A 51,795-nucleotide genomic window follows, 5' to 3' on the forward strand; every position below is an offset into this window, starting at 1 on the left:
AAAATTGTTCAATCGCCAATCTACCATTTCTATGCTAAAAGGGGACGTGCAACGAGTCAATAAAGTATGAAATTTCCTGACTGACACTCGTCACTTTATACAACGGCGCAAACGCCAGTGTGACCGCGGCAGTCCAGTTGAATACGGCTGCAGCCGGTCGGTGCAAAATCACTTGGAAGTCGAAGAAATAATGGACCCAATGCTAGCTTTTGTACTACCGGTCAGCCTGTGAACGGCATGGCTCGTCATATCATAACATTAATTTCAGCGGTCTGCACCGGAGAAAGCGCTGAAATGGTTCAATTAAATCGATTGAATCGTTGGCAGGCGGATGTCAGTGGTAACTATCAGAATAACGAAAAGAGCTAGGAGGCCCTGCATAGGTTTTACGGATATTAGAATGATTTAATAGTAAATAATTCACTCACAATTAATAGAGACTGCGTCATGTTAGCGGTATTTTATTGCGGTATGCGGTGAAAACTGCACAAATTCGTCAACTATGTGGTAATAACGGATATTGAATCCAATAAAACTGCCATTAAAAACACACACTACTCACAATTTTTTCAGTAGAGGTTTGGAAGTGCTGAGAAACATAACGTGAAATAACGAATTGTAATGTGAATTTCCTACAACATAATTTTAATATATTTTAAAGATCGAAGTGAAAGCAACAAACATGGAATTAGAGGGATTTTCGAACGGAACGGTCTAGCGAAAAGATTGTAATACAGTAATTGCAATTGATATTTCAACAACGTAAATGATGACGTGGCTTTAGTTATTTGACACATATTTGCAAACACGCAAGGATGTTTACGGTGAAATTAATATATATAAACAATGTATCTCTGTTACGTTAGTACATGTGTGTGCCGTGTGTAGACCCTATCTAAGGACTGTATCGAAAAGTAATTAGCAACTTTTAAAATGATTTTACTCAAAAATGGGCGAAGCAAAAGTTGTGCAGTCGATTTGTTTCGATTATTTTTTTACTTTTCGCTATGACTCGGATTGATCTTGAAATCAGAAAAAAAAAATCTGCACACTTTGTGCACTGAAAACGGTGTTTTCTATCAACCAAATGGCAAAACAGTTTAAAGTGCACCACACAAGCGTAAAAATATCATCGATAAATAAGGAAGAGTTATCCTTGAAGGAACTACCTTGGCCCGGAAGAAAATCTGGTTCCAGTTAGCCCCCGGTAGATTCTGAAGCAGTAACTCATATTAAATGACACCGATTGGCAACAACGTCTTATTTGGCTAAAAATACTTTAAACAAGCATTGCAATAATCCAGTGGATCAAGGACAGGAACTCCATAAAGACATACAAGAATCATAAAGTATCTAAGAAATCCGGAGAACAACAATCTCGAGCCTAAATAAGGGCACGGTAACTATAAACGGATAATAGACAACGGCAACAAGTGCATCTATATGGATGACGAAACTTACGTCAAACAGGATTCAAAAGCACTTCTAGGGCCGAAATTCTACACGAAATCGGCGGACGAGGTGGTGGACGATACCGACAGTACGATTGTGCTGGAAAAGTTTGGACAGAACGTTGGTACGGTATTTGTACTTGTGATCTGTGATGAGCATTTTCTACACAAAGTATGCAATAAATGCTCAAATTTACAAAGATGAATAATTGTAAAAAATATTGTGGCCCCTCTACAAACAGTATCAGTCTCCCCCTCTCTTTTGGCCGAATTTGGCATCTGTACATTGCGCTAAGCCTGTACTACGGTGCCTTTCAGACAATAATATCCAATTCGTCGAGAAAAACATCCATCCACCAAATTGTCCAGAGCTCTAACCAATTGAACGTTACTGGTCGATTGTGAAGAGGATCTTCAGGAACAGTTTCCCAAAGCATGGAGGAATGCAAGCAAAATTGAACAGCAGCATCCAGGAAATGCACAAAAGCTAGTGTGCAGAATTTGCTGGGAGGAGTTTCAACAAAGGTGCGCTCATTCTTTAGAACCTAATATTTTGACTAATGTTAGCCATGTTATTGTTTCAAAACATACTGATCTTCAATACAACGAAAACAAAAAATGAAATAATAATCGTATTTCATTTTTATTCACGAATAGATGTTGCTAAAGACTTTTCGATACAGTCCTTATCTCCCACTGTGCGGCACAGAAATTTTAATGTGTTGTATACAATTGCTCATAACTTTCAAATTAAACGTCCAATTAAAATACAAATCAATAGGCTATATTACCTTTCAAATGAGACTAATAGCGCAGAAATCTGTTTGGTCATCTCTGAGAAACAGGCGGTAATTATTACCTAGTCATAACAGGTTTTTTAAAGCATAACTTTTAAACTACTTGTTTGTTTTCAATAAAACTTGCTGAAAAATTTAGCGTTAACAAGAGCTCATGTGGTTCCGGAGAAAATGGTGTCAGGTGATTTTTACATTTTTACTTTTACCTTTTAAACGAAATGTCGGACCATGAAACAATTAAGTAGTGATATACTAGGCAATAATACCTTTCAAACAAAAGTAATAGCAATCAAATCGGTTCAGCCATCTCCGTAAAACAGGCGATAGAAAAGTTGCGCTCTGCAGATACATACACACACAGACATTGCTCAGTTCATCGATGTCGATTGGCATATCTGACTCGGCCCTCCGGGCCTCGAATCAACTTCGTGGTTTTCGACCAATTCCTTAACCTTTGTTATATGTAGTATAACAAAGCTTAAAACCTAACTGCAGCGATGCTTAGCCTCTGTAATCATCTGCAAGTTTCGGGTTATAGAAGGTGTTAGCTCTTCTGATAGTTCAAAGACCCATGAAGAATGACTGAGTGTTTGCAGCGCATCCTGCCATTATTTTCCTGTCAGCAAGCCCCGCCAGAAAGTAACACTAGAATTGTATGGTTTTACCTTTGTTATACTATAACAAAGGTTTAGAAATTGGTAGAAAAACACGAAAGCGAACCGAGGCCCGGAGGGCCGAGTCACATATACCAATCGATAGGGTTCGACGAACTGAGCAATGTGTGTGTGTGTGTGTGTGTGTGTGTGTGTGTGTGTGTGTGTGTGTGTGTGTGTGTGTGTGTGTGTGTGTGTGTGTGTGTGTGTGTGTGTGTGTGTGTGTGTGTGTGTGTGTGTGTGTGTGTGTGTGTGTGTGTGTGTGTGTGTGTGTGTGTGTGTGTGTGTGTGTGTGTGTGTGTGTGTGTGTGTGTGTGTGTGTGTGTGTGTGTGTGTGTGTATGTATGTGTGTGTGCGCTTCATTTTCTATCGCCTGTTTTTCTGAGATGGCTGAACCGATTCGTTCGATTTTACTTTTGTTTGAAAGGTACTATTGCCTAGTGTATCTCTATTGTGTTGTTTCACGGTCCGACTTTTTGTTTAAAAGTTATGAGTAAAAATGTGAAAACTATTAGACACGATTTTCTCCGGAACTAGACAACCGATTTCAATGATCTTAGTACCAAATGAAAGCTCTTGCTATAATATAAAAATTGTCAAGAAGTTTTATTGAGAACAGACAAGTAGTTTAAAAGTTAGCCTTAAAAAACCTGTTTTGACAAGGTAATAATTATCGCCTGTTTCTCAGAGATGGCTAAACCGATTTTTGTGCTATTAGTCTCATTTGAGAGGCAATATAGCCTAATAGATCACTATTGATTTGTTTTTTGATTGGACGTTTAATTTGAAAGTTATGGACAATCGTGTACAACACATCAAAATTAACAATAATTTATAATAATTTTGACTAAGATAATGTATCAAGTTTCAATTATTTTAGTATCAAACGAAAGGTTTTGACACTGCGAATGTATCTGCAAAATTTCATAAGAATTGGTTTTGCCGGTCAAAAGATATTAATCCTCGAACACTCGCGCCAACTTTTGTAACACGGTTTACTCGCGCGCACAATAACCCAAAACCAAAAAAAACGTGCACACTATAGTTATGCTTGGGAAAACTTGGTCTTAGGTTTATCAAACCTTTGGAAGAGTTTCTTGAAATTGAATGCTTTATCGTCTGGTAGTATTTAAATTTTGATCAATCTCCCTAAAAGCGAAATAAAAAAATTATTTGTCTTCAGTTTCAATATTACGCATTGATGTGTTCTGCAAAGTTTTAGAGCATTTTATTACAAGAAATTTTGCTGAAGACAGCAACCTTTTATCTCTTCAGCGAAGATGGAAAAATTTTATTTATTGCAAATGAATTTGTAAAATCAGTGTTTCTACTTTAGCTCTTTTTGTAATTGTTGTATGACTGGTTCATGTATTACAAAGTTGTACAAATAGCAAAAATACACAACTTTGCTGAATATAGTATAGCTCTATGTTTGCTTGTTTAGGAACTGTAGAACTTTGATTATAAAAAATACCCCAATTGTGACCTCGAATTACTTGACTACCAACAGACGGATACATTTTAAACCTTTTATATTTGCTGATAATTCCGCTGCATACAGACCCATTTTTCCATATGAAGAAACGAGAAAAAGTTCCAGTTGAGATCAATTGCGGACTTCACATGCTGCTTGCTTCGTTTCTGTGATATTTTCCTAACAAATTAAAGTATTAATGCATTGAATAATTCTAACATTTTGCTCATAACAAGTTTATTGAAGAATATACGTTAGTTAAACCATTTGTAACTTTATAACAATATGGCATTTAAAAGACCTTTACTACGCAATGTATATGTTACTTCCTTTTACAACTTACTTTTACTTGCACTTACTCATATTAGGAACAACTTACTCAGCAATTTCTTGAAAAAAGAATCTATCAAAATTTATAAGTGCTCCTATTTTATTCAAATTTCGTGAACTTATTCAATTTCCAAACATTTTATGTAAACCAACGGGGGTTAAAACAGGTTTTTTTTATTATTTTCGGAATTTTAACCCATTTGGTATGTTTTACGAAAGGAATTGACCCTCATGACCATGTTGACCTTAGACATGAGATAAAACATATACATATATCGAATTGACAATAAAATTTTAAGGATTTTATGCCTCCCGCCTCCACGAACATGGCCGTACGCAATACCTTCTTCCAGCATAGACTCGTACACAAGTACATCTGGAGGTCACCAAATCAGACAGAATCACAGATCGACAACGGTTTGATTGACTGTCGGCACTTCTCAGACGTTATCGCCGTCAGATCCAATCGAAGCGCTAACGGTGATTCGGACCACTACCTGTTGATGGTTAAAATGCGCCCAAAACCGTTGTGAACAACATTCGGTACCGACGCCAGCCTCGGTTAGATCTCGCGTGGCTGAAGCAGCCATACGTCGCCGCAACCTACGCGCACTCAGTGGAAGCTGCCCTGCCGGAAGAGGACGAGCTGGACGAAGTCCCTCTCGAGGACTGTTGGAACACTATAAAAATAGCCATCAGCAGTGTAGTGGAGAGCTTCATCGGGCATGTGGCACGGAATCAATGGAACGTTTGGTTTGACGATGAATGTAGGAGGGTAATGGATGAGGAAAACGCTGTGCGAGCGGCGCAGTGCCACACGTCAGAACGTGGAAAGGCACAAACAGAAGAAGATGCATCGAAACCAAGCTTTCCGGGAGAAAAAGTGCTACCTGGAAAAGTAGGAGCAACTTCATCATTATATAAACGGTCCCGCAAAGACTTTGTACTGAGAGCCGAAATGTATTGAGATGTGTTGGGAAAGCAATTTCGGCGGTGCAACAAACGGGGAAGAGGTGCCAGCCCCAACGATAGGCGAAGTTAAGGAGGCCATCCTGCAGCTAAAGAACAATAAATCAGTTGGGAAAGATGGCATCGGAGCGGAGCTTACTAAAATGGGACTAGAAAAGCTGGAGAAGCCGTTCGTATGCACCGGCCAATTATTAGAATTTAAGATACGTTACAGCTACCGGAGGAGTGGAAAGATGAGGTTATCTACCCGATCTACAAAAAAGGGCGACTAGTTGGACGGTGAGATCTATCGAGCAACCACCGTTTTCCGCGGGCTATCGCCAATTGCGAACAGTTTAGTTGGAATTTATCAGGTCAACTTCACGAGGGTCGGTCAACAACGGATCAGATATTTACACTGCGGCAGATCCCTCTAAAGAGCCGTAAATATCACAGCTCCCACGCACCAATTATCCGTTTGCTTCAAAGCCGCATATGATACCATCGACCGGAAAGAGCTATGGAAAATCATGGACGAGAACAGCTTCCCCAGGAAGCTTAGCAAACTGATTCGACCTACGATGAATAATACGCAGTGCTATATTCGGATCTCGGGTAGATTGTCAAGTTCTTTCGAATCAACAGAGGGCTTTGTCATGATGGTCTTTCATGCTTGCTGTTCAATATAGCGCTATAAGGTGTTACGAACCGAGCGGATGTCAACACGCGGAACACGATCTTAAACAAATCTAGCCAATTCATCTGCTTTGCCAACATGGATATTATCGGCAGAACATATGTGGCGGTAGCTGAACAGTACACCAGACTAAAGCGCGAAGCAGAAAAGATTGGGTTAAAGGTAAATACGTCTAAATCAAAGTACATGCTGTCCAGCGGAACAGAGGCCGACCGACGCCGCTTGGGCAGTAATATAATGATCGACGGCGATGAGTTTGAGGTAGTCGACGAATTTGTCTACCTTGGCTCACTAGTAACGGCGGACAATGATACTAGCCGTGAGATTCGGAGCCGTATTATCAGCGGAAGTCGTGTTTACTATGCGCTTCACAAGCAATTGCGGTCAAGCATACTAAGCCCCCATGCAAAGTGTATCCTGTACAAGACGCTTATTAGACCGGTTGTTCTCTACGGGTATGATCGAGGAGGACCTGCGAGTGCTAGGATTTTTCGAAAGACGAGTGCTTAGAACGATCTTCAGCGGCGTACAGGAGAACGGAGTATAGAGGCGAAGGTTGAACCATGAAGTCGCACAGCTCTTTGGCGAACCCAATATGCAAAAGGTGGCTAAAGCTGGACAGATTCCATGGGCAGGGCATGTTGCAAGAATGCCGCACAACTACCCTGCAAAGATGGCGTTTGCCTCAAATCCAGGTGGAGCGAGATCTGGCGGAGAGTACTCGATGTCCGAGGAATTGGAGAGCGGTAGCCCACTACCGAGTTAACTGGAAAAACCTCCGGAAACTGGAAAGGGGGGCTCCGTAGCCGCAAGGTTACCGAGTCTGCTTTGACAAGCGAGTGGTCGTGGGTTCGAATCTGAGTAGAATCAAGCCATTCGATGATAAGTGACTTTAGCATGGGTTTATTCTCAGGCCCCTCCATTTACCCTTCCTTCGTGCTGAATTCTATATTTACCCTCTGAAGCCTCTTGACAGTGCAAATGTCCCTCCTATAGTTAAGTGTACTGGTCAGAGGTACGAATGAGTCCTCGCCAGGGACGGCTATAATATGGGATAGTGCTGGCAGCGAGGAATAAGTGGGTAAAGTAGATCAAGCTTTGAAGGAAGGGTAAACCCCAATACACGCAAGCACGCATACAATTTAAAATAAGCATATCGCTCACTCAATAGCGATTATAGCAAAAAGAAATGCAGTGCAGGTCATACAGCAAACACCCGGGCGATATTACAATAGATCAACTATACTGGTCGCAGTAATGAGTCCACACATGGAAAAAAACTGGAAAAACCTTGTTCAACAGGTTTTGTCTTCAGACGGCGAACCACTTAAGTAAATAAGTAATACTTTCCGGATTTACTTACTTCGGCATCGCACCTCTTAGCTTAGCTACTCATTTTCGAGCATTACCGGGCATAGCCATTGGCCACGTGGAGGCGCTAGGTAGGGACTTGGGATGACTAGAGCTATGTTTGACGTTGCCATCCCCATTTCATACCCGCATCTCTGTTACGTTAGGTACTTACTTACTTATTCAGCCGAGAGCAGGGGTGGCTCTTGCCGTATCAAGAATTCCTCTCCATTGTACTCGGTCCTGGGCCACTCGTCGCCAATTCGTTGCGCGTCTCGACACACGCAAGTCGGCTTCAACCTGGTCGAGCCATCGTGCACGTTGAGCCCCTCTATTCCTGGTGCCGGTGGGGTTCTTGAAGAGAACGGATTTCACTACACAGTCGTCCGGCATCCTTGCGACGTGGCCGGCCACCGTAGTCTCCGCTTTCCGTTTGCACTCCGCCAAAAATAGTCCGCAACACCTTTTGTTCAAAAACGGCAAGTACACGTATGTCTTCAGTAAGCAAAGTTACTGTTTCAAATCCGTAGAGGACTACCGGTCTTATTAGCGTTTTGTGCATCCGTCAGATTTGTGCGGCGGCGTATGCTCCTAGATCGAAACGTCTTGCGGAGGGAAAAGCAAGCTCGATTTCCAGTTTGAATGCGTCGTTGGATCTCCTTACTCGTATTATTGTCGGTGGTGACCAGAGATCCCAAATATACGAACTCATTAACCACTTCCAGTTCATCGCCGTCAATAGTCAATAGCATTTTCCTTCGTGTGAAAGGGATTACTGAGCACTAATTGGAGATTAAGCTCATGCGGTTAGTTTGGCACCACTCCGCAAATACGGTTAGTTGAATTTGAAGAAAGAGAGCATCCTCGGTGGTCCGAATTATCAAGAATATTTTAAGGTTATCGGCAAAAGATAACCGCGGGCATTTAAGCGACAAGTTCACACCGTTGAATTAAAGTAGGAATATCAGGGGCCCGAGATGGCTACCCTACGGAATTCCGGAAGTGGCAGAGAACTCTTTGGATATACAGTCGCCTATCTTGACTCACAAACGCCGGTCTCTTAGGTACGACTGGAATCAGCGTAAAACGTTAGATCCAAAACCCAGTCTGTCTAACTTTGCTATCGCGATGGTATGGTTAATTTTGTCGAAAGCAGCTGATAAGTCCGTGTAAATGGCGTCAGTCTGAGAGCCATTGGACATTGCGTCAGTAGCATATGTTGTGAATGATAAGAGGTTCGTAACGGTAGAACGTTTTGGTAAAAATCCATGCGACCATCCCATCCCATCCGAAGATATAGTGGTAATAGGGGCATAATGAGCATACGGGGCAAAATAAGCCATCGTTCGTTTGAGCATATTGGACAATCAATTTCGCTAATTTATTTAATGAACTTCTTGGTAATGTTCTTAACAAGCTTCCCAACAAAAACCGCATCCAAATTCGTTGACATGTCTGAGATATTAAGAAAAGACTCGAGCTGACTCAGGATTGTAAAAACACTACAAGAATTGCAACCCACAAAACAAGCTCTATATGCCATTTGTTGCGTGCTATGGACTTCTCCACTCCATATATGGTTACTATTACCATATATAAACAATCACTTTGTATAATTGAGATAATCTTTTGTTTTATGGCCTTATTATAATTATTTTTAATTAGCATAGCTGCAAGGGGCATAATGAGCATACCTGGCAATTATAGTTACTATATATATAGTTCGGCGGATAGAAAATCGGGAGCCAAATAAACGTCAAAAGCGGAGCCAAAAGCTTTTCAAAATCCAAAATGCAGGAGTAATGTTAAAAAAACACACTTTATTTTCATAGAACTAGTCATTTTCAACACCCGCCAGTGATTATTTTTCGTAAAAACCTGCACATTTCACCATAATTTCAAATTTAATTTCATAAATCAGGGATGCCAATTCGCCTGGTTTTCTATCCGCCGAACTATATATATAGTAACTATACTGGCAATATATTTGTACATAACCAATAAAGCCTGGAAAGTAATATGAACATTAAAATGACACAGTCGAGTATAATGTTTCATAATTGTAACCAACGATCAACCCGAAAATAGCGGTTACAGAGCAAAAATTGTGTCTTTCATTATCTGTCCCTTGAACCGCCATGTTGTTTATGTTGTTCAACTGAAAAAAATTGGTAAATAGGAAAAAACATAAAATAATCGCTAAATGAAATGATAAATAGTCACCATGTCTCTTTTCTTCTATATAATATATTTTTTTATGTTATTTTATAGTAAAAACTGGCTAAAAGGTAATTTTAACTACAGTGCCCATATTGCCCGGTATGGTGGTCCATACCGTATGGTTTTTGATCGAAGCAAAAAGTAGGGGAGTGTCGTCGTGGTTGGGCCACGTTTTGGAATTCGCCCATAACTTTCGTTTCAAAAGGAATTTTGGAAATCTAAATAAATCGTGGCAAAGGTCTAAGAATAAGGTATATTTGCGGAAAGTTTTGAACTGATTGCTTGAAAAATAAAAAAGTTAGAGGCATTTACGTGAAGACAAAAAATGTTGTCATAGTCGAGCCATGTTGTACAGCTTGGGCCACCGCGGAAAACCTAAGACATACGTATTGAAATTCTATACAGAGGCATGAAAAGAATGAATTCCGTGAACAACGGCTCATATATGCACTAATGCCCTATTTTTAATTGCATTTTTGCGAAATTTTGGCGATCTTGTAAAATCAGTATTGCAGATATTGCCTTTTCCGAATTGTACAACTACAATGAAATAATAACAAAAATCTAAGTATTTATCGTATTAATTTTGCTTCATTTCATCACATTTTACGTGACTGACATTCTCTGGCGATTATTGCGCTTCTGCGCTTAAAATTATGGTGGCCCAACCATGACTACTCAAGTGACCCGACCTGTACAAATAGCGCTTTTCTAGTATTTCACCTTAGCCTTCCCAAACACCTCACTGGAGGGAATTTTTCTATAGTCTACGTGTGCAGCACAACACACTTCATACATTTTCAAAATTTATCTCGATAATTGCCTGAAGAAAAGTTCATTGCGCGTGGAAAACTTTTTTTTTTGATGATTTAGTCACTGAATTCAGTACGGGTGTTTTGAATACACTATTGAAACTCACAATATTGTGAAAAGTTAGCTATCACAGTAAGAAGTTTTGCAATGATTGTATCATAGATATCATGAGTTACTAAAACTGTAAAATCGTGATGGCCCGACCATAACAGTGGCCCGACGATAACGACAATACCCTATCATTTTTTAAACATTTAAATTTGATGGTTGTTCATAGTCAATCAATATTCTAACATTATTAATTTATCAAAAACATGTCAAATCGTATGTTTATGGCAATTAATAGAATTTTGATTACGTGCTACATGTTTTATGACGCGTTTTGCTTAGGTGGCCCATATTGCCCCTACCACCCCTACAAAGCAAGCGATTGAAGACAGGTTCCAAGATGACCATTTCAAAAAGTTTGGCAACGGCACACACGTAATCCCACGGTACTTATCAACTTGCTTTTTATCTCCTTTTTGTAAACTGGAGAATAATAAGGAATAATGTAAACTGGAATATAAAGGAAGCTTTCCAAAGAGTTGGAAAAAATTCGAGATGCGAGCGACATGCCAAACAGATGTTTCAATGGAGCTACTAAGGTAGCGCAGCAATGTTTCAGAAGGACTGATAGTATCCCATCCGGACCCGCAGAGATCGATGTTTTCATTCGGCTTATAGCTGATTGTATCATGCATTCATTGATACCGATACAATCTAGCGACTGACTTGATGTAGAAACGTTACGCGCCGTGAGCAATACATCAGACATTGACAACGTCTCACTTGAAAAAGTACGGGCAAACTTTCTAGCGAACAGCTGGTAATGTCCCCGTCTGCGCTTTTTAGTGCATCGTTGAGGGTAGCCCAGGTTCCTTCCTCTGCTCATTTACGTATTTCCAAAATGATTTTGGGGCTGACTTAAGCCTGCGTTGGACGTTTTGCAAGTAATGTGTATGACAGTGTCTAGCTGTCCTCTTGTAGAGTCTGTTGATTAGTACGTAATTTTGACGTATTTTTTTAATTTCCGTCATTCATAAATGAAAATAACTCACGCAAGGCATTGTCGTTATTCTACAGCCAGAAAAATTTGCCTGACCTGCAGAAATTTTGCAGAATAACATTTGTCATGCCGTCCTACACAAATACATGCGCGTTAATAGCTTCGTAAACATTGTTGTGAGTTTTAGTTCGGACGATGAAAAATTTTGATGGACGGATTTTAAAACGGTACGACGAATTTAAGAAATAAAGTCAGTTGCTTAATTTCAATAATATGCTTTAATAATCGCTTTTCAGTGATTTCAAAGTTCACGGATCGGAAGGTAAGTGTGTTTTAGTCAAATCAGCATAAAAACTTTTTAAGTCATTAAATCCATCCAACAAATGATGAAAATTAGAATGGCTTTACTTACTACGACGGGAATTAGAAATATACCCTACTTCGTATTGCTCTCTGTTCTTCGACTAACAGCCAAATTTAATTGAGCGAAACATAACATTCCAGAACAAATTTCTTGAAGAAAGCAAGTTTGCAAACAACATTTAACCTGTAAAATCAAGGTGACATTTATTAAACTTCTACGAGCTGTTTCCTGCCTTGAATCATAAACTGCTGAGATCTTCTTCGAAGCAGTTTAAAATGGATAACCTTTCTGTGCGCGTGGCCATAGTCATTTATAGTTCAACATGTGCCGCAGCGTTTTTAGCATAATGTCACAACGAACAAATACAAACACATAATAATTGAACACTTTATTCGAACTGGTACATTTGCGATTCTCATCCCGTTGTAATGCAACTTTGTCGGCATCGCCTTCAACTGACGGTGGGAGAAGGTGCATCCTGGTGCAGTGTAGTGTTTCCTTTCCCTTGAGGTCGGAACTCACCCACCTGAGATTGCTGTTTTTTGTGCACTCTCATTCGCTTGAAAGCTCTCTCGGTTCAGTGCTTAAGCATAAAACGATCTCGACAACTGCAGCTTTCGGTAGGTGGTCTGCTCTCCGATCGCGTTTTAACAGTTTGCTTGATGCCTAGTTTCTCAGCTTGGCAGTACAGGACAGGAGTCTTCGGAATGCCAAGTGGCGCCAAAGAGCTTTGGCGATTGGACTCGGGCCATTCATTCACCACTCTTCGTAGCATGGGAGCACATTAGAGGTGTGCTTTTGTGGTTTTTATTTTTATAAATGCCAAGTACAAAGCTGCATCAATCTAATTTGCGCACTGGAAGAGTTGCGCTAAGCACGTCGGTCGGAAAAGATCTTAGTCTCAAGAAAACTAGTGGAAACTCAATAGAGGCTTGTTAATTCGCGTTTGGAGATCGTAGTGTCGAGGTCGCGTTGGCGGTTTGCTGCCAGAAGTGCCATTTTGTAGTTGCCGTTCGTAGGAGATAGACAGTAAAGGACTTTACAGAAACTAATTTTTGTGTAAAGTGTTGGTGTTTGGTCATAAAATGTGGTTGAAATTATTTATCGGTGAGTTTGAAGCAATTTATAATCGTTTGAAAATATTAACGGTGGTTTCGAAGTGTATGTTTGGCAAAATAGGAAATTTGTGATGGTGTTTTTTGGAGGAAGAATATCAGAAATTGATTATAAACGGTATTTTCGAACCCGAACCCTAAGGTCACTTGCTAGGACGTTGCTAGAAAGATTAGCGTCCAGAACGTTCTGGATCCACAATTAATGATATCAGCCTTATTCTCTATGCCGATGGATTAATTTTATTCGAAACTATTTCAATGATATTATCGGCCCATGTGATGTTGCTGGCGGAATTAGAAATAAAATCGTTTTTCGGTCTAAAAACCGATTCGTCGCAATTCAGAATAGGGCTGAATGAAAGGACCTGCTAAAACCTAAACAGTAACCAGAAATGACACATTAATTGTTGAACTATTTATTTTACATTGAGCTCCACTATTCCATTTTCCTAGTAATGTAGTGGTGATAAATTCCAATACTTTATGGTTGTTTTGCTTTCCAAACGAATTTGAAGTTTATGTGTTGTAAAAATAATTAGATTTGTCTAGGGATATTTTTATCAAAAATAAATTTGCGCCTGTGTTTCTATGAACCACCTTTATTTGTTACGTAGATAAACGTTTTAAGGTTATAGTTTTCTGATAACAAAGAAAATAGCTTTTGAATGAGATAGTAAATCAATAAAAAGAACATTAACGATCTCAGTTGCTCAGTTACAAAATATCCTACACTTTTATTCTGGTTAACAGCCATTTTTAACATTTGGACGAATAGTTGAATTCGAAGTTGGTAATCAGGAAGTAGTATTCACAAAGTTCGAAATGATACGAACGAAAAGAATAATATAAACTGGTTATATTTTCAAATATGGGACAGGAGCCTACTTCCATTTTATTCTTTTTATTCCAAGTAAAAAATGTACAATCGCTATTTTCTGCCAATAGATACTAAATTACTTGCATATTGGGTTCATGGTGATAAAACGGATAGTGTTGACTGTTGAATCATTGGAATAATTTGAACAATATTAATAAACCTTATAACTCGACTGGTCATCACTCGTAGATTATCCTGTGTTATACATCTTCGTCCGGATCAGAGTGTATAAATATTTGCATTAAATTTAAAAAAATTAAATTTTTGTATAATTTCTTAGGAAAATATTCTACTATGACTAACGCAGCACTTGACCGGTCATTAGTTTTTCGGCTACAAGTTAGGAATGAAAAATAATGCTATAGTGAAATTTTCAACACTGAAGATGAACAAGTGAACAAGAAAAATAAAAATTTTGCCTAGTTACCCGGTATTTTTGGAATAAGATAATTTATTACTTAGAAATAGATCCATCAACATGCGCGTACTTAATGTTTCCAAATAAAACATGTTGTTGAACAGTCGATGCCCTGCGGTTTGCTTAGATGTAGGCCCGCCAGTGAGTAACATACTTTATTAAGGTAATAAATTCGTACGAAAAAAGCACATATTTTCATGCTGAACAATGTCGTCGTACGTAATAGTTCGGTGCAAAATTTTTAGTAAGGCTATGAAATTTTAATGCGTACTTAGTTGATCTATCTTATTTAGTCATCGTTTAGTGCCATTAGTGGAAAAGGAATATTTGAATGGAATGTTTTTTTTAAATATTTTGCGATTTTTTTTAAATAACGACGTTTATCTCAATACAATATTATTTCGACTTGACCATAACGATTCATTTTGGCATGCCTCGATTTTGGAACGGGAAAAAGTACTCGTTTTTAGCACTCTTTTTTTCAACGATTTATTTTTATGAATCATCACGGTTTTTTATGACGGTTTTTGAATTGACATGGTTTTTTGTATGACGATTTCTGAGTTAACACGGTTTTTATTTATGACGATTTTGTAATTAATCTGATTTATTTTACACGGCTTTTTATGCGCAACGTATTCCCCCCGGTAAAAAACTTCACTTCTAAAATTACAATAAAATGTCAATAGATTTTGGTATATATCATCACAATGAAAAGAAGATGTAAAATTTTAATATGCTCATGGGCAATAGTTTCAATTTTTAAGAAAAAAGATTCAACTATTTTCACGCTTCTTTTCGCGCTGTTATAACTATTACAAGCTATATTTTTGATTTCGTGGTAATATAGTTACCACTGCTTCATCAAGGGTTAAAAAGTAAATTATTTCGTCCCGTCGTAATGTGTTCTGCAATGAGTAACGTGCAACCGCCAAGGAACGCAAGGTGCATCGTCTATGTTTGAAAAGGTTAGAAATCTCGGGAAAAATAATTTCAAAGAAGAGTTCATATAATTCCTAACAGAATTGTCAAATAACCCGAGCAAAGTTTTAGAGCAAATTGGAAACAAAATTTGATACCTTGATGTAACTGGTTTTGATTACTCGGTGTGATTTTATTTTGGTCGACTTAGCGGTTATCAAAATATCAAAAATATCTAACGGAATACTAATCTTACTGTTACACAATACTATTGGAAAAGCTGAAATAGTTGTTATTTTGCTATCATATCATCATCAAATTGCTATTATCATATAATTTAAACTGACAATTTACTAGAAAAGAATTTAATTGAAAATAGATTATTTTAAATATTCATTAATCATAAATAGAATATGTGAACACATTTTTTTTCAATAAAAATGAAAACAAGATGAAAGCAAAGTCTGCTACATCATAAGTACCATTTGGACTCGGTATTAAAACAAGATTTCTAGTTGATATCAACTATTCGGCTGTTGATAATAATTTTGATAAACTTTTGTTGCCAAACCTGGCTCGGGAACCTTAAGAAATATTCCAAAGCCTCATTCTATGTAAATCTACGAAAAACAATATTAAAAAATAAAACAAATAACTCTTCAGTAAGAGTATATTAATTTGTCTATTTGAAACTTTTGCATTCGTTAGTGTGCATTGACAATAACTAAAAGGCAACCTCGTTATTTTGATGATATTCAATCCGGTTTGTTCAGTCCTAATGTCTAGTTTGCTTGCTAATTTCTGAACTGGTTACCAGGTCGATTTGCATAGGACTCGTAAAATTGCTGCCAGGCACAATAATTATAGTTTTAGTTTCAATCTTCTAAAGAGCGACTGTACTCAAGTTTTTTTTATACGGCGGATACGTGGCGCGTAAAAAACCTTTAAAAAACTGTGTTGATTCGAAATATGTTGTAAAAAACCGCGTTTATTCAAAAATCGTCCTAAAAACCGCGTTAATTAAAAATTAACCGAAAAAGCAACTCGCCACTTTAAAAAGCACTGAAAAAACGTGTTAATTCGAAAAATAATGTAAAAAACCGTGTTGATTCAAAAATCGTCATAGAAAAACCGCGTAAATTCAAAAATTATAAAAAAACGTGCAAAAATGACTTGAGTGTACTATAGTTGATTGATCGGAATTACCCGAGTTCACAGTATAATTGCAGATATTTTTCATTTTTGTTTGTTATAAACAATTCCGCTTTTGTCACCGCAAACCACCCACCACTTCATTCAGTTCATCTATCAGCATTACTGAAACTTTTATAGTTTTTGCATAGCCAGGTAGGCCCCACACACATATGAACACGTATGAACATATTCATATGCCAGAAATGATCAAAATATTGATCGGGTCATTCGAACTGAGCGCCGAGCCAACATTTTGCTCCATCAACGTAAACACGAGTTTCACACACAGGCGAACATGTTGGTTAAGCCTGAATTCATCGACATGTTCGATATTCGTACATGTATTGTGGCCTTAAGAGCATTGGCGAAACTAGTGCTCATTTCTAGAGGGGCTATAGGGCCCTGCCTATTCTGTAAATCACGTCGAGTGTCACTTTACTCGACTAGCCGACTTTTGGTATTATGTAAGTTAGACGCGACGCGATTTTGTCGAGTAACTCGACTGAGTCCACCGCTCAATTGCTAGTGACGAAACGGTTAGCAAGTGACGCCTGAGCTTGCTTTGTTTTGGTCGTGCATTGAGCCATTCTGCTGCCTGTTCTCCCTGCACTCGACTCTCGACAGTGACTGAGTCGAGCTGAGTTGCTCGACGTGACTTACAGAATAGGGTTCATAGCCCCCTGCATTTTTTTCGACCATTTTATTTTGTCGGTATATTGCAATTAAATCAAATGCACATTAATGCATGGGATCTTATAACTGTGATGAACATAAAAATTGCTCTAAAGTTTTTATTATCCAAAGTTTTCTAGGGGGAGCTAAATCTTTCCTAGGGAGGGCTTACCCCCTCCCCCCCTAGTTACGCCAATGCTTAAGAGTGGAGCGCAAGGAGAAGAAGATGTATGTCATATATTTGAGTGTTTAAAAATACCGATAACTATCGGTAATTCAAAATTTATGGCGTATCGATACTATTGATAAGTATCGATATGTTTTACATCCCTATCCCAACTTAGTTGCAAGAGCAATGGCTTTTTACTAGTTGGTTTGAAGTGATCCAAACTGCATAAAATAAATACTAAAACGGTGTTTGAGTAAGCTATGTTTGGTACTTCAAGTACTTAGCAACAGCTCTCTCTCTTCCAAAAGCTGATAAACAAGCTAAACAGTGAGAGTTTAGCTCTCGCAAGAAACAAGAAACAAGCAAAGACACTTCTGAACAACCAAAAACATCAAGCCACTTTACGGCTGCTTAAGGGTGTTAAAGCGGCTTTCTAAACCAGTATAAACTTTTATTCGGCTCACAGCTTTTAAACTACTTCAAGGGGACATAAACGACTGTTCCTAGTTCCGTAATGATCCGTCCGCGGGAAGTGGATGTTAAACGATCTTACACATAAGTATTTCAGTGACCAATTAGTTAAAACAAGGGATTGAAAAAATGAAATTTTGCCTTTTTTTCTCTAGCCGTGTTTTGTGACAAAGCTCAAAACTTACAACTTTTCTCAACAAAACAAAAAAAAGTTTATTTTAATACGTTTTATAGTTTTCGAGAAATAGGTACATAAAGTTTGAAAATCGTATTTTTAACGGAGCGGCGTTTTACTACGACGAGTTTATTCCGAGCGGCGGAAAAGTCTGTAAAGTCGGAATCTGAATTAAAAAGATTGTGATTTTTTCAAAAATTTTAGTCGTAAGGGTTACTTAAGGGCGTTGAACTGATCAATTAACTACACTAGAATCTTGTTTTACGTACATTCATTTTACGTTATTTTTCTACGTCCATTTTTTTACGTACAAAATTTGATTTAACGTCCAAAGTTTGATTTACCGTTCTCTTTTTTTACGTCTGAAATGTGAATTAACGTCCTCTCTTTTTATGTCCAAAATTTGAATTAACGTCCTCTCATTTCACCTCCGAGAATTGAATTAACTTCCTCTTTTTTTACGTAAGCAAAGCAAAACCATGGGTATAAGCGTCCTTAAGAACTTGGCCCTTCTTTATCGACAGACTTCGCAGCCGGTTATTAGAGTACAGGAAAATTACGGGGCTAGGTGCAATGATCCTATTGACTCTATACCGGTACCGTCCAGTCGAGATTCGAGATTCGTCTTCCCAATAGTGGACGTAAAACGATGCTTGAGTGTACTAAGCTTTCATTAGCGTCACAGCGTAGATACTCTCAGATCATAGAATTTCGCAATTTGGGTGACAACAAATATTTGTGTCAGTCATCGGCTGCTTTAGGTGTACAGATATTCTCACCGCCTGTTCTGCAGACGCTGATGGGGTGGATCAGTGAGTACAGTGAGTACTTATGCATCAGAAGATAACGGTACAATTCACTAAAAAAGGGGTCAGACCCGGCGTAGTGGTTAGCATTCACGCCTCTCACGCCGAGGACCCCGGTTCAAATCCCAACCCGCAGAAGTCACAACTGCGTCACGAAAGGGGGCTCCGTAGTCGCAAGGTTATCGAGTCTGCTCTGACAAGCGGGTGGTCGTGAGTTTGAATCTTAGTAGAATCAAGCCATTCGATGTCAAGTGACTTGAGCATATGGGTTTATTCTCAGGTCCCTCCATTTACCCTTCCTTTATGCTGAATTCTATATTTACCCTCTGAAGCCTCTTGGCAGCGCAAATGTCCCTCCTATAGTTAAGTGTACTGGTCAGAGGTACGAATGAGTCCTCGCCAATGACGGCTATAATATGGGATAGTACTGGCAGCGAGGTATAAATGGGTGAAGTAGATCAAGCTTTGAAGGAAGGGTGAACCCCAATACACACAAGCACGCATAAAATAAAATTTAATAAGCATTTTGCTCATTCAATAGCGATTATAGCAAAAATAAATGCAGTGTAGGCCATACAGCAAACACCTAGGGCGATATCACAATAGATCAACTATACTGGTCGCAGTGATGAGTCCACACATGAAAAAAAAGTCACTAATGACAGAAGCTGGGACTATAATCTAACAAAAAACATCACTAAAAAGGCATGCATTTTTAACTAGCTTACATGCCACGTCAAGTGTCCAAGTGTCATGTAATCGACCTTCTAGGGTTTGAACCAAATTTTGTCAGATTGTTCGTTTCAGGTCAGCAAGAAGAAATCTCAAATTTGGTCGATTAATCGGAGTAGTTAAATTTTTAAAGACGTTTTTGTCTAATCCTCTTATTCGCTTTTGCTTATTTCTATGGAAATATTAGTTTTAGAAAGACAACATTATCATGTTTCCGAAGGAAATTTTCTAAGAAATCCGAAAAAAAGCATTAATTTTTAGGAGGTATGCTGCCAAATATATTTAAATTCGATTTAAACACTAAATTTCAATTTTTATCTCAATGAGTACAATTTGATTTCAAAAATTTGAACTTCATCATATTCCTCAAATTTTTTTACATAAAAATCACTCAAAATCACGAGGCGTTCTTTGCCGATCCAGAGTTATAGCGATTTGAAGAAAGAAACAAGCGTTTTTTCATAAGTAAGCAATAGTAAAATTACATTCCCTTGTAGCACAGAGTCTTTTTTCAATGTAAAAACACTTTAGTTTTCATGATAGAATGTATACCATATATAATAAAGTTTTTTCTTGACAGTGTTGTCAACTTTGTAGTTTTTCGTATAATTGTTACGCTAGCTATGGGAATATAAATTTAAAATGGTGTAAAATATTCTGGTTATTTAACCGTAACATTGTAAAATGTTTTTCAGCTCGCTGATAGCCTCTAGATTTTACCTCCTTTGTTTGTTGCTGCTATGATACTAATAGTGGTTTAACTAGTTTAGATCATAATGAGAAATCTTATTATATACTGTATACATGCTTCCACGATAGCGCACAGTGTGTTTACAATGCATAGAAACAAAATTTGGTTCAAATCCGAGAAGGTCGATTACAAGTATATAATTTTTTCAATCACTTGACGTGAAATGATCCCTATATCTTATATGAATTAAAGTTATTTAAAATTAAAAACATCGCGTTCGATGTCATAGCGAAATAAATAAGAATGAATGACAGGTTCTATTTTTTCAAATCTATAGCTATAAAAATGGATTTCTGTCTGTCTGCCCGTATGTTCCTTATCGAATCAAAAGCTACTGAACCGATCGGCGTGAAAATTTGCAAATAGGGGTTTTTTGGGCCAGGGAAGGTTCTTATGATGGTTAGAGACCCCTCCCCCCACTAAGAGGGGGGGCTCCCAAACAAATGTGAAAACAAATTTCTGCATAACTCGAGAACTAATCAAGCAAATGGAGCCAAATTTGACATGCGCGTGTTTTTGGAGACAAGAATTTTTTCTATGGTGAATTAGGATACCTCCCCACTTTAGGAGGGGGGCTTCTATACAAATGAAATTCAAATTTCCTCATAACTCCAGAACTAATCAAGCAAATCCGCGTTATTTTATCAGGCTAAGCTATGGGGGGAGTTGTTATCTACTTTACTGTGAGGAAAAATTGTATATTAAAACACCCATGAACTCCCCAGAAACTTGTAAAACTCGAGATTGTAACAAAGGTCATCCGAGATTCACGATTTATGTATAACACAGTTTAATTTGTGTCACTACGAAGTTTGGCTAGTGTCTAATAAAATTATTTATTTGCTGCAGAAAGGATGATGAGACGTTGATAATGCGACTGGAAAAGTATTAAAAACTATTTCACGTTCTAAAAGTAGAAATAGCAGCATTATGCAAATCGGTTATTCAAAAGCACAGAAAATTCTCTATTAAGCTTCATTACAGTTTTAACAGCAGCCATTGACAAGCCTCATAAAATCGCCCGATTTAGATGGTAAGGAGCTGAAAAAAGGTTTTCATTTTTTTCAACAAACCAAATAACAAAACAAAGTCTATACAAAGGTTCGATGAAATCAGTTGTAAACGCTTTTTATTATCCTGAAATTGTGGCTTAGGTTGTTGCCTGCGGGAAATAGAATACACATGGGCAGAAAATAGAATCGCAGGCTTAAAATAATCGCCGCAAGCTCGCCATTTAACGAGCCTACAATTCAAATATAAAAGCGTGCTATCAATATCACAATGCGCTCAAATATTCAGTAAATGTTAGCAAACGAAGTGGTATGAAATACTTGTAAAGAAAAAATGTAGTTTCAATATAATTCATGAATATTGTTCAGGTTGCCCCTTGATAAGCTGAAAATAGGGCTTCTGCCCTATAAAGCTAGAGGCTGCTTTATATTTCATTCTCTGTGTTGTTTTTTTATTTTAAGTAGGCACTGTGCCACGCAACTCTTGCAAAACACAAATTGAAATCAATGCGGTACTTGATGTATCAATAAAATAGACTCAAACAATGAAACGCAGTTGTTGCTAATGTCCTAGATTTTTACAGTGCACTATATGCATGGCTCGGTAATTTTAAGTATTGTTGTTGAAAAACGGCAATCAGTACTATATTTATCAAATCAGTTAAATTTCATAACCACTTTGCCAAGTAATGGATACTTCGGTGCAATGTTCCAATAAACGTCTGTCTAGCTATCATGATATGTAAACAATGCCCAGAAATCTCCAATATCTGTTCGATGGTAATTCAACACCTATGTTTATCTGAGATGCATGTGAACTTTTTCGCAAATCCACATCCACAGCAACAATGAGGCTTTACGCTAAAGAAAGATTTGTCCGGGCGGAAGTTATAAAAGAAAAGAGACTATGATGGGGGCTATTTTCTATCCCTTAGTTTGAAAAGCGAACATACCTCCAACGTCTAAACAGTCAAGCTACTACATACCAATCAGCACGTTCGCTTGAGGCACAGGTGCAGCCCGTTCACTATGCAAGGTATCTCCTGGTCGCCAGCGACGATAGTCTAACCAACATGTAAGCTGTGAAAAATATTTCCAAACAATCTTATTATAATGGTGGGAAAGTTCCTCCATAAAAGCAACCCTCTTATGCGTTGTTTCGTCTGCTCGATGTATGTTGCTTCGGAGCGAACGTACAGGCTTATTTCTATTTTTCACGGGTCTTTGGCTTTCGGTCGAATGCAGCGAGTATCAGGCGAGCTTTGGTACGTATATGCTTCGATTTGCGAAGATACATTTCTAACCAATAGTTAGAAAGGAGCTCTTGTTACCTCATCGATGATCCTGTTATTACCGGCGAACATAATTCGCATTGTTTGTCCGTTATGGCGTCAACGGTTTATGCTTTGGTAACGAGCAGGAGCAAAGAGAAGGTCGTGATTATCGGAGTTTCTGCGGGTTCACTTGTGTTGTGAATAATTATTACGAAACAGAACGCACTGGACTATAGAAGTGACAATTTTTCACATTCGATAGTAGTGATTTTATCGATAAATTTTCTTTTGCTATTAGTTTGTGATTTTCAATTATTATTCAGCATCTCGAAGCACATGTTTGACAAACGTCATGCTTTTATGGTTTTAGAAGTGGACTCTGGTGATAAAGCTCTAATAAACAGTGATTGCGTGTCTTCCTTACATGTTTATTTAATTTAATTTAATAGTACTTCTGTGAATATGAATACTAAAAAAGTTAAAATCATTTTTATTATATCTTTCAAGATGGTTAAACGTCAGACAAGAACTAGAGCACGGGAGGTATTTTCAGTCTATTAAGCGATTGTTTCTATTTCTTTAGCCTAAACATAGTTCTAGTAGAAGAACAGGTGATTTTGATGTTCTTTCAACAGAAAAAAGTAGACTACTTACATTCATGAGAAAATTGTTATAACATTTTAAAGTTATATACTGGTAAAGTATTTAACGGGTGACAACTACAATATTGGAATTTTTTGAGACCCCTGTACTCAACAACAAACGAGCTCAGAGAAAAATGAGAATATGTATGTGTTCTCTCTCTCCTCTTTTTGTCAATATTATTTGTTTTGTTTATGCTTGCCTTGGTTTGCTTAAAATGACGTCGAAACAAGAATCATTTCGGGAGCGCGTTGTACACTTCTACGAATTGCCACAGAAATCTCGGCAAAAAGTATACGGTACAACATTTAAAAAGCGAATATGTTGCGACTTCGTCTGTTTACCATATCTTAAGATGCCCAACAACTATTCGCAAGCAAGGTAGTGGAAGACCAGCCAAAATTATGGACGCAGAAGGACATCGTTCTCTTTCTCGTGCCTTCAAAAATAAACCCTCTGGTTTGGCTATCAATTAAGATGTGCCAGACGAATGTTTTAAGAAAATTTTGATCCCGTTTCTACTAAAACATCATGCAGATGGACAATACGTGTTTTGACCGTATAGAGCATCATCGCATTACGCCAAAAAAACACTATCGTTCCTGAATACCCATTCGATCCAATTTGTACCCAAAAACCAAAAACCACCACCCGACAAATCTGTCTCAGTGCGCCCAATCGAAGATTTCTTCGGAGTATTGAGTTCCTTGGTGTACCAAAATAACTGGAGAGCCACGAATTGTAAATACCTAGTTGATTGGTAGAATCAAGAAATGCATTCGCAACGTTGACATGACGGCCGTACCACGCTCTTGGTCGAACATCAAACGAAAGCTTCGCCGAATAGCCGATTACGGACCGTTTCAAATGTACACTAAGTTTTTTTTTCAACAGAACTAGGCTGAAAATACCCCGTACTCTATGTATGTTGGATAAAATTCTGAAGTTTAATTAAATCAACGAGGAGAACACGGATTTTGAATTGCAGAAACATGGTGAAATTGCCGAATGAATTTTGAATCCATTTATTGGTTACTAGCTGACCCGACAAACTTCGTATTGCCACAAAATAAACTGTGTTGTACATAAATCGTGAATCTCGGATGACCTTTGTCACAATCTTGTGTTTTGCAAGTTACTGGGGAGTTCAAGGGTGTTTTGATATTCAAATTTTCCTTACAGTAGAGTAGAAAACAACTCCCCCCATTGCTTAGCCTGATAAAATAAAGCGGATTTGCTTGATTAGTTCTAGAGTTATGAGGAAATTTATATTTCATTTGTGTGGGAGCCCCCCTCCTCAAAAGATAAGGGATCCTAATTCATCATAGAAAAAAATCATGCCTCCAAAAACACCGACATGCCAAATATGGTTCCATTTGATTCATTAGTTCTCGAGTTATGAGGAAATTTGTATTTCATTTGTATAGGAGCCCCCTCCTAAAGTGGGGAGAGGTTTCAATTCACCATAGAAACAATTCTTGTCTCCAAAAACACCCGCATGTCAAATTTTGTTCCATTTGCTTCATTACTTCTCGAGTTATGCAGAAATTTGTGTTTAATTTGTATGGGAGCCCCCTCTCTTAGTGGGGAGAGGGGTCTCTAACCATCATAAGAACCTTCCCTGGCCCCAAAAACTCCTATATGCAGATTTTCACGCCGATCGGTTCAGTAGTTTTTGATTCTATAAGGAACATACGGGCAGACAGACAGAAATCCATTTTTATAGGTATAGATGAAATAACGTGGAATGACTCAAATTTTATAACTGACAACAATTAAAATAATCAGAAGTTATTTTTGACCGTTTTAGCAGAATCCCAAACATGACTAAAAGATTTTTTTCATTTAGTTCTATTATAGTTTTCCCCAATTTTTCCGCAAACACACACACACACCGTGGAAAAATTCATGAAAAGCTTTTTCCAAATAATATTTTTCCTGGATTTGCTCTTCTTTAATCCAAAAACCTTTGCTTTACAAAGCTTTGTTTCGAGAGTTATGAATTTTTAAAACAATCGATACCCGAAAATATCGGAAAATTTCCCTACGCGTTTCCTGACACACCAGGCAACTTGTTATTTAGTATTATTTTCGTTTACAAAGTCAGTTGCCGCGTAAAAGATTTTATGAATATGTGGGAGTAAAAGCAAAATACAAATACAACTTGTTCATGCTTAGGAGCTTACTAAATACCTTAGCAAACTTTGACTGACTTATGATAATAATTAAATAATAATTTTCGACAAATTTATTTCGACAGCTTTAACATTCATATGATTTTTTTTATTTAGTAAGGTAAATAATTTATCTTCAAACGTAATAATTATTGATCAGTTATCAAAATTTGACTATTTTTACATTCTTTATAGCTGTACATTAATCTGTCGATACAGAAAAAAATGTCTGTTCATAAATATATAATGGCGATAGTGAAGAATACAGAATAGCATTAAACCTCAATGGAATATAATATGGTCATGGGCCAAGACTCGTGGCAGGTATTGGTAATTGAATTTTCACGAAAAGTGATTTCATGTAAACCATGCATAAATGCATATAGTACTGAAAGGCCATTTTCATATGAAATAAGTGGCACATATGTTGTCACTAACAACTTCGTTTGGTTCATTAACATTGGTGTTACAGTTTTGTTTTTGTGTTGAAAATTGTAATCACTCCTAATATGTTTATGCACGAAATAGTATAAAACTAATAAATGGTTAGTCATTTACTGCCAACAGACCACCATTTTTGTACCAAAAGGTATAAAATGTCTTTAATTAACTAATAAACAAACAAATCACTTATGAGCGCTATTTTTTCGTGTTTATTTACAATCCAGTACTGCAATCTCCAGTGGTGGTTTAGTTACTGGTTATTAAACGATTATATGCGAATGCAATTCAAATTAAAGTAAACGACTCAAAAGTGTATTACCGTGAACCCCTGCTAAAATGAATTTTACTTCGTTTAGATTATGCGCGTTCATATTTAATCTGAATTTTGGTCACACTATTTGGGTGCTGGAGAGAGGGAAAGGTTGTTGATCTCTGACATTTGAAACTCGAACGAATTCTTCAAAATGTTCAGTCTATCGCTTACTGTTCTGTACGGTTAGTCGCTCTATCCTTTAGCGTCAACTTAGTATTTATCCTAGCCCCACTAAGGTGCGGTTTCTCCTTCTTCGGTTAGGGAGTGCAGGCTGTCTTATCTCGCTTACAAGCTTGTTTATTTATTTCTCAGTAATTCATACTGATAACGAGCCTATTCATTTAACACTAATCAACGAACAAATTCAGCAACATTTGCAAGCAGTGACAGTCCGCAATACAGCGTACCACTACGTAGATCTTCAAATTATTGGCAAGGATAAGCTTACACCTATAGCCAAGCGAGAATACAATATCGTTGAAGAAGGAGTCCTAAATTGCTCCCTTGCGGAACGCCAGAGGTGTTAACAAGTGGTGAAGAAACGCAGGAACCGTGCCTGACATGCAGTGTTCTCGCAGTCAGGTACGATGAAAACCATGCCACTGGTCTGATTGATACTTCCATTCGAGACAGTTTACGGAGTAATATTTTATGGTAAATTTTTCAAATCCTTTCAAATCCGTATAGATAACAACAATTTGCGCTTTGTCTTTAATAGCTGTCAAACAGGTGGTACATGTATGATAGTTTCCAACTCGTAGGAAATTCTCCCATTTCTAATCCAGCGGAATATTTGGCGCAGCAAGCTCAGCATCTTCATCAGACAATTGTTCGGATTGAAAGACAGAAGTGAAATGCATGGTAAAGAAATCGCACACTTTTGTTTCACTCCTTAATTCTCTACCGTTATAGATCACATTATGCGGGATTGATTGAGTTTTCCTTTCAGCATTCACAAACCCCCAAAAGGATTTTGAATTCCGATACAAGCCAAACTTTACCTTAAGAATGTGCGATTTATAAAGTGTAGCATTTATCTCTCTATGACTGTCACTCGCATGCTTGAAGCTATTCTTTATCGCTGTTTATTAAGCCTTAAACGACGTTGCCAATAGTTGCGCTCTCGTTTCGCTGTACGGAAAAGTTGAGTACTCCACGGAGGTGTAATTGGTTTTCTTTTCACTGGGATGTTTGAGCTCAGCCACTGACGGATGACATTGCAGAAATTTGAACATCTACGCAGTCGTAGACACAATTCCAATCTGATAGGTAAGCAGTAAGATTGTCGAAATCGGTTTTCCGGTAGTTCAATTTTCTATATTTCCCGTTTCGACTTTGAAAATTTGCCGGAAGCATGTATTCGAGTATCAAGAAGTGGACGATAGACTATAGGCAACAGGGAAGTATGGATGACAGTACGGTTACCCTCAGAAGCGAAAATTAAATCTAGAGTAAGACCATTGTTATTCAGTCGTAGGATTTTCTGATTTAGGGTATGTTGTTGCTTCGTCGTAATTGCCTATTCCCGTCCTGTCCAACACAAATTATTAAAAATATCAGCATTTTTACACACTTAACAAAAAGCACCGAATTCGGTAAAATTTTACCGAAATCTAAACAGCTGAACGTTCGGTAAAAATTTCGACGGTGCCAATCGACGTTTACAGATCATTAATAATGTTTGGTGCAATAAAAAATTTTACCGAACGTTCTGCTGTTTAGATTTCGGTAAAATTTTACCGAACCGATTAAGTGTGTATGACACACAATGCAAAACTAGTTATTCCCTAATATTTTAGTTTGTTGTCTATCATACGCGATCAATCAAAGTGAGCTGAGAACTATTTAAATGCTTTTTATCATTAAAGAAGTCCTACCAGCCAAATTTCCAACATTTTTTCGTGCGACGAAGAAGAAAATGTCGACTAATCGTTTTGATTTCCGTCATTCATAAATGAAAATAATTCAGTCAAGGCATTGTTGTTATTCTACAGCCAGGAAAACTTGCCTGACCTGCAGAAATTTTGCAGAATAACATTTGTCATGCCGTCCTTCACAAATACATGCGCGTTAAGGCCCAAACAGAATACTGCGTCAACGCGTCCGTCGGCGTCATTCTGACAGTTTTCCCATGGGTTTACTGTCAAATTGACGCTGACGGATGCGTTGACGCAGCATTCTGTTTGGGCCTTTAATAGCTTCGTAAACATTGTTGTGATTTTTAGTTCGGACGATGAAAAGTTTTGATGGACGGATTTTAAAACGGTGCGACGGTAAAGTCAGTTGCGTAATTTCAATAATATGCTTTAATAGTCGCTTTTCAGTGATTTCAAAGTTCACGGATCGGAAGGTAATTGTGTTTTAGTCAAATCAGCACAAGAACTTTTGGACTATTCATTAACCCATTATGACCCGGGTATACCTAAATTTGGACCAAATGAAGTGAAACTCTGTAATCTATTATATTATGGCTCGAATGTGTCGGGAAACGCAAAATCGTCATTTGGAATGCTTTCAAGGCCAAAATATCGCAGGTTAAATATTTTATAGGCTCAGTTTCAAACAAACAAATCACAAAGTTTTTTACAGATTTCTTATCGAATTTTGTGATAGACTTTACATATAAATACTAATTTACATGTCAGGTAATGTTTCGTCACTAAATGTAGACTTTTTCATGCGTTTTGGAGACAAACATTTTTTCGCCATTTTTTCAACTTTTTTTCCGCCATTTGTCACAACTTTGCACTGTTGAAAATACACATGAAATGACAAAAACTGACAAATTATATCACACACACATCAGATTGATGTCTTATCTCTTTTGTAGTGATATATTAACAATGCTAACTATTGAAATTCAGTAGTAAACAGGTTTTGAAGACGAGGTATGATATATCATACGCTGGGTCATAATGGGTTAAATCTGTCCAACAAATGATGAAAATTAGAATGGCTTTACTTACTACGACAGGAATTAGAAATAAACCCTATGTTCAGGAAGTCCATGCCATCGGTTAATGCTGCACTCGTAGGATATAACGACACTAAACTTTCTCCTCCAGTCGTTGAACACATCGTTAGGCACATCGTTTCTCTATTTTCATTTGATGCAGATGTGATCAATTTGGTTTTCTGATCGGCCATCGCTGGAAACTCACGTGACCCTATGAACTGGTCAATGGGAAACAAGCATCCACTAATGACCATGTTTTGATTACGACAAACCGCGTGAAGGTATGGATAGGAGTTAATGGACAGAGGTGGTAGATTTGCATATGTTCACTCTTTATCAGCCTTTGCTGATGCTAAATTGGCCGAAAAATCTAGAACTGCATAAAGATATAGAGATCAGGGATAAGAGGAAAACGAGAGCCAATTGAATGCGAAAAGTCACAAAAATGTAGCCATAAGGCAGTAGGAATGGAAAACGGCGGTGAAACCAACGTTTTTCGATTTGCATGAATAGTGGTGTGGTGAATCTGAACCTGACGTTATTCTCCAGGTAGCATTTTTATATGTAGGTTTAAGAAAGTTGCAAATCAGATATACTGATAATAGAGAGAAAAAAATCGAATTCGATGTACAAAAACCAGCATATACGTAATATTTTAGAGGCAATTTATAAATGTAAATGATTCAACTATAAAAGTAATTGTATATGAAATGACTAAACGCGATTAGTTTTATATTGCTACATAAATTTGTATGTCTGAAAATTGTATGTCAGTCAGTTACGATCGTTATATACGATTGATTATCAACTAGTGGGTATTTTAATAAGCATACTATTTCGACTTTGTCAAGAGATACCTATTTATTGATGTGCAATTTGTGGTTTGTTGGGGCTGGACGTGGTATCTTTGTTGTGCGAACGGGAATAATGAAGAAACACCCACTGGTGTTTGTGGTTACGTGGTCTTAATTTGCTATAATTTAGAAGCAATATAAAAAGAGCTGCCTTTTCTCGATGCAGAGAATGTAATTGTTAGCGGTACGGGTCGCTACTAGGGCACCTGTAATGCCACCATACCAGGAACAACTGCGCGAAAGTCCGATAGAGTAATAAATGAGCTAGTATCACCAACAAGACTTAAGGCCGCTAACAAAGGCAATAATTTCTTCCTAAAAGTGAGTATTCGAGATGACTCACGCCTCACACTATGATTGGTTATCAAATAAAAAATGTTTTGAAAAAATGTTTGGAAAGTTATGTATAAACCTATCTTTCGAATCGAATGTATGATTTTCGCGACATCAAAAATCTAGTTCTGCGAGTAGACAATCTAAAAAACAAAATTCTCTTCCGTTTACGGGTTGGTCAGTAACAAGCTACTACCTATATATTAGTCGTTAGCAATTGCAGCACTGTCCTATGTCTCCATTGCTTTTAAATCGATAGAAGTGTCACATTTAATTTAACCACAGAGGCAGCGGTAATGTGCATGAGTTTATCATAAGCTAATATTCGGGTTTGATAGTAATTAGCACAAACTTTGTGGTAATTAGCCTACGCATTTACAAAATTAGTCATAGTATCACTGATCTTCATTTGTCAACTGAGACGCCTGTGTCGAATCCAAAAGATAAAGTGGACATATGATAGTTTTTCAATTAGCCATTCAATCATCGCCAGACATGGAAAGCAAATCAAAACAGACACCGAGCAGCGGAAATACCTGATTGGTTTTGTACAACGCCAGAATTTTGATGCGCTTTTTATAGTTGATGCTGATCTTAGGTAAAAAGTAGGCTGAAACATCAAGCTTCCCGGAAAGAAATTCGAGTGCCTCCTGCGGATGGGTCGAGAAACATCTGGGAATCTATAATTCCACGGTGTCTTGGGTGGAGAAGTCATTCAAGGAAATTTAAACGACCCAGCGGCGCTGTCAGGCAACAACAAAAAACCGAAGATAGCTGACTTGGTGAAAGCCAGGAAGGTGTTGAATCTACTGTTTAAGCATCACCTGAAACAGGCGAAGGCGAATGGTTCCATCTGATGGGCAAATCTACCGGGACAAGTGCCTCCAGAAGCTCCTGCTGCCTTTTCTGCGGTTTCATGGAGGCTAGACGCTATTTTGAATGGATTTGGCATCGTGCCACTATGTCCGACCGGTATTAAACCGGTACAGAGTTGTTAATAATGTGGTTTTTGATACCAAAAGACGTAAACTCACCGAACTCGTCAGAACTTTGTCCGATTAAGAAGTTTTGTTGTTGTTTTGTTGAAAAGTTAATTTTGAAGAAACAATCGCTAAAAGTATCAAAAGGAGTCGGTCTTACCATTGCTGAACACCTTATGATTGATGGCAAGGGCAAGGTGCGAGGATTTGTTTGTGGAGAGGAGGCCAATAAAGCATAGAGACCCAAGCAGAAACATAACCATAATGTTGTAGTTTATTTCATGACAGTTTAAAGAAAATGCCACCTCAAACGAATTTTGTTGACCATTTTTGCGCGTCTCGCTGCATTGGTTTCGAGTACGGTTTTTAGTGCAATAAAGCCTTTGTTGTTTGAACGCATGATTTCCAATGAAGGAGATTATTTTTAAATGGATCTTTGAGAGATTCGCAATCTATAATGATCCTGCCTCGATGAAACATGAAGATTACTCTAAATTAGTTTTCTCTTTTATTGAAGCAATAATTTTTTTTCACCGTTGCAAGATCAAACAGAAAATAGTTTATGCATTCATTGTAACAAGTAGAAATGCACGATTAAATGTCATCCGATACGCAACGCCTGGAATCAAAATCAACATATCGGAAATGAATTCCTCTATCTACATCTCTTGCAATCGTTACCTTCTCGACAACATCATGAAAACCGCACCGTTACGAAATGCGGCGTTTGATTCGAAACAATTCGTATTCCACCGACAAACCAGTCCGGCCGAACGTGCCTCATTTGGCCTGGCCGGTAAGATCATGTACCTACTTTTGCTTTCCACGCTGGTTGGCCGGTCCCACGATCACGAGAAGCCACGGTGACGCACTGTGCTAAACATGTTCAATCAACAACGGTAGCAATAAATAAATTTTCTCCGTCATTTGCAAAAAAATAAAAGTGAATTCGCTGCACTGCCGATTGCAGGCGAACTGGTTACATCCGGGGTCTTTCGTATATTGGCAGCTTAGTGGGGACTAATCGAATTGTATGAATAACGGACTCAAAGTAATAAGATGAGAATATTGTTCGGTTTAGAATTGCTGCACAAGTAGCAATAGAGTTTTATCAATTAACATACAGTTTTGTTTTGTTTGTTTAATCAATTAACATACAGTTTTGTCAATTTTTATGTTACATTAACTCTTATCTAAATATCTTTTGTAAGCGCAACATACCAATTCCAATGAATTGTGTAAGATATTTTTTGAGAAACTGTCAGCTCTTATACGTAATAACTCTATTGCATCGAGATTGTGAATTTGTTTTGTTACCTTTTGCTCATATGTTCTGCATTACATAGTTACGAGCGACTAATGCCATCTAATAATGATTGTGGATATGAATCCGGCTCTCTGTGAGTGAAAGTCTTAACATTTTAGAGTGGGTTTTAGGCCCGTTGTCTTTTCAACATGAAATGACAAATACCGGTTATTAGCTAAAGCACCTAGCATCTTTGAACATTTCGTAATAAAAACATGTTTGTGGCATGACATCTAAAAAACATCGAATCATAGAGCATGATTAATTGAGATAAAAAAGATTGTAAGCCATTATATAAGATTATTTTTACACACAACTTTTCGACTAGGTTGCCAATCAAAAAATATTCAAGCACGAATAACTTTGGAGATTCCCTTTAATTCTACATACTTTATGGGTAGTTTGTGTAGTTCAAATACGCATATTTCGGTTACCCAAGTGTGGTAAGCTTTGGACTAGAAATATAATGCATTTCAAGTACCAAATACGCAACTTCGTATAGGTTTATCCATCCATCCTTTGTCAGATACACTCGGCAAGGACACGATTTCGAGGTACTTCAAGAATAAGTTAAATGTAAACCTCATTTCGTTTAGAACAAAATACCTGATTGTCAATATGCCAATCCCCAATAGCCAATAGATAGCTTTAAGTTCGAGTTCAAGATCAAGTTCGATACAGACACTGATGATGCAAGTCGTAGGTAAAAGGTATGTCTATTGGAATAATAAAATAAATGGCTAGAATTAAAACGGAAACATTTCATCTTTCTTCATTAACAGATTCTACTAAAATAAAACGTTTTTGCTATTTTTCCCGTTGTGTTCAAGTGTGAAATGTTTGGTTTTTGTCTTGGGTATCACTGAAGTAATAATTAATAATTAAATCAGATAGCCTTTCGTCTCAAGAGTTAAAGTTTTATTTTAAACTATGGGACTTTTAATTATGATTCACAATTACGGCCTCAAATCAAATGATTTAAGCCTACGCTATACGTGCTTAGCATCATTCTAACTAGTTTGAATTATGATCTCTGTGAATAACTGTCAAAACTATGTGCTGCCAAGGATTCTCTTTCTTTCTCAAAATACTGAAAATGTTTTCGAGTTTTAAACTATTGTGCTATGTGTAGTATCCGTCAGTGTTAGTCACTGTTAACCGAACCTTTCGGACGACAGAGCAACAACAACCGATAAAGTCTACGTTCGTCCAAAAACTGGCTTTTTGCTTAGAGCATAATATAACGTGCCCCAGTATGCGTAAGTCTCATATTGAACGATTTCTTGATTTCTCTCTGTTTCCCTCATCGTTCGTACGATGAATTCTCGCAACACATGCGAGAGACTTTCAGTTACACTGAAGCAAATAATTCAGTTTCATCAGATTTATTTTTACGTTGATTCATCTAACTCGGTACATTCCCTACATTCACTCTCTTTTCTACTCCATTGAAAAATTATCTTAAAAAATTTCATTATCATCATCATTATCATTTTCGTCATCATCGCTATAATTTACATCACCATCATTATTCTCGTTATTAACATCATTATATTTGTCATTACCATCATTTTTTGTCATACCTATCATTTTCATAATTAGTTATCATCATTTTCGTCATTTCCATCTTTCTCGCAATTTTCATCATCATCTTCATCGTATTCGTCATCACCTTCGTTATATTCGTCATTGTAATAAATTTGTTTCCATTACAATTTTCATCATTACCATCGATTTTGTCATTGCCATCTTAATTTTCGTAGTTTCCATCATTATTCCCATCTTTATTTTCATCGTTTCCATCATCGTTTTCGTCATTTCCATCAGCATTTTCATCATGACCATTTTCATTTTCGTTATCATCATCATTTTCTTCATTATTTTGATTTTTGTCAATTCCATCGTTATTTTCGTCACTACTAACATCGTTTTTCGACATTACCATCATAATTTTTTCCATCACCATCTTTAATTTCATCATTTTCGTTAACACATTTTATCGTATTCGTCATCCCCTTCATCATATTCATCATCTTCGTAAATATCATCATCATTTTCGTCATTTCAATCATTTTCGACATTGCCTTCATCGTATTCGTCATCACTTTCATTATATTCGTCATTATCAACTTTATTCTCGTCATTATCATTTCCGTCATTTCCATAATCATTTGCGACATTTTCGTTTCCATTACAATTTTCGTTATTACCATCATTACCATATTCATCATCTCCATCATTTTCATAATTATCATAATCATTTTCAACATTCCATTATAATTTTCATTTCCTTTATCGCCATTTCCATTCCTATTTTCGATATCATCGTTTTCGCTTCAAACTCATGCCACAATGTGTTGTGAAAATCAAGCTTTAGTTGCCAATATCTAAATTACACTGTATTTCGTCCTTTTCATTTCGATACTCAGAAAAAACTGGCAAAAACACGCACACAACCAAGAAAGTTCCTCTCAATGGAGCTATCGCACACAAGCGATTCAAACGCACACGAGCGATTTTCAACAGCCCTCTCAGAGGCGTTCAATATACGCATACCAACGTATTTCAATAAAGTAAGACGCGCCCAAGCGAATTACTATAAGTCCCGCTCAGGGGAGATATCGCACTCAAGCGATTCAAACGCACACGAGCGTTTTTAATAGCCCTACCAGAGGCGTTCAATCTACGCATACCAGCGTATTTCATTAAATTATTCTGCCTTCTCAGAGGCGCACGAAGCATGCGTACACAAACCAAACAGACGCGCACAAACGTCTTTCGTTCCGTTTCAAACAGGCGTTTGCCAGACGCCACCAATTATTCACTGAATAATTTAACCAGAAACTATACTCACTCTTTGGGAGCATTTTCCTTCTGCGCCAATGTAGTATCCGTCAGTGTTAGTCACTGTTAACCGAACCTTTCGGACGACAGAGCAACAACAACCGATAAAGTCTACGTTCGTCCAAAAACTGGCTTTTTGCTTAGAGCATAATATAACGTGCCCCAGTATGCGTAAGTCTCATATTGAACGATTTCTTGATTTCTCTCTGTTTCCCTCATCGTTCGTACGATGAATTCTCGCAACACATGCGAGAGACTTTCAGTTACACTGAAGCAAATAATTCAGTTTCATCAGATTTATTTTTACGTTGATTCATCTAACTCGGTACATTCCCTACACTATGCAAGCAGATAAATTACAGAATTTTAAAGTAGATAAGTGATTATACCTAAATTAAACAGTTTCTCAAAATGTGCTGCAGGTGCAGGTTTGGCAGCTTTCTCATACTCAGAACGAAAAATTGAAACTTGCATTCGACTCAAACTCAATCTAATCTAATCTTACACTAACGCAGCCAATTCTTGAAAGCATCCTGGAAAATGACGATTACCTGAACCAATCATTTTTGTTGTCAACGGCTAGGCTAATTGCGCAGCATGTATCGCAGAGAGAATTCCAAGGAAGTGAAACCAGAAATAGTACCTACCTCCATTAAACTCCTTGAAATCAAGAGGAAGCAAGAAAGCGTGGACTTCCCGTACTAACCGCTTCCCATATAGATAATGATTTATTTACAGTCGTTGGGAGTATCTTTGCTAATAAAGGTTAACCCTCTAACGGGTAAGACCGTCTGTAGACGGCCTTCGCTTTTGGAGTTCCAAAGCCGCATACGAAATTTGTTTTTAATTGGCAATATACATAATGTGTTCAGAACAGATTTCTTGACATTTTGATACTAATATCATAACATTCTGACCATGCATTCAAAAGTTATCATATTTCAAAAACAAAAATTCCGAAAAATTCCGAAAATAATTAATGCGCAAATATTCCCTTTTTTACTTTTGAAGGAAAAGGACATCTAGAACAAAATGATTGACCTAAAAATGTTTTCTATGGGTAAATTTCATGCATTATTTTAATTTTGTAATAAATCTGAATTGAAAAAATATCTGGGCTGAGCGTTAGACATGAAAAAAGAAAAAGAGAAATTGGACTTTTCTTACCTGGCGATCCTCCAGATAATTATTTTTGTGTGAAAATCAGAACTTAAGGTTTTTTAGTGTGTACTTTCATTATAAAATAGTCATTAGCTTGATCGCATCGTTTTAACGTTGTTGCCCGTTAGAGGGTTAAGTGATACCCCGGACCCTCGGCGATGAACTAATGGTATTTAGACCAGAAGGCAGGCTGCAATTGGCCAAGGATATAGCGCCTTAATTCGCTCTCTGAAAATAGATTAGTCTGCTAAAAATATTAGTTTAAATTATATAACACTTGAAAATAAAGTCGTGTGGTACAGTGGTTGCCTAGAACTACAGTGGTAAAGTTAGGAACTGAAAACCACACGACCCGCACCTCCTAGCGTGGCTATTCAATTACACAAATTGAAGTATTTCCAGGTATGGCAACGCGGAGGCGCTAGATAGGAGGGGCTTGGGATGGCTAGAACCATGTTGGGCCCTTTTTCTTCGATGTCTTCCCCATTTCATAACCTTGCATTGGACTCAACCTCAATGCATATAAACTAACGAACACGTAATTATAATCCTACCTACAAAAACCCACCTTACTACGAAAAAAAATAAAAAAAAAAACCTATTAAGCCGGAATATTCGACGTGGAAAAATGCGACGAAATAAGGACATAGAATTGATGCCTAGTAACTGGAACAGCAAATCGCTTGCAAATTCGTTGGTGGCGATAGGATGGTGCTGAATCAGCTAGGACGTCGTAATCGTCAACATCGACATGGCACTGCAAGAGATTCGTCGCAAAGATAAGAACGTGTAGAGGATCCGTGGTGGCAATGCTCAATTTTACCAGAGCATAGGAGTGACCAACGAGCTGGAATGCAGTAGAATGTAGAATGCAAGCTCGCGTGACGAACTGGAAGCCGACCCACGAAAGGATATGTTGGCCGTTTTTCAATTACATGAAGGTAGAACCGACAACAGCGATTGTCATAGAGAATATAAACGCTCAAGTCTGCTGGGAAACAATGCATAGACCGATTGCATAACGATACGAACGATAACCGCTGGCCACGAGGCATCAACTTGGCAGCTTTCCGAGGCCTGGTGATCAGAAACACTTTCTTCCCAAAGCCATTTTGTCGAATGCTAATGTTTTTTGCTATGCGACACGACATACTTTACTGATGCTGAAATGTCCCTTTATGGGAGCCAGTTCCGGATTCATAGTGTCCCCCGGATCCGGATGGTGCGTGCCATGACTCGTAACTGCGGCAAAGTAACTGATATGGCCACAGTCGATGATATATTTACAAAAATCAACAGATTTCAAACAAATTTTAAATATTTGGCAACTTTATCTAAAATAAAAAAGCCATGTCGCGGACCCGCAAGGAAATCCGGAATAACTCCGGGGCCATAAGATATATGGCCATTATCTATAGATATTATGAAAATAGAAAAGATTTTCTGGAAATCCCCCAAATTTGGCGAAAAACTATTGAAAGATAAAAAAGTTACGACCATTTTAGTGAATTTTGCTATGCTAAAAATGATGTAGACCTTAGAGGGGTTAAGGTCCATTGCAACTTCGAAAGCAGCTATAAGCAAGCCCGAAGCATGATAAGATCACCAGATTTAGATGTTTAAGAGCTGAAAAAAGGTTTCTATTTCTAAAACTAAACCACAGCCACAGGTTTTATAAATTCAGCTATAAACCTAAGCCATTGAGGTTGATGAGACGTTGATTGAGTGACTGAAAAAGCATTGCAAAACTATTTCTCGTTCTAAAAATAAAATTGACAGCATTGCGCAAATTGGTTATTTAAAAACGCGCAAAAGCCTCTATTAACCCTCTCTGTCCCATGGTAGCACAGGTGCTCCATGACTTCCGATACTAAAATTGCCCGATAAAATTTTTGAGGCATTCTAATATAGATGTTTTGATTTTATAACGTAGTAAAAACATTGTTTTACAAGCTGTATAGTTGCGTTTGACGAATTGCTAATTAACAGCTTTTTTACATGATCAAAAACTGTATCAAAGCAGCTACCCAAGTAACAATTTCAGGTTGATCAAACGCTTTTATAGCTGAATTTATTCAACCTGTGGCTGAACTATGGTTTAGTTTCAGAAATAGAAAGTTTTTTTCAGCTCTTAAACATCCAAATCAAGCTTGGGGCCTGCTAATAGCTGCCTTGAAGCTGCAATGTAGCTAGAGGCTTTTGCGTGTTTATAAATAACCGATTTGCGCAAAGCTGGGAACAAGGCGCACCGAGGTTATATGAAGGGCGATATTACTGCTTCATAAGTGTTTTTTCTGCCTCAAATGAAATAGGTTGTAAAGATTCTTCAAAATCGGCTGAATAAGTATTGTAGAATTGTTTACATAAGTTTTAATCGATGCATATTCAGCTATGGCTGAATAATTATGGCTGCTAAAACGTTTAATCAGCGCATAAATGTTTCTTGGGACTGTATGAAGCTCTCCACTGTGAAGCTAGGTGCTTCGACCCTCGGAGATGGATGGAGCAGAATAAATTCGGTCGTTTTTGAGGCCGCAATCGCGGTGCTAGGCGAAGAAACCTTGAAATGATTTATTTGACGGGGAATGCCAACAAGCGATGGAGAGGAAAATAAGAACTTGGAAGCTATCTAGGCATTGCCACAAGGGAGAATTCAGCCAAGTATCTATGAGCGTAGAATGAGTTGACCAAGATGCTGAGCAGGAAAAACCGCCAGAAGGAGGAAAAAGATCGTGAAGGGCTAGAAGCAGTGTTCCGTGCTAATGAGATGCGCAAGTTCTATAAGAAGATGTAATCTCGTAAATGATACACACTGAAGTCTGATATGTGAGAGACGAGGAGGGAAATCTGGTCACAAACGAGCGTGAGGTGGTCGACAGATGCAAGCAGTTACGCAACGGGCATCTGAATGACGATGTTACAGAATACCAAGAGAGCATAGAGCAGGATTTTATGGAGCCCGTGCTACTACGGATCATTCTCCGACAAACCCTCCAGAAGTATGGGGAGTACAACGTGTCCGCATTATATTTCGTGGATTTCTGGGCAGCATACAATATAGTTGAGCGTGAACAGGTATGGTACGAAAACGGTTTATTGGATAAACTGAGGCGGCTGATTCAAGCTACCCTGGAGCGAATGATGCGTTACGTGCGTGTTTCGGGGGTGCTCTCGTATCTCTTCGAATCGTGCAGAGGGTTGCGACAGGGAGATGTCCTGTATGTTATTCAACATAGCTGTTGAAGGTGTAATCCGGCGAGTGGGCATTGAAACGAGTGGAGCGATCTTCAGCAAGAGTAGTCACCTACTAGCCTTCGTAGACGACCTCGATATTATTATTAGAAATCTCGGAACGGTGAAGGGAATCTACGCATAATTAAAAACTGAGGTTAGAAGGATTAGGCTGCAAGTCACAGCATCAAACAGCAAATAACTATATGGTTGGAAGAGGCTCCAGAGAAAAAAAATGTTCGCTTTCCATAGACAGTGACTATAGACAACGATGAACTGGACATGGTTGTCGAGTTTAAATATTTGAGCACAATAATATGAGTAAGGAAACTCAACGACCCATTCAAGCTGGAAAGCTCGACTACTTTTCCTTTCGCAAGTCGCTTCGATCAAGGAGCATATGCCGCCGCACAAAGCGCCAATTAAACCGGTAATCCTTTACGAACTTGAGATAGTAACTGCTTACGGAGGAAATTTGTGCACTTGCCGTATTTGAACGAAGGTGTTGCGGGCTATTTTTATTTTATTTTATTTTATTTTATTTAACACCGCCTTCGATAAAAAAAATCGTACAGACTGAATATGCTTATAAACTATGTTTTACTGTGTAATTTCACTGATTCGTTTTTTAAAAAGTGATTTTGGTATGTCGAAGTCGAAAATTTCACCAACAGCGTTGAAGACTTGAAGACATGAGTTTAAAGCGTTGTTCTGACCAAAATGCGTCCGGTGGAAAGGTATTGCAAGTAACTGCGTATCGCGAAACCGACGAGGAGGTACGTTGATTGGCACCTGTTCTAATAATGCTGGACAGTGCGTTTTGATGGAGTACAAGCAAAAAGCGGAGAGTGTGTATGCGTATGAACTCGGAGAGATTCCCATCGTACTTCTTGACAAAAGTTGGGAGACTACGGTCACGCCGTAGGGATGCCGGACGACTGTTCAGTGAAATCCGTTCTTTTCGAGTATCAGGTATCAGTATCTTTGGCGCGAGCAGCACGATCCTTACAATCATGTGGAAGATTTGTGCCTTGCCCATCTTGTCCGTGTCATCATTTACCTAATGAGGACGGGAAGGAAAACAGGAAGAATAGGAAGGGGTGAATGAGGAAGATTTCGGATTCATCGACAAGCTTCAACACTAGTTCAATAAACACCTCCCGTCCGATGCTCTCTATGTCGTTTAGTGGAGCTCAACCTCCGGGACAAGCTCTGGTACTTTTCGAGTAACTCACCGGCACCAAGAATATAGGGGCCCGCCGTGCTAGGTGGCTCGACCAGCCGACTTGCGTGTGTCGAGACGGTCAACGAATTGGTTACGAGTAGCCTATCGGAGAAGGAATTCTTGATACAGCAAGAGTCACCCGGGCTCTATGCTACTAGAAATAAGTAAGCAATACTTTGAAGATATGCTTGTCAAACAAGGTCACGCTAATAATTTATGAGGAGGCAAAAAGTGCAATAAAAGTGCAACCTAGTGAAATCGTTGTAGTAAGAAAAAGAAAGAGCGGTAATGTTGCTGGATTTTTTCAAAGTGTGTACAAAATCAGAACTGAACGAAGTCTGCAGTCTGTGTAATACAGATAGCATTAAAAATTGCGCGTTATGCGTTATATATGAATATGAATGAATATATGGTACTACCACCTGCCTTAGCAGAACATCCGTTCATAGCAATGAGCCTATCATGTCAAAAAGAGTTGAAGATATTCAACAATTGGTCATGCTTCCCACCTCTTGTATGAAGGGCCAAAAGGGAATTGGTCGATAAGCAACATCGCTTACACGTACCAGGGATTTAGAGAATCTCCTTCCAAGGGCTAAGTCGCCTGAGTCAATCGTTGAATAAACCGTCTTAATGCAGAATGACTCCAGCAGCTGGGGAGAAGAGCCCGCTCATTATCCACGATGTGTTGTTAATCGGGCCAAGATTAACCCTAGAAAGTTGACTATTTCACTCTCCCTAGGCCCACCGCTTCAAACAAGTACTCTGATGGTCCCTGCCTCTTTCCCATTCTAGTTTATTTATGAAATGTGGTATATATGGATAAAAATAGAACAATCTCACCAGCAGTCCTTCGAATGGAATAGAGTTGCGTCCTTTTAGTTTCCATAAGTGCTTCTAATAAATAATTTAATTTTTTCTTCTGGTATCCAATATCCATGTGCAGTATTAACAATCGTATTGGTCAAAGTTTTATATAACAGGAGTGCTTCATAAGCTAAAACGAAAAAAATAATTAAAATAACTTATTTTATGCTTACCTATTAACAAGGTCGTGTGGCTCCGCCGTCTGCCCAAAACCTTGATTTTGGGATCAGGCAGCCGGGAACCACCCAGTATCGCACCTCCTAGCTTGGCTACTCAATAGTGCATTACCGGGTATGGCCACGTGGAGGCGCTAGGTAGGGGCTTGGGATAGCTAGAGCTATATTGGACGCTCCTCATTTGCCTTCCCCATTTCCTACCCAAAAATTGCGCGATGCGTTATATCAACAGAAATTATATAAAGCTCAAACTACCAATCAACGAAGTGGGTATGGGATTTGTGCTTCCACTAATCTTAATTAATATTGAAATTAGTCGCTTTCAATTTTCCATATTATCTCGACCACTTGGTGTGGAGTGACCCGTCCACACTTCACAATAACATAACCTTGAAGCATTATTCATGACAGCCATCCAAAATAATTTAGAGAAACGTAAAGGTTCAATTAAGGGCCAATGCTGTACTGTGTTGGCTTGGAAGAACACAATTCAGGTGAAGCGTCTTTCGCAAGGGTTTCCACCTTGAATTCCCACAACGCATTAAAATCCCACGAGAATTCTCGTTTGGTTTCTAAGCAAGCACCTTCGCCACCGACCATCATTATCATGAACAACGAGCATGATTTACACACGGTCGGTTCGCCGTGCCGCATCACGGCCGTCCTCAGCCTCACTGCACCAACAACGTCGCATCGCTCGTCTGTCCACCACCGCCGATATCTATGCTATGACTGTCTCACCCCAATGTTGAGCTTGTTTTTTTGTAAAACGTGAAAATGCTAGGAATGCTGATGAGAAACCGAACAAAGTGCAGTGCACAGATGCAATTATTCTGTGGCATCATCGCTCCAAATATTGCATCACAAATAAATATGTACACAGCTTTCCCGACCAGCGAAAGCAAACGTAGGAGAATGGGTCCAAATTATCATTGATTTGTCTTACAGCGGTAATAGTACAGCAACAGCAGCACACAACTAATAACTCGCTTTCGTCTTTGTTTCATATTACAGGATGTTGTGTGATAGGAAGCATATTAGCGGAGAAGAATGTTACCAGTGAGGTAATCGGCAAGGAGAAACGTCAAACCGATCATGAAACACGAACATTGCCTCAGGCAGCAAGTCGACGGCAACAGCAACAGCAACAGCAACACCATCAGCCAGGTGGCTACTTTCCAGATCCTGAGGCAGCAGCCCATTTCTATGCCCAGCAGTCCGGGGGTCAATTGGTCTTCAGGCCATACCAGCAGAAAGGCGGCCAAGAACAAGAAGTAAGTGACTTGTGAAGTTATTGGATTTTTTTACCGTTAGTGCATTGAGCGAAAATAATACGGTGCATAAAAGTATGGTTTACTTTCGTGTATGAATAGAAATTATTGAAATAATGTTTGTCCTTAATTAATTAAGGAAGTATATGTCGAGAAAGCAAGGTTTTTTTGCAAGGATAATTATATTCCTCAACTTGTCTCGAAAAAAATATCAAAGATTTTTTTCATTTATAGCACTGAAAGTAAAGGTGTCTTAAATCACTAGAAGCATAATGCCCATAGCATGAAATTTTATCCGCTTCATAAAAAATCTTCACAAGTAATGAGAAAAAGATCTATTACACCACTAGGAGCTTTAAAGCACTTGTGATATTTAATTTTCCATCCATTGAATCCCCTACAGTGCCCACTGATACCCGCAAGGGAAGCCACTGGTTGCGCGAATGATCTTCAGATGGTTATGCTTCGAAACGTGATGCACGTTTACCATTTGAGCCGGCGTAACCGTCAGAGTGTTATGTAATTATTTTGTTCCAATAAAACGGCAATAAGCATCTGCCGTCCGTAAGCTTCCCACGATAGCCACTGAACCGACTGATGTTATTCATGGAAAGTATGCTAGTTGGTCATACTATGAAATTTTGTGTCTTCGCTTTGATTTGCATCTGTATTCATAATCTTTGGAAATTACTCTCATTTGTTTGCCCGTTATGCTACAAAATGAATAGTGTGTTAGGTTGTTTCTATTTTAATTTTTTTATTTTTTTACGCTGAACAGTGTTGCCAAAGTATTTAAAACATATTTGCATATTAGAGAGAGAGGGTTATCTAATGCATATATGTGTTATATGATGTGAGAAAAATAACATATACGAAAAAATCTGCGAGTTAATCAAATAGCTGTAGAATAAGGATAATAAAATAAAAATATTTTAAAAGAATGGAACACCAGTAAAGTTTATGTTTTTAAGGTGTTCCAACTATATGACGTTCTTTTTGCTAAATAGAATTGAAAAAATTCTATGAAAATGCAGTTGTATAACAAATATTTGTAAGCGTTGGTAGCCTCCGCTTAGAATGTTACTGAGATTTATTGTGTAATTCGTTTAAAAATTCGTTATTTATTGTATGAAAATTAGAAAATGTTGGTTTATAGTAGATGGTTTTTCTCTGTGTACCACCCAAAACCACTCAATAAGAAATTATAAATTAGCGAATGTGGATTCGCTTAGGTACGCAGCCTGCCACCTACCCTATTAATGTATCCCTCCACTCCACTAGAGGAAAACGGGCGAAATTGGGGCCGCCTAGATGACAGAATGAGCGAAAAGAGAATGTGATGAAGTCAGATGGTAGGCTTATGTACTTGGTGAGGGCATTTGCCGTTGGCGTAGGGCATTAACCTGTTGCAATTTTTAAAAGCGGAATTCAAAAGTAAAATCATTTCTAATAGGCACTAGAGTTGAACAGTTGATAAAAGCAGAAGCTATATCCTGCAAAGCAAAGAACACCAATAAGTTCAATTATTTGGAGATAGTGAACTCGGAACTCTGTGGCAACAGGTAATATCCTGCTCTACGCTGTTTCATTATTTGACGCCCTCGTCTGTCAGCCAATGCCTTCGATGCTTATGTCAATCCCCTAGAACCCCGCATTGTTTGCTTATAAACCAATTTTCCAACCAACAATTCTGTGGCGCATCGTTAAAGGCCGAATAACATTGCAGCGACCTCTATGCCTGTTCGGAAGGATCGGCAAGGGCTGAGCATCCAGACCTGTTATCTAGCGCTGAAGGAACGGCAAAGGCCGCTGGGTTAGAATATCGAAGTGCATCCAGGCCGGAAACGATGATCACGTGCGACAGCGCTTAGTAGAAACCGGAAAACGTGGTGCAGGCTGCAGATGTCCGTCGTGAAAAAGGTCCCCGCAGAAGAAAAAGTTCAAGGTTAGATAGGTTAAGGAAGCGGGTGGTACAGAGATCAAAGAAAGAAGGCGAAAAGCAAAGTTATATTGAGAATAAATTATGAAAAGCTAAACCGTAAGTTTTCCATCGACTCTTCAGGTATTTCCGTGCTTTCTCGCGGACCCCAAGATAAAAGCCCGCGCTGAATTGGTAGTTTATGGTTGCGTTTGCGTAGATTTGACAGATAATCTGTCAAATTGTATGGCAGAACTCTCAGATTTGCGCAAACGCAATCGTAAAGTACCAATTCTGCGCGGGCCTTATGCGTGCCGACCCTGAGGCTTGTTTTAGGGAGTCTAAGCAAAGCTCGCGGCTAAGGCTAAACCAGGAACTTACATATTTTTTAATATATCTATAAAGGATCTCGTTTGCGAAAAAATTTACACAAATACATCGAAAATAAGTATCTATCATATCGTGCCATCGGTAAAAAGTTAATAATCCTGAATTATACTGTTTCTCGTGTCATAAAACAGTTCGAAGAAGAGGAGGGAGGGAAGTAGGGGAGAAAAAATGCGTTCGTAGTTGCCAGCGTAGTTGGGACTTTCGACGGGTAACCAACTTCTCCGTTCTAGAGGCAGCAAAAAAAAATTTAATCTGAGCAATAGTTTCGTGCAAAAGGCAAAAACTCGAGCTGAATTACGTATGTTCAAGGTTCAGAAGGCCCCAAAGAATACCTCATTGCTGCGTTATGGACGACGACAGTTACGTGAAAGCGGACTCCAACCAGATTCCGGGAAACTAAGAACTTCCGGGAAGATAAGTTCGATGTTCCAGAGAACCTCCGAAATCAGAAGATGTCAAACTTTGCCAAGAAATTCTTAATTTCGCAAGCAATTTGTTTATGCACCATGGATGGACCGGTGTATTTGGAAGAGTGTCTCCAAAGGCGACTTCTTCCTCTTCTGAAGTCTCACAACTGTCCTCTAATCTTCTGGTAGAATTCGACTTCATGCCATTACGCAAAGGCCGTACTGGAGTGGCATGAGGCAAGTAATGTCGACTTCGTGCCAAAAGATCATAACCCTTCAAGTACACCGGTGCTGCGGCCAGTCGAGAAATACTGGGCTATTAAGAGGCAGAATCTTTTGAAACATTCTAAAGCAGTCAAAACTGTTGATAAAATGAAGAAAGCATGGCTAAATATGCAAAACATGTCAAAACAAACTTAGCCAATTTAATTATACTATGTACTTCGGTTCGAAAACAGACACTGAGGAAGCCTGCAAGTCGTAGGCGAAATACGTATCTGTCAAGAATAAAAATATACATAGTAGAATTAAATTGGATAAGTTTTCTTTTTATTTAATTTTCAAAAAGATGCTAGAACTAAATTTATTATTGATACCCTGAGAGTTTAATGGCAATCGGATTAAAACTTGAATTATGCAAATTAACTTTATGTGTTGCAATTTTAATGTGGACACTCTTTATGACCGGGGACAGCAGAGTAATCAGCAAAATATGTTTACATTTAGTCGAAAATTTCTATGTCTATATCTGTCATAGGAATACCTATGGGAAATAAAATGAGATAAGGAACGAAAAAGGCAGAAAAAGTCAGAAAAAAATTACAGCACAATATTCTCTTGATGTCAACCCTTCAACAAGCCTTGCAAGTGGAATTGCTTCATGCATTTCCGCGTGCATTCCACATTTAACAGCACTAACGACAAACATTTTATGTGAATAGAGCTTTATTGAACTATTATACAGCGAGTGGAGTTTTTAAGTGTTCTTTGGCCTTGTTGTTCCATTGATGCAAGTTTTGATGGACAAATTGTCATATCCAAGCATAGGAGACAATTTTCGATTCGAGCAAATTTGCAAACAAAATATTATCCCTTGCTGCGCAAATTTGGGTCGTCGTCATACATAAACTCGATCCATACTTTATTTAGATTTTTTAAAAGAAAATCCGTTAGTATTCAAATTTTTCACACGAGATGAATCTGACACTAAATGTAAAATTAAATGTAAATGTATAGTATACATTGTATACGCATTTGGGTAGAATATTTCTAAATTTACATTTGTTAGTAAAACAATTTTTCATGTCCCAGTGGGAGATTGTTATAATCGCGATAAATGATGAGGTTGCTGCGGCTATTTTAGGCCTGCGACACTATTGGTGTCTAGGGTAGATGCTCCTGTAGTTGTGGTAGTACCTGTAGCGGTGGAAACTCGAATTATTTTATTATTCTATTATGTGTCTTTTTCAAATAGACCTATGTGTCAATGAGAGATTCTCTTCGTGTCTTCTCCCTTCCGTTTTTTACGGCGATACTAATGCATTTTAACACATCAGCTTTGTATGAATCGGTTACCGGAGTCACTAGTTAGCTAAATGTTTTGAAAATTTTCTTTTCTATGCGTTTACATATGTAGCCGTGAAAAGCGGAAGAGAGGAGACGCGAAGAGAATCTCGCATTGTTAAATAGGTCTATTTAAAAAATTACCCGTGATTTGCTGAATGACCTTCAGCCGGGACTGGGTTTCATTTCAACGCTTGGTTTGTACTTTGCAGGCAGGTTTAAGAGTTTCCTTGTATTTCTTAGTCACTCGCGCCACAGTACTTTTGGGATAATCCATCGATTTTGCGGATGATTGTGCACAATTATTTTTCCTTTATAAAGGAACATGTTATAACATCCTGCATGATGAATATCTACGAACCATGTTAGTTTTAAAGTTAGAAAAAAATACTGTTCACAAAGATCAAAACGCTGCGAAAACTTTGCATTTACGACCGCTGGGAGCGCCGCTATCGCCAAAAAGAAGTGCCGTATGTCCAAGTGACCTAAGCTTTATTAGACATTGTTATCTTTGATGAGGCTATAAGAGACAATAGGATTGTAGCACTAGCCTCGCACTTGTCTTGCACTTGTAACAGCTGGCTGCAAAGTTTGTCGAATAACAGCAGAAGGCCAAGTTTCGAAACCGGAATGTAGCACCTAAAGTTTGCTTTGCTTATTTTTGATCAAAAAATTGTTTCGCGGAAAACATCCATGTTTTTTAACGTGCATAGAACTAGATCTCAGTGAAACATGGTAAATTATCGTAGCATGACATTGAAAATCGTCGTGCAGAACGCACTTTATAGCTAGCCATTGGTCGAGGGAGAGATCAGTAAGCTTTTATCTTCACAAAAAATTTTTGATAAAAAAGCTTTTATCTTCACAAGATGCCATGAGTTATACGAACGAGTGTAACGAATTTGTTTCGTTATTAGCCGGGACAAAGGTAGGCAAGTAGACGCGAAGTATACACACTTAACAGTTGCCATGAGGCACGAACGGTTAATTATTGACTTTTTCAGTTCTATGGGTCAAAGATATTTTTAAATTTCTATCAGAGATTCTGCTACGAGGCTTAAAGTTATAACTTTTGATTAGTTTTTCAGTTCTGTTATAAATCTTCAAAAATTCGTCGAAGTTTGCTGTCAAATTTACAGTTTGTATTTTCGCTTTTTTTAAAAATTACACGAAGAATACTGAATTTCATGTTAGTCTTCAAGCCACCGTACGCTGATAACCAGGCAAACAGCAGCAAGAAACAGCGCAACAATTCAGTAACTATTTTGTACGTAAGCTCTAACTCAATTAAACCTAATCAAATCTAAACCATTTTAGCAGCAATTCTGATGTTTGTTAATCTCAAAGACAAATCTAGTTTGTATATATTTGTATAGGCATTAATATTTCAGCAAAATATACTTTTTTTTCTTGATAATTAGATATTCACAGTTATCTACAAAAAAGTGCGTCGCCATTAGCATCCTAATTGAAGAAAAACAGAATATATTCAGCACAACACTTGTGATCCCTCCGTAGTAGATGAATTAAATCGGATGTTTTTATGTTTCTTACCAAATTCAGTTTCTTAGTATTATATTAGTGCTTTATTAGCGCCAAAGCGGTTAGAACAAGGTAAATATCCAAACTCACCAGTTTGGATATTCGATATGATGGATGGGTGCAGTCGTTTGATATTTGCTGAAAAGTTCAATCGTGTTCCATCAATCAAGGTTGTCATTACAATGCAGTCTTTCTGTTTCAGCTACCTCCGGAATACATCAGTTTGCTCCAACAATTAGCCGAGCAACAGAAACACGTAGCACCTAGTAAGCACTCAAAACACCCATCCTACGATGCTCAAAACGCCCAAGCCGAACAGTACTATCAGCTTCAACAGTCACGTCAACACCATCAACAGCAGCAGCAGCAGCAACAACAACAACAACAGCAGCAGCAGCAGCAGTCACAGCAACACCAGCACCAGCAGCCCCAACCTCATCATCATCAATCACAACAGCATAATCAGATTCAGTACATCACGGAGGAAGAGTATGCACAAATTCTGAAACAAGCCCAAGCCCACAATCACGCGGCTGCTCAGCAACAGTACTCACGGCCAGCCGGAAAGCAAGGTAATGATTTGTACTTTGATTAAGTCGCTAATTCTACCTAACCACTGATGCAAATATTTGAAAATATATAGACAATCTGCACGGGTTCAATTAATACAGTGAAAAATGTTTAAAAAAGTTGTATTTTTTTAGTTTCAGTTACATAATTATTTGTATGTAGTGATATAATTCATCATTGTAATTGTTGTTTTTCTTTTCTCAGATTTACCAAAATATCGACCATCGATTCAATTGTTAGAAACTGGCCAAGAGCACGTACAAGCCTACTCTCAACCTGACCCTGAGCAGTTCCGTGTGCAGTATAAAAGCATCCATTCAGCTGGATCTGTCACGCCAGTGTCAAAACCAATTAGCTCCTTCTCGTTCGAGAAGGAACTTGCTAAATTGGTTGAATCCAATCGTCCACTCGCTTACCACCCAGCAAATGCTCCATACAGACAGAGCGATCGTGGACCTAATGAAAATCCTCGTTACGTGGCTAATTCTCAGCCGCAGGAGTACTCTTATGTTCCAACCAGTGGCCACGAGCATGCTCCTAAACAGTCAATCAAGGCTCAATACATAGCACCTTTCGCGCAGGGCCCCAAGCTGAATCCAGCACACTTACAAGTTGGGCCTCACAAGTTCACAGAGTCCCCCGCTCAGAAGTACCAATTAATCGCCCAAGAGCCCCAAATTAAGCCGCATGGTCATCAACAATATTTTGCTGAGGTTTCCCCAAAATATGCAGCCCAAACAGCTGAAAAGCCACAGCCTGGATCACCTTCTCCTAAAATTCAATATTATGTTCCCAAAGAAAAGAATCTTCAAATCTTTTACACTCAACAAGCACAGGAGAAACAGCCGATTGAACAACACACATCTCAACATCCTATGAAATTGGTAGAGCCACCTCAGTTGCAGCATGAAAAACCACAAAAACAAGCTCAAAGCCACCGACCTAAGGCTCAGTATGTTTCGAGGGATAAGCAAGTTGAACAAACTCAACAATCAGTTCAAAAACCCAAAGAGGCTGAGCCGCCATCACGATCAGCCATTTACGTATCCCAACAGACTGGATTATCGCCAGCACAACCCACAGCACAACAGCATCCGAGCTCGGAAAAGCAGCAGCACAAAATACCTCCGAAAATCGATCGGCCACTAACACAGGAGGAGTTCCAAGCCTTGGTAGATGCCGGTTATTCGGTGGTACCGGTACCAGTTCCGGTTCCCGTGCCTGTACCACAGTATCATCACTCACAGCAGCATCAAGGCGCGTCGCCTTCAGCTTCTTCAGCGCGGCATGGCCCTGTTGCACAAGCCAGTCGTTACCACCAGCAACAGGTAGCAGCTGAAAATAATCCAAGTCAAGTCATCACTTATTTACGTCCACTTCACATCGATCCGTTTTCTGCCGGTATTAGGGGTCCCAACAAAGCTGCCCCCTGAATATGGTGATAGCAAACTGTACAGCGTTTAGTGTTTTAGTAGATAAGAAACTTGATGGTAGTAAACAGATATTTTGTCCAAACTATTTGCCACGAAATAAGAGTAATTATGAAATGATTCGTAATTTGTTGAGTCACGATAGAGTTGTTATATGTACTTTATTTATAAAGTTTCCAGTATGCACAACAGTGTAAGTGGAAAATTAAACTGGATGAGAGAAATATATCGAAAACCAATATCTATTTTTATTGTTTATTTTTGGGTCATCACAAACAAACTTTGACGACGATTGATTTAGATTTAGAACTTTCATCTAGATCCCTTTAAAGAAAAATCGTTCTGAAAAACTCAAGTCCCCACTTGTCATATACTTTCGTTTCTGTTGCTGCATCACTATTCAGGTGCTCGTCGAAGTACTGCTTCCACCTTTCGACCACCTCTTATTCTTTCGTGATACCGTTTCTT

General features: G+C 38.4%; 1 protein-coding gene across 1 annotated transcript; it reads left to right on the top strand.

The window, feature by feature from the left end:
* The first annotated feature begins 1,443 nt into the window (after positions 1 to 1,443).
* LOC128739843 (transcription factor SPT20 homolog) lies at positions 1,444 to 51,537 on the top strand. The gene is made up of 4 exons (XM_053835344.1): positions 1,444 to 1,576; positions 43,185 to 43,510; positions 49,530 to 49,899; positions 50,102 to 51,537. Exons 1-4 carry the CDS (start codon positions 1,444 to 1,446, stop codon positions 51,328 to 51,330), a joined length of 2,058 nt encoding a protein of 685 aa, XP_053691319.1. The 3' UTR covers positions 51,331 to 51,537.
* The last annotated feature ends 258 nt before the right edge of the window (positions 51,538 to 51,795 follow it).

Source organism: Sabethes cyaneus, chromosome 3 (genome assembly GCF_943734655.1).
Source record: "Sabethes cyaneus chromosome 3, idSabCyanKW18_F2, whole genome shotgun sequence".
Lineage (NCBI taxonomy): Eukaryota > Metazoa > Arthropoda > Insecta > Diptera > Culicidae > Sabethes > Sabethes cyaneus.

Excerpts from the sequence above, each read along its gene's own strand:
- LOC128739843 (XM_053835344.1), top strand. The coding sequence starts at position 1,444 with ATGGATGACGAAACTTACGTCAAACAGGATTCAAAAGCACTTCTAGGG. Across the intron at positions 1,577-43,184 it reads AAAGTTTGGACAGAACGTTG|CGGTAATAGTACAGCAACAG; the intron begins GTACGGTATTTG and ends TTTGTCTTACAG. Across the intron at positions 43,511-49,529 it reads AAGGCGGCCAAGAACAAGAA|CTACCTCCGGAATACATCAG; the intron begins GTAAGTGACTTG and ends TTTCTGTTTCAG.